Below are 72089 nucleotides of genomic sequence, written 5' to 3' on the forward strand. Positions count from 1 at the left end.
GGGAATGAAAGGCTGTGAAGACACTCTGGGGAGAGTTTCATGCAACTGTGGTAAGCCAGCATCACCCTAAAAGTCTGTGAGCAGCAAACTTTGAGTCTTACCTAATAATTATTTTTTGCCTTTTTCCTTTTATTGAATAATTTTTTCTCACATACTGTATTCAGATTATAGTTCCCTTCCCTTTACTCTTCCCAGTTCCTCCCGGCCTCTCTTCCATCCTCATCCATCCCCTTTCTGTCTCTCACTAGAAAACAAACAGGCTTCCATGGAATTATAACAAAACATAATATGATAAAACAAAACCAACACATCAGCGTTAGACAAAATAAACCAATAGAAGGAAAAGAACCGAGAAGGTACAAGAAACACAGGCCCACCTGTTTGCACTTAGGAAACCCCATAGAAACACTAAACTGGGAGCCATAATAAGCAAGGGACCTGTGGGGTAAAAAGAGAGAAGGAAAAATAGGTAAGTAAAACAAAATAAGAATAAAAAATAAAAATGATAATTTTTGTTTTGTTTTGTGTTAAAGAAATAGTCCTGATATGATTTTATGAGATAAGGAACTTCCAAAGATGTTACTGAATTCATTTCCTATTGACCATCTATGCTGGGCATCTAAATTTTCATTTGTAGGTGGTGATCAGCTGAAGATAGCTCAGGACTAGAGATGAGGGCATGTGTCCACTCCTTCCAGCTCTAGGATCCCGTGTGATGCAGACCCATGCAGACCCTGCGCACGCTCCCTCAGTCTCTGTGAGTTCATGTGTGCATCAATCATTATTTAGAGAGCCTTTTTTTGTGCTTGCTTCGGCAGCACATATGCTAAGACTGGAAGAATACAGAGAAGATTAGCATGGCCTCTCCACATGGATGGACACAAGTCTGCAAACAGTACATAGTTTTCACAGAAGAGGCTGAGAGAGTGCAAGGCCACAGGGGATGGAGGACACCAAGAAAACAAGGTCCTCTGATAACTATTAAGAAAAGAATGAGTGCGTAAGAAAAGGGGGAAATGTACTGGATTTCTAGGCTGCTTTTTACTTTACTAAAACTTCATTTCACACCTTTGATTCCAGTACTTGGGAGGCAGAGGCAAGCAGATCTCAGTGAGTTCGAGACCAACCTGGTCTTCAAAGTGAGTTCCAGGACAGCTAGCACCATTACACAGAGAAACTCTGTCTCAAACAACAACAACAACAAAAAAAACCCTTCATTTTATTTAATAACTATTCTAAGCTGATATTTGACAAGTCCATTAAGGAGACAAAAATAATTAGCTGATTGTCATCTTTGACATAGGAACCTATAATATGTGGTAGGGAATAATATTTGGAATATATGTGTTATAATCGTTATTTTAGTCTGTGCTACTATTCCCTTTTTTTCTCAAAGAAAAAGTTAGTTTTAACACCTGCAAACCCCCACTCCCGCACCAAAAGGTAAGCATGGTGGTTGATGCTTATAACCCAGACACTCACTCCCTGAGAAGCTGAGGCAAGAGGACCATGGGTTCAAGGCCACATAGTGGCACCCTGTATGAAATGATCAAACAGAAAAAACAAGAATAAAAAATACGGCATTGGAAATAAACAGAAACCAGAGAAGTGAACAAAACATAGAAATCCAGAAGGTGAGACATGCTGTGGGTTAAGGGGAATTAGAGAATGAAGCCGAGAAAGGGCCAAGGTGGCTTGAAGAAGATTGCTTTCCTGTAGAGAGGCCACAGGGTGGAGGGAAGGAAGATGGCTCCAGTTCCCAGGACAAGAGGATGTCAAGTTCTGTGTGGGAGCAGCGGTCCTTCCTAGGGAGCCAGGGAGGGAGGGAGACCACCGTGGTAATGGGGTGTAAGACTGACCAAGGTGAGATCACCGTGGTAACAGAGTGTAAGACTTACCGTGGTGAGACCACCGCAGTAATAAAGTATAAGACTCACCGTGGTAACGGAGCGTAAGAATCACTGCAGTGAGACCACCATGGTAACAGAATGCAAGAATCACCACGGTAAGCCCACCATGGTAACAGTGTAAGACTCACCGCGGTGAGACCATTGTGGTAACAGTGTAAGAATCACTGCGGTGAGTAGATTGTTATGATCTAGAACTGACTGCTAAATGTCTCCTGAAGTCTGAAGAAAATGTAGACACATGCCACACATGGTAAAGTCCCTCTGTGCCAGTGGGAAGGCATGGGCACAGCACAGAAAACCTGTCGCCAGAGAGCATGCGCCTGCGGAGAGACTTCACAAGCGTTCCTGTGAAAGGTATTGTTTGAGGGCTGGAGAGATGGCTGTGGTTAAAACCTCAGCTGCTCTTCCAGAGAACCCAGGTTTGGCTCCCAGCATCCACATGGTGGCTAACAAAGATCTGTAAATACAGTTCCAGGAAATCACATGACTCCTCTGACCCCCGTGGGCACCAGGCTTGCATGTGGTACACAGACACATATCCAGGTAAGACACTCATGCACATTTTTAAAAAATTAAGGCTTTGAATTTCATCTAAGTAAAGTGGTAATAATTCAGAGTGACACAATTTGTTTCATATCAAATCCTGTGATATAAAAGCCATAGAAAAACAGCAGACTTGTATAGACAGTAGGGATGAAGGTAACTTGTCATCTCAACAGTGGCGTGTGGGCAACCAGCGGTGATCAGAAGAGGAAGCTCTCACAGCCATAGCCAGGGCTATGGAGAGAGATCCTGTCTCAAAAACCAAGAGAGAAAAAAGAGAAAGGAAGAAAGAAAAGCGCCTAAGCCATACACTGGATATAGATGAGGGGGGAGTCAGAGAAAGAATAAGTGGAGACAAAAATTTTAGGAGATCCTTCTACACCTCTGTATTAATTTCAGACAAGGCAAATTCTGAATAAGAAAGGTTAGGTGTGAAGCCAGCATTGGACAAGGACGAGGGGGTCAGTTCGTGAAGTCATGAAGAATACGTAACAACGCATGCGTAGTTGCTTGGCGATAGGGTGTTCGCTTAGGCGAAGGAACTGTGGCAGAGTTACACAAAGCCAGTGGGTCCACTATCACAGCCGGAGACTTTCGGTGCTGGGCACGGCTGTATCTAAGGCGAGGGAGGAGTGAGAGTGGCCGGGAGGGGCAGGTGCAGCAACTGTGCAATTTAGTCCCCAACAATGTGATGATGTAGTGGTTTGGTGGTGGGAATGGTGGGCCACCAGGTGGGGGTGTTTCCGTGGTGGCATGGTGCAGAGGTGGAGGCATGCCGTGGCTCCTGTCTCCAGAAGAGGGCTCATTAACCGTGGTCCTGGTCCCACGATACCACAGCAGAGTTCTCACACTGTTCCCGGGAAGCAGGGCACGCCTACCAACTCCTCCTCTGGAGACAGTGGGTCTGTCAGATTCCAGTCAGCTTTAGAGACCACAGAGGACCACAGAGGCCTGTCAGTGTCCAAGGTGGGTCCAGTCCTCTGATGGTCACAGACACCGTCCTTTATTTGGTTTGTCAGAAGGTGACAATTTATTCTTTGCTTTAGCTGTCCTTGTGGGAGGAGGTGGGCACTAAAGACGTCATCTTATTGGCATGACTCCACCAAGAGCTCTTAAATGTCAAGAGTAAGAAAATGAAGAACTCACTTAAAAGGTCGGCAGACTTTAGCAGTTCGCCCAAGAGGATATTCAGATGGAAAGCAAGAGATGCTGTGTGATTTGCCACCAGGGAAATGCAAATCCAATCAACAACACGATCCTATGGCGCTTCTATGAGAATGGCCAAGTACAAACCCATTACTCGACACTGGAGATAAGAGCAGCCCCTTTCATCCATTGTGGGCGGACTAAAAGTTTGGCAGCTTCCAACAAACACACCCACACTTTACAACAATCATGCTTTTGTGTTTACTCAGAGGACTTGGAAATTTATGTCCACCCATCGATGTGGATGGATAGCAGTTTTATTCATGATCCAGAACTTGGAAGCAACCAAAGATAGACTGTGGCCTGTCCAGACAATGGGATTTTATTCAGCAAGTCATTCTCCGACCTACACACAAATAAATAAACCAATGTAAATAACAAAAAAAGCTATCGTGGCTTCTGATGTACATTTAACTTAATAAAATAAGAATTTTCGTGTCTAACAACAAGCTCTTATTTTCTTCAGAAACACAGAAAATTACTCTGAGTGAGCAAGGTTTCAACTTCGCATTTCACCGTCTCCAAATGTGGGCAGTTCCTCCAGCCTCTTAATTATCAAGAGATTCGTCGGGTCTTTAATGTTACTCTTCTAATTGCCTACATCCTAGAAATAGCATTTTAGATCTACTGTTTGTCCTTAAGCTACGGCTGGTGAGCAAATAACCTGAGTTCGGCTTGTTCTAGCACATGCTGCAATGAATGAACAGGGTTGGTGCTGACACCTACTGGTAGGAGAGGGGATGAGTTGCCACTCGCAATCTTTTCGGACAGCGTTGGAAGCTGGACAATCAACCAAGTTGCTGGTGGGACCCCGGGAGAACCTTACCTGTCATCCTGAAAAGGGATGACATCCTTAAACATTTGAGATGGACCTGGAAGTTTCTGGAAATGGAGGATAAATGAATGTCAAGAGAGCGTCTAATTTTTCACCGACGAGCTTTCCTGGGGGCTCTAGTGTTTTTAGCAAACCCTAACGCTTTGTCTTGCATTGTTCCTCTCCTGTGGCACCTTACAAAGCACTGCAGGGCTTCAGAACTGTTTCTCAGGGATGGCGGCGGAGGTGGGTGGGAGGGGGGTGGAGGACGGAAGTACGAAAAGCTTCCTTTCCCTTGCTTTTCTTGCCCCAGCGCGTCGGCCTAGATTCTAAACTGGCTACCTTTCAGCCATCGTCAGTTTTCCTCTAGAGATATTTTCCAGCACAAGTCGGGTCATAGCTGTTGCATTATGTCACGCTGTCTATTTTAAAAGCCGTGTATCATGTGAGGTGCCACACTTCATCACCTCACAGTTACTCAGGTGTCCCGTGAATAGCTGCAACCTAGAGTGGTTGGAAGCGACCCAGAATGCAGTCACAATCAAATGGAAACACGCACAGCTTAGTTAAGGGCTCGGTGGGACACAATTGTTAGTCAGGAATTCCTATAAAACTCGAAAAAAGACGTCAGTATCTGACACTATTCATCAACTCAAAAGGGGTTTGGGCAGGTCTGGAAGGCTAGACTAGAACTCAGGAGCTTTGATATACAAAATCACATACCCCCACCTCGGCCAGCCCTTCCCCAACACCCCAGGTAATGTCCCTACCTGCTTTCCCAGTTGTCTTCCTGGGTTCCTGCTCCTCACCCACCGGACCCTCTCCACCTGATGGGTTATGCATCCGAAAACAACATTCCTGTTTCTAAGAACTGGGAGGGGCTGGCTACACTTTTCCCCAAATAAAGAACTTCCTAAGCTGCCTCATGGCTCTCATCTTAGAACTTGGGAGACTGAGGTAAGTAGCTGGCCGTGGGTTCCAGGCCAACCTTGGCGACACAGTGAGCGCTTGGCTAGCCAAGGCCGCAAATGGAAGCCGGGATACAGGAAAAGAGAAGTGAAGGTAAAAAGAAACTCAAAATTGGGCACATATTTAAGTGTAAAAGGCAAAGCATAAAAAAATTGGTATACTCTTTCCCTTTATTTTGTTTGCAGAGCAACTCAAATGAATCAGTTCATCACATTGTAAGTTTCTGAATTTTTCTAAGTATCTTGAGTACTTACAGTGGGAGTCACTTGTGAACAGAGGATATAGGGACTGAACAAGCTCGAGGGTTTAAGCCCTTCAGGGTAGGAGCATGGGAACCCTTGTGTGCATACAGGCGTCATCAAAGCACTTCCGTACTACTGCTCCTCTAGGTCGGCATTTCCGGAACCCACCCTTCACGGTAACACCTTTCACAGGGACCATTTTACGGTCATTGAAACAAACACCTTTACTGAGTGTGGCTGGCAGACGAGTGTTGCAGGTTGCTGAGTTCTTTCTGCTGTGGTTACACTGTTGTAGCGAAGGCTTAAACACGGGGACCCAGATATCGAGTGCCCAGGATGGAAGCCCTGCTTCTCCAACGTTAGGACCTGAGTCTTCCTGTTGTTTATTCCGGCCTCAGTGGCTGTTCCCTTAGCTGATAAGCTGCACTGGAGGGTACTGCTAACAATGCTTAGCTGCTGTTCTGTTGCTGTGAAGAGAACATGGCCAACACAACTCTCATTAAAGAAACCATTTCATTGGGGCTTGTTTACAGTCTAGAGACTTAGTCCGCTATCATCATGGTGGGAAGCTTGGAGCTGGAGCAGTAACAGTTACACCCTGATTGGGGGAACCTGAGCCCGGCATGGCTTTTGAAATCTCAAAGCCAACCCCCAGTGACAGACACACTTCCTCCAACAAGTACACACCTATTCCAACAAAGTCACGCCTCCTAAATCCTTCTAGTCCTACCAAATAGCTCCGTCACCTAGTGACTAAGTATTCAAATACATGAGCCTGTGGGGGTCGTTCTTATCCAAACCACCACAAATACCTAACCTATCCTTGGCATTTCTCATGGTCTCAGCTACCACAAGCTGCAGACTTAAATACAATAAGTAACTTAGCAAATTCTGTCTGATCATCAAAGAAATACTTCAGTTATTGACACATTTAGCTGGTGTCAATTAGGAAGCGCCAGTTTTAGAAGATGCCTGATTGACTGATACGACCTCATTAATAATGGGATATTTTAGGGTTATTAACATTCCAGAAATCCCTTTCTGGAATTATCATTACTTTCTCTTCCCTCCCTCCCACTCCAACCCCATTTCCCTTCCCCTCTTTCTTCACATCTCCTCCTGCCTCCTCCCCTTCCCTTTTGTTGTTTAGTTTGTTTCATTAGCTTGTGCTGGGGGTGGAATCCGCAGTCTTAGGCACTTAGACAAGCCTCTTCCACTGAGTTACAGTACCACATGCCCTGAATTCTCCGTGTGTGGTCTATGTCATCTGTGAACTGCTGCTTCTTCTTTCCGGTTCCTGTACCCTTAACTGCTCTGCCCATCCCAGTACATTCCTAGAACCCCAGTACAAGACCAAGAAGAAAAGGGAACTGTGAAGTCTTCGCCTTTGCTTGTGTACGGCATGGGGAAACTTCTAGTTTCTCACTGTTAACCTTGATGTTTGCTTTAGTGTTTTTTTTAACAACATTTCATTCTTTGAGGATTTCTTACAATGTATTTTTTTTTTAATATATTGACTCCTCTCCTTAAATTACTCTCATAACTACCTTTCCACTGTATCTGTGGTTGATACTGTTGATCAAGATGAGGGAGTTCCTGATATTATTGAGAGTGTTTAATATTTTTGTTTAAAAAATTATTTGTATGTTATATCAATCATGTGAATGAGTGTTTTGCCTGCCTGTTATGTCTGTCTATCACCTGTGTGCCTGGTATCCATAGAAGCCGGAAGAGAGGGTAGGATCCAGTAGAACTAGAGTTACCAATGGTTATGAGCCACCATGTGGGTGCTAAAATCAAACTCCTAACTGCTGAGCCATTTCTTGAACCTCCAGTTTACCGACAATTTTATTGCAGATGTGAATTTGTCAAACACATTTCTTGCGTTTATGACCATGTGATCCTTTTTCTCTTTAGTCTAGTATTAGCCTGCTGCTGGTGAGGACAGTGACCCACCTTGGGCAGCTGAGACAGCCTCTCTGAGACTCTGCTGAGGTGCAGAACTTGTCGCACATCGCCTCATTTGCTTTGCTAATGTTTAAGGATTTTTACACCGCTGCTTCTGAGAACCATAAGCCTATAGTTTTTGCTCTTGTGGCATCCTTATGTAGGTTGGGTATAATCTCCCCACTCCACTTTCAATTATATTCTGAAATGAACATAACTGTTCACACTTTCCTTTGAGCGTGTTAGCTAGCATGGCATGCGGTTTCCTATTCATTTCCTTTCATCTGTGCATGATTTTAGTATGGCAACTGAATTTCTTGTAGACAACATATAGTGTGACAGGTTGCCCTGTTTTATTTGAGAATCCTGTGCATGCATACAACATGTTTTTGCTCAAGTCCACTCTTTTTCACTCCACTCTGATTTCTCCCCTACCCCCTCCACCACCATTTCCTTACAAATGCATATGCTTCTTTTCCCCCTCCACTTGCCAGTATTTTAATGGGTATGATCAGAACACTGACAGCCCAAATCATGTTGGCAAATCTGAGTCCGCATTTACCATCTTCATTACTGTTTTTGGCTGGTTACCCATATTTTGTTCCTACTTTTAACTTTCACTTCATTGATTGTGGATTTAAAATGCTTTTATTGTTAGTGGTTTTGCTTTTTGTTTTTCCCTCCTTTGGAAACATAGCCTCAAAGTGACCTAGAACTTGCCACATAGATCATGCTAGGCAGAAGCCACCACAATACTCCTGCCTCTTTCTCCTGAGAGCTGGAATTAGCAGTGTGCATTATCACACCCTGTATTGGTTTAACTGAACATTTTACATACATATATTTTCTCTCATTTCTTAGCATATCATTTTATGCATGCCATCCATACACCCTTTAAATGTGTGCTCTGGAGTGCACAATATACATTTCCAAGTAAGCAAGTCCATTTTCAAATGAGACTGTACCACATGATATTTGATGACCTCGTAATAACTAAGGGATACTAATTCTTACCTCTGTCCTTCAATCATTTCTAGTTCATTTCACTTAAGCATAAGCATTCTGTGGCCGTAAGCATATATATTTGACATACACACAATCAAATACATATTTGTTACAATTTCAAATTGTTATCTATTAAAACAATTAGAAATAGTAAAATCAATTTTGAAAGGGTGGAATAGAAAATGAGTTTTGGGCTTGCGCTCACTTCACCCTTGTTCAAGCTCTTCCTTTCTGCATCTATACATTTCTAACATATTTCTTTTTCTTCTATCCCAACACCTCCCCTAATATGGGAGATCCCAGGCTAGCCTCCAACTTGTTGACATTACTGGGAATGACCTTGAGTTTCTGACCCCTCTATCTTCACTTCCCAAGTGTTGCTCATGCAGTCATACAGCACCTATATACACAGGTGATGTGGGGACTGAACCTAGGGCTTCTTGCAGACAAGGCAACACTTTACCAGCTGAACTATGCCCATGGCTTCCAAATAACCTCATAAAATATTTCTTGAGTCAGGTGCACACGTTTTTGATTTTTTGTTTGCTCATGAGGCCTTCATTTCTTGCTGCTTTCTTAAGAGATAATTTTGGATGATACAGAATTCTCAGCTAGGGCTGCTTCTCACTCACAGTGCTCTAAGTAGTTCCCTCCACTTCTTGGGTACATGGAGGGAGGCGCTGATAGGCTCCTGCCTTTGTTACGTTCTTCTAGGTGAGGTATGGATGCTTTCCTCCTTCTCATTCTCTGAATACTGTTTGTCTCTGCAGCTTGGTTAGGTTTAAGTGGGGGTTGGGTTCTCCAAGTTTACAAGATTTATATCCTCCTAGAGCTTGACACTATATTTCTCAGTAAACAAGTTCATTTTCAAGTGACACTGTACCAAGTCATGGCATTTGATGTAAAGTCTGGTAATATTTGGTGCATCGTCTTGTAACTCTGATGCATAATCTGATGAATCTCTGTCATCGTTGCTTCCAATATTACTTTTGGTCCCTTGTCTCTTTTTCTTTGGTACTGCAATTAGGTGTGTATTACATCATTCAGAGTCTTCCCACATTCCTTAGATATTCTGTTAGGTTGTTTAGTCTTTGTGTTTTATGTCTTTTAGTATTGAAATTTCTAGAGATGTCCTCAAATTCAGAGACTGCTCAGCTCTGCCTAGTCAGCTAGTAAGTCCATCAGCAATACCATCCCTTTCTGTCACCGTGACCTCTTTTTCTTTGTCTTTTTCATTTGGGAATTTGTGCTTGGCTCTTCCCTGAGTTTTCCATTTCCCTGTCTGCATTGCCCAGCTATGTCTGTATGCTATCTGCTTTAGCCATTATTGTCCTTAGCACCGTAGTGTTAGTTGTTTTACATTCCTGGTCTAATAGACCCGCCCGCCCTGCTCTGTCTGGTTCTGATACTTGCAGTCTCTTCAAATCACACTTTACCGTTTGTCACGCCTTACGCTTTTTATTCTTTATAGCTGAACATGCTGTACTGGGCCATCATCACTGCCGTACATCGGCACTTTAGGTCTTAATGAGGAGTGTGGCGGTAAGAGAGGACCAGCAGTTCTGTGAATAAGCCTGCCTTTTAGAGAGGCTGGGCCTCTGGACTGAGATCTTGACAAATGGTTCTCAGTCTCCAGCCTCCCAGTGAGGCAGGATGGCTATAAATCTGGGTTAGATGTTTCTTTTCCAAAGCAGAAGGCTGGAGGAGGCTGGGGCTGTGCATCTCTTTCTCCTACTTAGATGCCAGAGCATCATGGCCTGAGGGTTCTCCTCACACAGGTCCGTTGACACCTGCTTTGGTAGTATCCTCTGAGGGGGCCCTTGCTAAAACAGAACCTTTGGATGCATCCAGAATGGTTCCTTTTCCTGTGCCCTGGCTTGAAAGCATAAGATTTCCTCTTGATGTTTACTATGAAAGTAGGTTGTGCTCCTGCGAGTACAACTCACAAGCCCTTTGCCCCTCCTGAGTCCCCAGACAGCCTCAAGCCTGTGCCACCGAGTCTCCAGCAATGCATCCATCCTACTTGCGGTTTCTCTACCATGGCAATGGTTTCCACGGCAATAGTTTCCATGGAGATCTCTGCTTCAACAAGCTGAGATTCTGTCGGATCCCAGGACAGGAGTGTGTCCTGTGGGCTCACTTCTCTTATGGATGTCAGAAGACTTGAGTTTTTGCTTTGTCCCGTTTTCCCCATGGGTAAGCTCCTCACATGCAGCCCTGGAGAACAGAGTGGTCCTTTACGTCTTCACTTGTCAATGAAGCTCTCTTACATGACACACACGCTGGCTTATCTGAAATGCTGAGTAGTGTGTGTGTGTGTGTGTGTCAAAAATGTTCAATTGAGTTGACTCAGTTTTTGAGAGTTTGTCCAGGCTAGTAGTATTTGACTCTTAAATAGCTTGTACTCGTCAATGAGAAACAAAGATGAACTGGGAAGAGAGTTACTGTTGGGATCCCGTGGGTAAGGATTCCTCATGTCCTGGGTGGCACAGGACACTGTTAGTGCGCTGAAGTGCCCTCCACATTCCTGGCACGCCTATATTCTTTCAGCCACTAGTGGGCACGTGTTAGTCCTTAGCTTTGAGGTGCATCTTTCTTGGACAGGCTCACCTGACCGCAAAACCAAATACTCCTTTGGCTGTCTCATTATCCGCAGAAAACAAGACAACTGTAACATCTTTTTTGGTCATTATTTTCCCCCAAGTTTCTCAAAATCTAGACTATCACTCCTAGCAACAGATTTCCTCAGACAGTATTCCCACCTCTCCATTTCAAAGGCATTTTCAAAACATGTACATCCTTTAATCAATATTTTTATGTCTGGTAATTTGACAGAAAGCAACTACTAATCCTAAAGTGACAATTATGTAGATGATGATGTTTATGAGGATGCTATTTATTTATTTAAATTTTAATTATTTTTTCACTTTATATAACAACCACAGTTTCCCCTCACTTCCCTCCTTCTACTCTCTCCCGGCCAAGCTATGTATAATTCTGAGTTATTGAAAACAGCTTGCTCAATGTAGATGTTGCTTAAATATTGTATGATACCTCTGTACCCATGACTCCTCTCTCTATTCCACCACTAAAGATGATATTGTAAAAGAATATTCATTGATATGGTAAGTATGGAAGATAAGCAAAAAGTATAAGACTTTGTGATAGGTGCCTTTATTATTAGTATTATATATTATGCAATATAAATTCAATATTAGGAAATCATATGGATATGTGTATAGAAAAAGTCCAAAAAGCTACTTCACATAATGCTCCCGGTGGGAGATGGCTCAGTGGATCAAGTGTGAGGTCTGTAGTTCCAGTCTCTAGCAATCACAGAAAAGCTGGGCTGGCACTGTGGCTTTCTGTAATCTCAACGTGCAGGAGACAAAGGCAGGGTCTTTGAGTCAAGCTGTCTAGCTTAAATGGAAAGATCATGCATTAATAAATAAAGCAGAGCACAAACAAAGAAGACACCCGCCATCAACTGCAGGTTTACACACACGTGTGCAACTGCACACATACCTGCCCACACATATACAAACACAAATAGACACATCAATGCTAATTAACTCTTGGATAGTGCAATTATAAGTCTTAATTTTCTCCTGTTTTTAAATTTACTTTTACTATAAATCAGTAGTAATTAAACATTTTTAAAGACCATAGATTCTAATTGCTGATGGATTTGATATACATATTGCACATATATTTCTATTGAAAATTCACTTAAAAGCATCCATAAAGCTTAAGTGTCAGACGGAACACCAAGAGAAGAGCTGAAAGTCACTTACGAAATTGGAATGAACCCAAGATAGAAGATGGAAAAACCCAAGCTTTTATAGATGTTTCCCAGAATTTTCAGAGTCCAGGATCATCTTAATTCCCAAACCAGCAGTTCCTGGTAGCATGGGATTCCTGAAACCCGAAGAGGAAGTGATTCAGACTGATAGGGGATAAATCATCCAATGAATAACCAAATAACACCTCAGGTCAGGATGTGTCCTCGTTAGCTCATGAGCTCGCTAGGCGCAAAGCCAAATTTGGATGTGCATGAAGGGCAGCCGTGAGAAAGGAGCAGCAAAGTGTAAATGGGTGTGGTGGGGGGGGGGGTGAGTGGGTGATGGACCGAGAAGTACCAACAGAAATTAGCCTTCCTTTATTTCCAAGTCTCTGACCCAGGAGCAGGGTCAGTGTTGTGGTTCCCTTCCATTTCCCCTCCAGTGCCTTCGCCCTTCTTAAGTAAACTCCGCGTCTTAGAATGGCTTCTTTAATGAGGTTTTGTCAGGACAGTCACGGGATCAGAAAAGTTGGCACAGTGGGGAATGCGGGTTGCTGCTGCTGTGACTTCCTGGCACCTGGTGCGATGCTCAGAGGCAGTGTGCTTTCCATAGCGTGTTGAGCATAGCAAAGCCCCTAGTTACTGGGCTCTCCCTTACTAGGAGTCAACTGCATACCAGAATTTTGTTTTATTTCCTATTGTTACATTTATTCTTATGCATATTATTTGGTTTTTTCCCTTCGGCTTAATAAACAAGAGTCTTCTGAACATAAGATAGAACAGCTATAATGCAGGGGTAATTGTAGAGACTCAAAGGACATTTGACAGTCATCCCAGACATAACCCAGAGTGGCTATGATTGCTTGTTGTAATTTCCCAACAAATTAGAACAATCGACTGTGAAAAACAAAATGCACCTTTTTTTGTAGGTCCCAGTTGGTTTTGTTATCCTTAATTATCATTCTAGACGCCTCATAGTTTGTGAACTTGACAAAAATGATGCATGGGTCTTCCCTGTAATGCAAAATAAATAAATGATAGCCATACCCTTGAATGGTTTTCAGCCTTTTTCCTCCAGACAGGTTTTTGTCTTTGATTTAGAACAAGTCATTGAAAACAAATTCTAAACAAATCATCATAGAATATACTGGAATACTGGAATAATGTTTATAATGTTCAATAAATGATCAATTAAGTGGTATTAATACTATAAGGGGAGTCATTAATTTAATCATTTTACTGTGATTAAATTACACGTCCTAAACCTATATAGACTTTTGAAAAAGCATTTCAAGTGAAAGAGGAATGAGTTGTAAATAAGCTAAGAAGTCTCTGGGGTACCACAGTAACCCAGACAGCAGTTCTGGGTTTATTAGGGAGGCTAACTTTCATGGTTTCTTTCACCTCTTCAAGACCTTATACACATGTGGTTTGTAAATGGAGACTTGTAAGCAGAGACTGCTCATTCATTTCCCAGCCACCCAGACCCAAATAATCACACAGAAACTATATTAATTACAACACTGCTTGGTCTATTAGCTCAGGCTTCTTATTAACTAACTCTTATATCTTAAATTAACCCATTTCTATTAATCTATATATCACCATGAAACTGTGGCTTACTGGGTAAAGTTCCGTTCTGGCACCTTTCTCCTTCAGCAGCTACATGGCGTCTCTTTGACTCCACCTATTCTCTCTCTCTCTCTCTCTCTCTATATATATATATATTATATATATATATATATATATATATAATATATATATATTCAGCCTGGCTATATTCTGCCCTATCATAGGCCAAAGCATAATTTCTATTAACATATGATAATAAAACATATTCACAGCATATAGAGGTGAATCCCACATCATTGCCCCTTTTCTGTCTAAATAAAAAGGAAGGTTTTAACTTTAACATAATAAAATTACAAATACAAAACAGTTATCAAGAAAGAATTATAGTTAGAATATTTAGTCCATTTACATTTGGCAAATTAAGGAAAATATCATCTATCCTATCTTTCTGAGTCTAAAGTTTTATAACTGATTTATCTTTTATCATAACTAAAAAAACTATAACTATAGCTATCTGTCTTCAACTCTTCAAAGACTCCAGAAGGATATAATACTACCTAAGTAAACAGAAAGTGCATTGTGAGCAACTTCCAAAACTCTAGAACTGACAGAGACATCTCACTTCCTGGACAGTCACCCAAAGTTCTTCTGTAATGTTGGAGCATCCATCTTCAGCCTACAGGCCCTTAGTATCTGGCAGTCTCTTCTATGAAGCAGGAAATTTGCAGATCTGTTCTGCCTTGTCATGGCAAAGTTCATCTGTTGCTTTCTTCTGTGTCCTGCAAAATGTCTGGCAATTTCTTCTGTGGAACAGAAACACTGAAGGACCATCCTGTCTTTTGGAAAGTTCAACAGTCACTTTTCTGTGGGTCCTACATGACTGGTTCATAGAGCATACCATAAAGCAGTCCAGGCAAGAGTAGTTTCTTACCCAAATAGCTAGCCTTGTCACACTGAAGGCAAATTCCATAGTGAGTCTCTTTAATGACCATCAACCTCTCTGAAGTATTTGGTGCTGCCAGGAGCAGATATGTTTCACTGTCAAGAAAAGTCTAAGTTCTTAAAACATTTTAAATGCCATACTCTGTAGGTCTTTGAAAGTGTTGAAGAATGCATATCTATCTGAAATATTTATCTGTACATCTAGAAAACCTAGTTAACATGACTGAAAGTTTGATTATTATAGAAGACTATCTGTAACTCTGTATTTATTAATTATACATTACGTTTTTAAATGAGCTGCACAAACACAATACCTTAAACAAGAGCAGAAATACATGCACACAGTGCAATAAAATTGACCTTAAATCTGTATCAATAGACCAAGATCCATACCAAGTATTCATCCCTATATCATATCCCCCTTTAAATGAAAACAAAACATTTATAAACAATCATTTTGAGAATTTGGGCATAGTTTTCTCTAAACTACTCCCTGCTGTTTGTTGGGCAAAGTATTTTTAGGGTTCATGGAGATCTTTTGGGGAGTTTTGTTCCATCAAACCACATTAGCCTGGAAGGAATCCAGAAGTTCCTATCTTCTGTGGAAACAAAAGCAGAACCTCTTTTCCAAAGTAACATATTCTTAGACCCAAATTTTGAAGTCAAGATATCTTTATGTTGGTTTGACTTAGTAGCCCTCAGAATCAAATGTCTCTCTGCAGTGAAAAAATTCAAAGAAAACACATTAATGTACATAATCCAGTCTATGTTTATTCCATCTTTACATGGCTTATTTTTCTTTACTCCTTTAAACTATGATTATCTGTATTTTTTATATTACTTTTACTGTCTCTTTAAAGATTTTGCTTTCAAAACTATTAATTTCTTTTTATAACTGTCTATACTCTTTTTCTTCTCTCTCCCAAGCCTACGTACATTTATCCAACACTGTGACCCATTCAGAGGTCTTTTTCATCTGAATCTGTCTTTCTACATATCTCTAATCATTGTCTAACCAGGAGAACTTTTTTTTTAAATGTTAAGTTGGTGTGGCTAGGACCAAATCCGTGGCCCTGCCTGTTTGCTCTGCCCTGTCCAACATTGTGGTGCTGTATTCACCATCTCTGCGTGTCATGCTCACTCCAGCTCCAGGGACACAGCAGGTCTATGTTGCCATTAAGAGCAACTTGTAGCACTCTGCTCACAAACCCTAAGTGCTCCATAGCATGACCTCCCAAAAAATCCAGAGTTCTTTGTGCTGGCTTGAACCAGAAAGCCATCTCATAAAGAACCCAGGTCTCTGCTTGTAACCAGCAAACAGAGCCTATCTGGAGAGAAAAAAAAATGCAACTACCAAAAAGTTGTGCTTAAAACTCTGTTCTTTTGTGTCTACAATTCCTTTACAAGTTCTCTCAGGTTTTATGTGACTATAGCTACCCCCCATTGGTGTGCCATTTTATAGATGGAGACTTGTAAGCAGAGACTGCTCATTCATTTCCCAACTGCCCAGACCAAAATAATCACACAGAAACTATATTAATTACAACACCGCTTGGCCTATTAGTTCAAGCTTCTTATTAGCTAGCTCTTACCTCTTAAATTAACACACTTCTATTAATCTGTATATCACTACGAGGCTGTGGCCTACTGGGTAAGGTTCTGTTCTGTCATTTTTCTCCTTTGGCAGCTACATGACATTTCTTTGACTCTGCCTACTCTCTTTATATGTCTCTTCCATCCTGGCTATATTCTACCCTGCCATAGGCTGAAGCAACTTCTTTATTAACATATGGTAATAAAACATGTTCACAGCATATAGAGGGGCATCCCACATCAGTGGTTTTTAAAACACTGCATCCATTCAGTTACTCTGAATAGAGAGGAATATGTGTGAGGCAGTGGTGGTGGCACATGCCTTTAATTCCAGCACTTGGGAGGCAGAGGCAGGCGGATCTCTGAGTTCAAGGCCTGCCTGGTCTACAGAGTGAGCTAGACAGGACAGGTAGAACTGCATAGAGAGACCATGTCTACACATACATGCATATGCACACATGCACGTGCGTGTGCGCACACATACACACACACAAGTATACACATGTTTTCTCAAATCCTCTCTATGTAGCATTGGCTGGCAAGCTGAGAGACCTCAGGGAACTCTTGAAATTGCCATCCAAGTGATGTAACAATGGTAGGCAATGTGGTTTGTGTCTCCCATCCTCGTTTCTGAGAGCTGTGGAAATGCCTATTTCTCAGGATATCTGTTCTCATTAAAGACAGGCGTTTCATGAAATGTGATCAATGTTACAAGGTACAAGGGATACACCATATCATTTACTTGTCTTGAGATCCTATTATGAATGTGGGCTTTGTGTGGTGGCTAATAAAAATGTACTAAAATAGGATCCTTCCATTTAAAAGGAAGTAGGCTCAGAAAAGTTGTGAATCTCAAATGTTTAGCTTCAATGGATTCCATTCTTTAAAAAAAAAAAAGTATCAGTATATCCCACAGTATATCCCAAAAAGTGTATGGGAGGCAGGGGTGAGAAGGAGAGGGGGAGAGGGAGCAGGGGTGAGAAGGAGAGGAGGAGAAAATAGCATCAGCACTGATACAGTGTTTGGAGGTCATGCCATAGGCCATTTTTCCAATAAATGAGAAATAAAATTGCCTCTGGCATCTAAATTTTAAATCAATACATTACCAAGATATGCAATCATTCCCCTCAGAGAAAGGGTCTGCTGCTAGTTGTTTATATATGAGGGTTTCTACGTGTGTGCCCAAAGAAGCCAGAAGAGGTTGTTAGCCCCAACCCCTGGGGCTGGAGTTACAGGCAGTTGTGAGTCGCTCCATATGAATGCTAGGAGTCAGACTTGGGTCCTTTGGAAGAGCAGCAAGCAGCCTTAACTATTGTACCATTCTCCAGCCCCAAGGGCTGGCTTTCACCTGAAGCCAGAAATTCTTTCAATCCTACAGGCTGCTCCCTCCTTTCATTTACTCCTTTCTTTAGGGTCAGGCTTGTATTGTAGCCTAACATGTCTCCCAGCCTCTCCTGGTGTCCTCTTTTAATACAATCCCAGGGAGCTTAATTTCATGTTGACATGTACTTCCTGAACTAACACACAGACCAAATCATAACTTGTATGATTAGTTATTAGATTAGTAGAGCTAAGGAGAAGTATTATCTTAGGAAAGAGGTGAGGGATTGGTGCACTCAAGGGACTCTGCAAAGACAGGGAAGCAGAGTCGAACATGAACATCAGAGAAAGGAAGTCAGTATTCTATCCCTATACTGGTATAAAATGGTTAGAGACTATCAAGTATCCATCTAATTCAGCCTGATAATCAGTTACCTTTTCGACTTCTTAGGTGGCCAATCTCTATGAGTCAGACAAACTCTTACATGAGGTAGCACATGAAGGACATCTTGGAGATGTGTGGAACTGTATTGTAGAGGCTCAGAAGTCTGACTGTTAAATACACCATCTCCTATCAGGCACCAAATGACTAGATGTTTGAAGCTGGAAGGCAGGCAGCTGTGGAGAAGACACCTTCACAGCAGATTTCATGTAGTCAGACAGAAATAAATGTCAGCGTCAAACTTGCTGTTTGATCATGAGTCTATTCACATATCCTGATGGCCAGTATATAAGTAAGGATTCTTTGCTTGGTGTATGTGCAGCATAGATGCTCATGCATATGCAGGCATGCAAGCCTATGCATATACATCAAGGCCAGAGGAAGATGTCCTCTATTACTTTCCACCTTTGCAGATGGAAGTTTCTGTCCTGCCTTTTATAATACACTACTTCACGGAAAGGTCTGTGGAATATGTTAGGCCTGTAGGTCAAAAATGGTTGCCCTACCATTGCACAGGAACTTTGGGTGACCCTCCAGGCAGCCGGCTGTTTCTGTCATTTCTCACATTATTTTGGAAGTCATTTGTCCACACTCCCTGCTTACTCAGTGAATATTATTTCCTTCTTGGGTCTCTGAGGGAGTTGAAGACTAGATAGCTATCATTTTCCTTGTTTACCAGAAGCAGGAAGTAAGGTACGATAGTAAATTAGGTACAAGAATTTGGATTCACAAGATAGGATAGATATGGAGTATTTTCTCTGAATTTGTCAAATGCAAATAGACTAGACATTGTTGATGTATTAATTGCTTGTTTATATTCTATATAGTTATTACATATAGTTTTTTTATATTAGTTATAGCCTTCTTTTTTAATTTTAGACAAAAAGGGGAAATATAGTGATATTTCATTTACGTTTCATAAATAAAATTTGCCTGAAGATAAGAAGGTAAAATTATGCACTAGAGGCCAGGAAGTGGTGACACATACCTTTAATCCCAGGATTTGAGAGGCAGAGGCAGATAGATCTGTTCAATGCTACTCTGGGCTATACAATGTCAATGCAGAAACAGATACAGGTGTAGTGGCGCACTTCTTTAATCCCAGCACTTGGGAGGCAGAAACAGGAAAATCTCTGTGAGTTCAAGGCCAGCCTAGTCTACAGAGTGAGATCCAGAATAGTCAAAGATACACAGAGAAACCCTGTCTCAAAACACCAAAAGTTAAAAATAAAAATAAAAGAAATAGAGTTTTAAAAAGTCACATAAAGATGGAAAATACATAGAGAATCTGGATACTATATATTACTGCATGGTTTTTTTTAATTGTCTACTTGCTGAGGAAGGAGCAACAGCTGCAGGATTAATCCAACCTATATATTTTAAAAGTAACTTGACTTCAAAATTTAAGTCAAATGATATATTACTTTGGGAGAGATATTTTGCTTTTATTTCCACAGAAAATGAGAGGGTGTTGATTCATTCTGGGTGAAGAAAAGTAAGGTTTTGTCAAGGAAGACCCCAGAAAAATTTCTGATAGGGGCGGATGGTCCAGATAATTCAACATTTCAGAGTGCCTCTGTTGCAGTTTCCTCTGAGTTCTACATCTGGAACAGCCTTAAGACTGCTGACTGAGATGATCCAGCCTCAAAAATACTCCAGTCAAGACTTGACCATAATCCTAAATTTCTTTGGGTCCCCATAAGATTATCAGTATCCCCAATCAGTAGGAAGTACACTAGAAAACTAGACCCACATTTCTAAAAATGGATGATGGAAGTTGGTCTTTGTTTAGAACATTGGTTATAAGTTGTTATGGATAATGGTCAGGAAAAAGATAAACAAAGGAGATTAGATTTGGGATTCTTGTTTTGAAAAGAAAGAAGGGGAAATGCTGTGGGATAATGCTGTTGTACACTTTAAATATTTGTCACTCATATTGGTTTAATAAAATGCTGATTGGCCTGTTGCCAGGCAGGAAGTATAGGTGAGGTGACCAGACTATGAGAATTCTGGGAAGAGGAAAGGCAGAGACACAGCTATCATTCAGATGCAGATGAAGCAAGATGAGAATGCTTTACTGAGAAAAGGTACCAAGCGATGTGGCTAAACACAGATGAGAATTATGGAGTTAACTTAAGTTGTAAGGACTAGTTAATAATAAGCCTGAGCTAAGAGATCAAACAGTTTATAATTAATATAAACCTCTATGTGTTTCTCTGGGACTGAACGACTGCAGGACCAGGCAGGACAGAAATTCCTGTCTGCACACCTTATTCCTCTAATACAGGGTCTCTCCCTGAATGTAGAGCTAGGCTGTCAGCCAGTAAACCCTAGCAGTTCTGCTGCCTCTACCCCCAATAGCACTGGGGTTGCAGGCACAAAGCTACATTCAGCTTTTTAGATCAGAGATCTGGGACTTTTAACTCAGGTCCTCATGATTTTGCAGCAGGCATAAGTCATCTCATAGAGACATCTCCCATCTCTTGTCAATCCTTTCTCTCTATTAGCATTCCCTTGGGTGCCCACAAACCTACACGATGTACCCAGTAAGTCTGCTCTTCAAGGACAAAATTGTGTGAATAAGAAAAGTAACTATACTAGCACATACTTTCTCTAGTATCTAATTTTGTGTTGAGTTTCTTCAAAACCCCCAGTTATATACACACACACATACACACACCACAGCCTCTACTGTTGAGCACTTAGGCTCATCCCTCTCCTAGTGTCTGCAATTGGTTCTTTCCAAGAGCCTCTTGTCTTCCATCTGAATCAGTTAGACTACGCAGCTTTGTGTCTCTGTCTCAGTGAAGTTCTTCTCTGTGCCATGGATCACAGTCCTGTGCACTTGAGTCAAAACCATTTTGACTCAAATCCAGGCTGCACAGACAGCCACAGCAAGGTATGGTCTCCACTGCTGATGACAATCTTAATTATATCAACAGTGACCCTATTACCAAGTGAGACCATATTCTGGGTGACAAGCACTTCAACTCAAACCCATTAGATTTGACGAGTCTATAAAATTCCTCAAGGATATACAACTTCATAATGCATCATAAATAGAATTTAGAGCCTAATGAGGGACTGTATTAGTTAGCTTTCTGCTGCTGTGATAAAATGCCATGACCAATGTCAATGTATGGGATAGAGCGTTTATTTTGACATACATCTCCAGAGCGATAAGAGTCCATGGTGCCAGAGTGCAAGCATGGTGGTGGAAACAGGATGCTAAGAGATGAAATCACCAACAGCAAAAACAAACCTGAGAAAGCAAACCAGAAATAGGTGAAGATTTTGACTTTCAATGCCCACTCCCAGTTGCATACTTCTTCCAGCAAGGTCATACCTCCTAAACCTCCTCAAACGGTGTCGCCTACTGAAGATCAAACATTCAAAAATTCCCTAGACTATGGGGGACATTTTTCATTCAGACTATGACAGGGACATTATTAACTTAATGGTCATTTCAACTAACTTGAAAGAGTAGAGAGTAGATTATATAGGAGAGCTGGGAGTGAGTATATTTGTAGAAATGAAGTCAAAGAAGGAAGGAGAGCAAGGTAGGGCATAGTTGATTTGTATGCAATGAAGAATTCTGTTGTCTAGAAGCTATAATTTTTAAGATTTTTTTTATTTTATGTGTATGACTATTTTGCACCCATGTATGTGTGTGTACCTCATGCATTCAGTGCCTAAAGAAGACAAAAGAGGACATCATATCCCCTGGAGCTAGGATTACAGGCAGTTGTGTGGCTCATATTGGTCTAGGGAGCAGAATCCAGGCCAACTGCAAGAGCAGCAAGTGCTCTTAACTGCTGAACATCTCTCCAGTCCCACATGTACAAGTTCTTAACAGTTGACTTCCTAAGTCATCCTTGAATCCTGAACAGCTGTCCTAATTGGACACATTGTCTCCTCCAGCACTCTATCTGCCTCATCTCCTTCTCTCTCCTTGCTCCTGCCCTATCTGGTGAGGGATGCTGGGAAGTGAGAGAGCACCTGGAATACCCTTTCTCTCTGTACATTCTGATGGCCAACAGCCTCTGAGTCACTACATTCAAAGGTCCTTGCGGCACTCGGCACTCGTGAGCTCTGGTTTAACCTATTAAGGCCTGTTTTACACGGCTACTTTGTATCATTAGCGTTTGACATTCTGTTACCCATTTCAATGTGTGCCATTGGAAAACATGGTTCCGAAATTACTTCAGTATTTACATTCTTCAGGGAGAAATCATAGCAATTGAATGATGCTGATGCTGTTTAAGAATTAATGTAGGGAGGTGAAAATGACAAGAGAACTATGAAGAGGCCCAGTGATTTGGAAAACAATTTCTAGCAATCCCTTGTGCTTGATGACTGGGGCGGAGGGTGGGGGGCTGGGATGAAGCAGACAAGCAAAGCAGCTGTTGGGTGCTATGGGCTGCTCTGCACTCATGGAATTTTCCACTAGGTAGGATGTATTCAGGTCACATACACAGTGAGATTTCCTGCAGCGTTGGTACAGATAAAAAGGCTGTATGGCTTGGTAATAATTGTGCTCCATTTAGGCAAAGCACAGACTGATGCATTTTCCAGTGATTGTCTCAGAAACCTGAGAGACGCTTCTGTGTGCAGGTTTTAAATGTGGAGTCATTAGTGCCCAGAGAACAATAGGCGGCATTCGGAAATGCATCTTAATAAGAAACAAGTCCTGACGGCTCATTTTTGTGCATTTTAAAGCTGTTGCATGGTGGCTATTTCTTGATTAGATTTAGAAATAGATAAAACCTTCTCTCTCCTTTTTTTTTTTATTTTTCATTTTCTGGGAGTGGCTCTTTCAGAGCCTCGTGACATACATTAAATATGTCCGTCACTTCTGCCACTGATTTTTGGGCTAGTGCAGCCCTTCCTACCACAGAAGAAAAAGCAGAGGATGATTCCGGCAATCTAAGTCCAGCATCTGGCCTGGAGCCCAGATGAGTGATTGTGAACTGTCCATGGACTATCTGTGGTCCTTCAGCTCCTGAGCGTTCATACTGTCTAGCCATTTGTAGTTTATCTATTGGGCTTTTAAGCCCTTTAGGAGATGATCTTCTTGCTCTGGAATGCTGCGCTTGTGGAAGCATTGCACTTTGAGACACTGCGCATCAGCAAAACTGCCTCTGAGCTATGCCGACATATTGGGATGCGCACAGAAAGGGCTGGCTGGTGCAGCAAGGGGCCAGCCTTTGTAAGAGAAGCACATTCCCAAATGCTGAAGCTGTTAAGAAATTGCAGTATCTCTTGTGATAACAAGATAGAGAGGATCGTTTGAATCCAGAGGAATCCCGATAAGCCACACTACTTCCTGGAAAATGTCTCTGCAAAAAAAGTAAAAAGAAAAAGAAAAAGAAAAACAAAACAAAACAAAACCCTGTTTGCGAATTTTAGAAAACATGAAACAAAATTGAAACAAATCTAAGAGCATTTTTCTTGGTCTTGCTTTGTTCAGTTTTTGCTGTTTGCATGTGTTTCTCTTTGTAACAGAACACGTGGGCTGTGTCATTACCTAGAAGAGGCCCTGAGAACAGCAGGGGAGGTTGGGCTGTGATACATGAGGTAGAGCACATTCCCACCACGTGTAAGACCCTGTGTTCAAGCACAGAGAAGAGAAGGAAAGGAAAGGGATGCTAAATAGGGAAACTAACTGGCTCGGTGAATGAAATCTTTTCTCCACGTGAGTCTATCGAGTAAAGGATTCATTTTGGCTTACAGTACTGGTGGCTTGAAAATCCAAGATCAGGACGTCCAGGCAGAAAACTATTAAAAGGCAGAGCTAGATGGGGTCCCTACCAAGGCAAAACCTACCAGGGCTGTGGATACGGGAGGTGGGATGTCCAGTCAGTCCTCATACGGTCAAGATGGATCCTTTGGGATCTAGGTAGAGGTCTTTGTGCCCCGTACCTTGAGTAATACAGTCTATAGACTAATACAATGTGGGCATGGACACTGCCAAGGCTGGGTGTCCAGGTGCACCTGGGGTCTCTCCATGACAGAAGCCTGGCTTCCTGCCTGTGCTAATCTTAGTGACCTGTGGGCTGGTGACACCCTTCAGGGTGTTTTATTCTTTACACAGGCTGAGAATCTTTTTCATGCTAACACTTCGGCTTCCCTTCAACTGTACATTTTCCCATCAGGTGGTTAATTGCTTTGCTGTTGAATCTTAGCACAGGTGTAGAGAGTAACCAGCTAGTCTCTAGATCAGTGGTTCTCAACTTCCTAACACTGCGACCCTTTAATACAATTCCTCATGTTTGGTGACCCCCCAACCATAAAGTTATTTTTGTTGTTACTTCATAACTGTAATTTTGCTACTGTTATGAGCTGTAACGTATGTAAATACCTGTTTTTCCAGATGGTCTTAGGCGACCCCTGGGAAAGGTCGTTTGACCCATAGGTTGAGAACCACAGATCTAGAGTGCTTGATACTTGGTTATGTCTTTCGCAAGACGTTCTAGATTGTCACTGTTAAGGTTAGCCATCCATAGAGCCCTGGGCACGAATTCAAAGCCTTCACTATATCACAGCAGTGGCCTTTCATCCAATTCCCTGTAAGATATTCTTGCTACCCAAGATCTCATCAGAATTCCCTTTACTGTCCCAGGTTTTAGCTGCATCTTTTCAAAGTCATCGAAGTCATCTTCAAGAAGTTCCAGGCTTTCCTGGTCTCTCTGTTTTCCAGGATCTCACTGGAACTGCCCTTGCTGCTGTAGTTCCAGGATCGGCTTTTAGTAGCCTGTTCTTCACTCTCCCAACATCTTCCCACCACCCAGCTTTCCTCCCATCTCAGCTAATGCTTCAGCAATGCGCCAGTCATTGGTCCCAGTAGTGGGTCTTGGTCCACTTTCTACTGTAATAAGACAACACCCAACACTGGGCTAATTAATTAAAAGAGGTCACTTTGGATTCATGGTTCTGGAGGCTGAAAAGGCCATGATCAGACACTGTAGGGTAAGAGTCTCGCCACTTTATAACAAGTCACTGGTGATGCAGCCAGTCCTGGGGGAGTGAGAAGGCATGAGAGAAAGGCGCAAAGCCATTTGTGAGAGTTCCACCTGTCACCCAGGTAATCCTACTAGGTCCCACCTCCCGACACTACCAAGCTGAGGACTAAACCCCAGCTGAAGTCTTGGTGGGTACAGACCATATTCAAGCCACAGCTCCCCTTCCCAGCCACTTTCAACAACGTGGGTGACAGAAAGGCAATTACTGTCTTCGCTTTCATGAGTGGAAATGGAAGCCCAGAGATTCAAAGCTCACATACTTAGCCTGCAGCAGAACACACAGCCCCAACCCAAGTGTTTCCAAATTCATTCTGTTTTTTAGTACCATATCTCATTTACTCTGATTAAACAGTTAAAGTTGAACTATTTAAAATAGAAATCCTAAAATTGGGCTTAAATACTTGGTTCCCCTAAGCAAACCAGAGAAAACCGTGCCAATAATCAAGCAGTTAGTGTGTGGATAATCTCACTGTAGTGTTTAAATCACAATGGCCTGTTCAGCTCGGACCTTGCCTTTGACCTGGTGGCCAAAGATGGATTTATAGTTTTCATTTCTCCTTAGACCCCAGAGATGAGAGCTGTGGAGAAGTGGGAGGGAGCTAGCCTGCAAGGTCAGGCGAAGCAGCTGCTTGACTGGGTACCATCTGGTATGAAGTAGGTGTGTCTTTCTCAAGCTGTGGGTCACAACCCCTTTAGGGTGGAATGACCCTTTTACAGGGGTCACCTAAGACCATCAGAAAGCACAGATATTTGCATTATGAATCATAACAGTAGCAAAATTGCAGTTATAGAGTAGAAACAGAGATAATTTTATGTTGGGAGTCACCACAACATGAGGAATTAGGATTACAGCATTAGGAAGATTGGGAACCACTGGCTTAGACAGTTTTCCTGGCAGTCAAAAGACAATCTAGCAAAAGTTTCTAGGCTCAGGCCTAAGTGTTCCATGTTCTAGTGTGGCCATGATGTTATAAAAATTATTAATGATTAAATTATTTTAAAATTCATCTAAAATAATTGTGACCAGAATGTTTTAGACTTTTTTTTTCAGAAAGTTTTAGACTTCATTTGAAATATTTATATAAGTGTGATAAAATATTTTGGAAGGATTCAAATATAAACATGAAATTTTTAAATTTTTGTCTGTTCAGTATTTTAGTACTACTGTTCTTACTTGAGTTACTGGGGCAGGTCTTATTATATAGTGCTGCTTGGCCTGGTAGTCACTATGTAGCCCAGGCTGGCCTCAAACTTGGGACAACCCTCCTGCTAGTAAGTCCCCTGGGGTTATGTGTGTACCATTGCACCTGGATTATTTGTGTTTTATACAGACCTTATACACAGATCCTGAAGGCAACTATACAGGTTTTAATTTTATGAATGAAGCAAAGTTTCACAGCATAAAAAATCCCACCCCAAACTCAATGCCAGAACTCCAATTTTGGGGTGTTTATGGCATTTTTGGATTGGGCTTTTTGGCCTAGAATGCTTACTATGCAGTTTCAAGTCCCTTGGCAGGTAGCACCCTTTCTCTGGCGACCCCAAAACATCATGGTAGTCCTTTCATCACCTCGTGGTGTAAAACCTAAAAGACTAATGCCTGGGGATGCAGGCTTGTCCTCCCTTCCTTCCTCAGTGTTGGGTGACTTTCCTGGGACCCCATGAACAGCTAGCTGTGAAACCCAGGTGAGACACAGTGGGCAGACCAAAGAAGGTGCCACTCTACTCTAGTCCGGTGGGGGATGTTTACTGGGTCACCTTCAGGAGCCTGAGCAACATTCCCACAGCTGTACTATCAAGTGTCCCACCCCGGCACAGGTGAGGACTCACTGCCATCCCTTCTTCACTGGAAACCCCACCCCTGCATGGGTGAGGACTCACTCCCATCCCTTCTTCATTGGAAGCCCCACCCCTGCACGGGTGAGGGACTCACTCCCATCCCTGAATCACTGGAAGCCCCACCCCTGCATGGGTGAGGACTCACAGAAATTCCATCCCTGCATTACTGTAAGCCCCACCCCTGCACAGGTGAGGACTCACTGCCATCCCTGCATCACTGGAAGCTCCACCCCTGCACAAGTGAAGACTCACTGCCATCCCTGCATCACTGGAAACCACACTCCTGCACAGGTGAGGACTCACAGAAATCCCATCCCTGCATCACTGGAAGCCCCACCCCAGCACTGGGAAAGCTGCAGCCCAACTTGCGAGCAGTTCCCAAGATCCTTGCCAGCACTGCCTACTGCATTATACAGCCCCAGGCAGAGCCTCCTGGGTCTTGTAACCTTTTGAGTTCTGAGTGTGTTGCTATCTTTAGCTAGAAACCTTCTTCCTCTTTTTGGTTTGGAATGTTTCCATTTATAAAAAGCAGCTAGACAATGTGATGCCAACTCTGCCTGTTCTTTAAGCTTCAGAGACTCCAACTTCACTTGTATCTGTAAAGTCTTAGAGTGCATGAGCTGTACTGTGCCTCAAACGTGTGTCAAGCCTCCTCCTCTGGAAGAGAACTGAAGGCCCAGCAGAAGGACACCAGTGGTCTAAAATCCCATAGCTTCACCAGAGGACAGGGACATGGCAGACCACCTGTTGGCTTCCAGAGCAGCCAAAGTTCCTTATGTTTTTCTATGATGCTTTTTCCTTTCTTTATATATTTTTTAAAGAAGCATCATCTTTTTTCATTGTACATACCAATCCAAGTTCCACTCCCTCCCCTCCTCCCATTCCTCCACATACCTTCCCACCCCATCCCCATCCAATTCTCAAAGAGGGTAAGACTCATTGCTTTGTGGAAGATCCAAGACTCTCCCCACTATATCTAACCTGAGCAAGGTATCCATCCAAAGAGAATAGGTTCCCAAAAACCTAGCACATGCAGTAGGGATAAACCCTGGTTTCACTGCCAGTGGCCCCTTAGTCTGCCCAGCCATACAACTGTTAGCCATATTCAGAGGGACTGTTTTGGTCCTATGAGTGTTCCCTCCTAGTCCTTCTGGAGTTGGTGAGCTCCCATTAGCTCAGGTAGACTGTTTCCATGGATGAATCCATCATGGTATTGACCTCCTTTGCACACACTCTAATTCCTCCCACTCTTCAACTGGACTTTAGAAGCTCAGTCCAGTGCTCCGATGTGGGTCTCTGCCTCTGTTTTCGTCAGTTGCTGGATGAAGGTTCTATGGTGATATTTAAGATATTCATCATTCTGACTACAGGGCAAGTCAAGATCTACCCCCCTCTTCTCTATTGCTTAGGGTCTTAGCTAAGGTCATCCTTGTGGATTCTTGGGAATTCCTCAAGAGAGGATTCTTGCTAGCCCCATAATGGCTCCCTCAATCAAGATATCTCTTTCCTTGCTCTCATCTCTGTCCTTTCTCCATTTCTGCTATTTCATTCCCTCAAGTTCTCCTCACCGCTCCCCCTCTCCCCTCCTCTTTCCCTTTCACCCTCCCTTTTCTCCCCACCCCCATGCTCCCAATTTTGTCAGGTGATCTTGTCTGTTTCCACTTTCCTGGTGGATCTATATGCTTTTCTAAGGGTTCACCTTATTACTTAGATTCTCTAGGATCATGAACTATAGGCTCCATATCCTTTATTTATGGCTAGTATCCACTAATGAGCGAGTACATACCATATTCATCTTTTTGGGTCTGGGTTACCTCACTCAGAATTGTGTTTTCTAATTCCATCCATTTGTATGCAAAATTCAAGATGTAATCTTTTTTCTGCTGATTAGTACTCTAATGTGTAAATGTGCCACATTTTCTTTATCCATTCTTTGGCTGAGGGGCATCTAGGTTGTTTCCAGGTTCTGTCTATTACAAATAATACTGCTATGAACATGGTTGAACAAATGCCTTTGTAGTATGATTGAGCATATTTTGGGTATACGCCCAAGAGTGATATTGCTGGATCCTGAGGTAGGTTGATTCCCAATTTCCTGAGAAACTGCTATACTGATTTCCAAAGTGGTTGACAAGTTTGTATTCCCACCAGCAATGGATGAGTGTTTTTCTTACTACACATCCTCTCCAGCATAAGTTATCATTGCTTTTGTTTTTATCATTGTTTTTGATCTTAGCCATTCTGATAGGTGTAAGATGGCATCTCAGAGTTGTTTTGATTTGCATTTCCCTGAAAGCTAGGGATGTCGAACATTTCCTTAAGTAGCTTTTGGCCATTTGAGATTCCTCTGTTGTAAATTCTCTGTTTAGTTCTGTACCCCATTTTTTAATTGGGTTATTTAGAATTTTGATGTTTAATTTCTTGAGTTATTTATACATTTTGAAGATCAGTCCTTTGTCTGATGTGGGGTTGGTGAAGATCTTTTCCCATTCAGTAGGTTGCCTTTTTGTCTTACTGACTGTGTCCTTTTCTTTACAGAAGTTTCTCAGTTTCAGAGGGTCCCATTTATTTATTGTTGTTCTCAGTGTCTGTGCTACCATTTAGGAAATGGTCTTCTGTGCCCATGCACTGAAGACTACTTTCCACTTTCTCTTCTATCAGGTTCAGTGTGGTTGGATTTATATTGAGGTCTTTAATCCATTTGGACTTGAGTTTTGTGCATGGGGATAGACATGGATCTATTTTAATTCTTCTACGTGTTGACATCCAGTTATGCCAGCACCATTTGTTGAAGATACTTTCTTTTTCCCATTGTATAGTTTTAACTTCTTTGTCAAAAATCAGGTGTTCATAGGTTTGTGGATTAATATCCAGGTCGTCAATTCAATTTCATTGGTCAACCTCTCTGTTTTTATACCAGTACCAAGCTGTTTTCATTCCTGTAGCTCTGTAATAGAACTTGATATCAGGGATGGTGATGCCTCTGGAAGTTCATTTATTGTATAGGATTGTTTAGGCTATCCTGGGTTTTTTTTACATATGAAGTTGATTATTGTTCTTTCAAGGTTGTTCTTTCAAGGTCTGTGAAGAGTTGTGTTGGGATTTTGATGGGGATTGCATTGAATCTATACATTGCTTTTGGTAGGATTTCCATTTTTGCTATGTCGATTCTACCTATCCAAGAGCATGGGAGATCGTCCCATTTTCTGGTATCTTCTTCAATTCCTTTCTTCAAAAACTTAAAGTTCTTGTCAAATAGGTCTTTCACTTCTTTGGTTAGTGTTACCCTACGATATTTTATGTTATTTGTAGCTATTGTGAAAGGTGATGTTTTTCTGGTTTCCTTCTCAGCTTCTTTATCATTTGTATATAGAAGGGCTACTGATTTTTTGAGTTGATCTTGTATCCTGCCACATCACTGAAGGTATTTATCAGTTGTAGGAGTTCCCTGGTAGAGTTTTGGGTATCATTTATGTATACTATCATATCATCTGCAAATCATGAGAGTTTGACTTCTTCCTTTCCAATCTGTATCCCTTTGATCTCCTTTTGTTGTTTTATTGCTATTGCTAAAACTTCAAGAATTATGTTGAAGAGATATGGAGATAATAGACAGCCTTGTCTTGTTTCTGATTTTAGTGGAATCGCTTTGATTTTCTCTCCATTTAATTTGATGTTGGCTGATGGCTTGCTGTATATTGTTTTTATTATGTCTAGATATGTTCCTTGTATCCCTGATTTCTCCAAACCTTTATCATGAAGGGGTGTTGGACTTTGTCAAATGCTTTTTGCGCATCTAGTGAAATGGTCATTTTTTCTTTCAGTTTATTTATATGATGGATCATATTGATAGATTTTTATATGTTGAACCAGTCCTACATCTCTGGGATGAAGTTGACTTGATCATGGTGGATGTTTTTTTGATGTGTTCTTGGATTCAGTTTGCCAATATTTTATTGAGTATTTCTGCATCCATGTTCATGAGTGATATTGGTCTACAATTCTCTTTCTTAGTTGAGTCTTTGTGTGATTTTGGTATCAGGGTAACAGTAGCCTCATAAAAAGAGTTTGGCAATGTTCCTTCTGTTTCTATTATGTGGAACTTTGAGGAAAATAGGTATTAGCTCTTTTTGGAAATTCTGGTAGAATTCTTCACTAAAACCATCCGGCCCTGGGCTTTTTTTTTTTGGGGGGGAGGTTTTTGATGATAGCTTCTATTTCCTTATAGGTCTATTTAAATTGCTCACCTGGTCTTGATTTAATTTTGGTATATGGTAACTACCTAGAAAATTGTCCGTTTCTTTTACGTTTTTTAATTTTGTGGAGTACAGGTTTTGTAGTATGACCTAACGATTCTCTAAATTTCATCAGTGTCTGTTGTTATGTCCCCCTTTTCATTTCTGATTTTGTTAATTTGAATGTTCTCTCTCTGCCTTTTGATTAATTTGGATAAGGGTTTGTCTATATTGTTGATTTTCTCAAAGAACCAGCTCTTTGTTTTATTGATTCTTTGTGTTTTTCTCTTTGTTTCTATTTTGTTGATTTCAGCCCTCAAATTGATTATTTCTTGTCTTCTACTCCTTCTGGGTGAGTCTGCTTCTTTTTGCTCTAGAGTTTTCAGGTGTTCTGTTAAGTCATTAGTGTGATGTTTCTCCACTTTATTTATGCATTTAGTGCTATGAATTTTCCTCTTAGCACTACTTTCATAGTGTCTCTTAAGTTTGGATACATTGTGCCTTCATTTTTGTTGAATTCTAAAAAGTCTCTAATTTCTTCCTTTATTTCTTCCTTGACCCAGAGGTGTTTCAGTAGTTCACTGTTCAATTTCCATGAGTTTGTAAGCTTTCCGAGAGTAGTATTGTTGTTAAATTCTATCTTTAATCCATGGTGATCCAATAAGACACAGTGGGTTACTTCAATTTTTTTTTGTATCTGTGGGGTTTTGCTTTGTTATCGAGTATGTGATCAATTTTAGAGAAGGTTCCATGAGGTGCTGAGAAGAAGGTATATTCTTTTGTGTTTGGAAGGAATGTTCTATAGAGGTCTGTGAAGTTCATTTGATTCATGACATCTGTTAGTTCTCTTATTTCTCTGTTAGGTTTCTGCCTGCTTGACCTGTCCATTGGCGAGAGTGGAGTGTCGAAGTCTCCTACTATTAGTGTGTGGGGTCTGATGCGCGATTTAAGTTTTAGTAATGTTTCTTTTACATATGTGGGTGCTCTTGTATTAGGGGCATAGATATTCAGGATTGAGACTACATCTTAAAGGATTGTTCCTGTTGTGAGTAAAAAGTGTCCTTCTCCATCTCTTCTGATTGATTTTAGTTTTAAATCTATTTGTTAGATATTAGGATAGCTACACCTGCTTGTTTCTTAGGTCCATTTTATTGGAAAGCCTTTTCCCAACACTTTACTCTGAGGTAGTGCCTATCTTTGAGGTTGAGGTGTGTTTCTTCTATACCTGGATCGTGTTTTCATATCCATTCTCTTAGCTTGTGTCTTTTTATAGGTGAATTGAGTCCATTGATATTAAGAGATATTAATGACCAGTGTTTGTTGGTTCCAGTTATTTTTGGTAGTAGTGTTTGTGTGTTTTCCTTCTTTGAGTTGTGCTAATGGGGAGTTATCTGTTGCCTGTGTTTTTGTGGATGCAATTAGCTTCCTTGGGTTAGGGTTTTCCTTCTAGTACTTTCTGTAGAGCTGGGTTCATGGATACATATTGTTTAAATCTGTTTTTGTTATGGAATATCTTGTTTTCTCTATCAATGATGATTAAAAGCTCTGCTGGGTATAGTAGTCTGGGCTTACGTTCATGGTCTCACAGTGTCTGCAGCACATCTGTCCAGGACCTTCTGGCTTTCATGGTTTCCATTGAGAAGTCAGGTGTAATTCTGATAGGTCTGCCTTTATATGTTACTTGACTTTTTTCCTTTGTAGCTCTTAATATTCTTTTTGCCATGCCATTGCAGCTTGGATACCAAAACTGGCAGGGGGTGCCGGGATTATTGAGACATGGAGGCTTCTTTACAAGTGGAAGAAGAACAACCTTTATTTTGCCTCAGCTAAAGCCTTTTATACCTCTACTGCTTCTGTGGAAAACCACTGGCCAGAAAAAACACAAGCCTCCTTGTCAATTACAGACCACAAGGAAGTTCTGCTAGTCAAGGGGAATGAGGGCAGCTAGATCACAACAACTCCTCCCGTTTTATTTTATAAAATAAACGGTGCTTATCTTGTTACTTTGGGTGGGATACCTTGGCTGTCGTGGGGAATAGCCCTCTAATATTCCCTGTCTTAGGTGGCATCCTGTCCCCAAAGTATTGCCTGTCCGTGGCTGCCCAGACACATAGCCCTACACCAAGTATCCCCAGGACTGACAGCACCAGCAAGCCAGACCAGTGCTGCAACCATCTAGCATGCACTAACTGGGTGGTAAAATTAACAAAAGCAGTATTCCAAACCCCTCTAATATGATGGTTGAGTTCCATAACAGTAGCAGAAGCATGCAATACAGTGCCAGGAGTAACGCACATAACATGATAAAAGCTAGAACATGCTAGCCATTGAAAAGTCCAAAAGATAGTCCACTTGCTCCTGAACCAGAGCCACTTGTTCAAGGTCAATATGCCCAATTGAATATATCCATTAAGATCATCTTGAATGTCCTAAGCATTGCTGACTCTTTCGGCCAGCTGGTTGACTGTCTCAGCCGTCTGCAGTCTGGGAGAAAGCAACTCCAGCAGCAGTAGCTGTGGTGGCAAAGCTCTGCTCCAGCTGCCTTCTGGCCCCAGCTGTACTCACTCTGGGTCCAGACTGCTGCATGGAGTGGAGCAGAACTCAGGAAAGCAGGCTCGCTGCTCCTGCTCTGGAACCATCGAAGGGGCCCCACTTTAACAATCTTTTAGGGAATTTGGGCATCATCAACCTGTCTGGCTACTTCCTGCTGAGCGGGGCTGCTGCATTCTTGGGGGTATTTTACATCAACATTTCAGGGGGTCTCGATGAATCAAACCTCATAAATTTGCAATGAATCCACAGGTTCTCATTCTCTGTGGAGACAAAAGCAGAACCTCTTTTCCAAAGCATCAAATCCTTAGGCCCATATTTTAAAATCAAAGTACCTTTCTTAGCAGTTCCCAGAATCAAAGGTCTTTCTCCAGTCCAGAACACAAAAGACAACACAATCAATACAATAACATACACCTGCACATATTCTATCTTTTTGAGGCCCTCAATTCACCCTTCTGCCTCCTCTTTATTACTTCCCTACTGGCCAGTCTTCCAAAGGGCATCCTTCAGAACATCTCTGGGGATGAAGAAACACATACTTCTTTTAATCTGACTTGGCTTGTTCACAGTCTGGAACATTTAAACCCCCTCCCATAGTAAACCAGGGGCTAACTTGAGCTATTATTTGTACAAAATCTTTGGTTCTCTTCCTTGTTACTTCCGTGCCTTGTTGCTTTAAAAGTTTCAATTACTTTTTGAGGACTCCAATTCACCCTCCCGCCTCTTTATAGTTGCTAATCTTTTGGAAAATGTCCCTCAGAGTATCTCTGGGGATGAAAAATAAAATAAACACATTACCTTCCCCAATACACTCCTCGATTTAGCCGGTGGATGGAGTGACCCCGTTTATAAATCCCCACTTTCCAGATCTCAATGGGACCTCCACTTGCCACAGCCAGCACAGCCTGGATGCCGAGACTGGCAGGGGGTGTGCCAGGATTGAGACGTGGAGGCTTCTTTTCAGGTGGAAGAACCGCAACCTTTATTTTTTCCTCAGCTAAAGCCTTTTATTCCTCTACTGTTTCCTCTACTGTTGACCTCTGTGGAAAACCACCGGTCAGAAAGAACATAAACATCCTTGTCAATTACAGACCACAAGGAAGTTCCACTGTCAGTCAGGGGGAGGGAGGGCAGCTAGATCACAACACTTTCTTTATTATGTATGTTTTGTATTTTGATTATTATATGGTGAGGGGACTTTTTCTTTTTTGATCCAGTCTATTTGGTGTTCTGTAAGCTTCTTGTACCTTCATAGGGATGTCCTTCTTTAGGTTGGGAAAGTTTTTTTCTATAATTTTTTTGAATATATTTTCTGTGCCTTTGAGCTGTATTTGTTCTTCTTCTACCCCTATTATTCTTAGGTTTGGTATTTTCATGGTGTCCCAAATTTCCTGGATGTTTTGGGTTAAGAATATGTTGGATTTAATGTTTTCTTTGACCAATGAGTCTATTTCCTCTATAGTATCTTCAGCAACTGAGATTCTTTCTTCTTTTTCTTATATTCTGTTGGTTATACTTGTCTCTGTAGTTCCTGTTCATTTACCCAGATTTTCTATATCCAGAATTTCCTTGGTTTGTGTTTTCTTTATTATCTCCATTTTGGTCTTCAAGTCTTGAACTGTTTCCTTTACCTATTTTATTGCTTTTTCTTGTTTTTTTGGGGGGGAGGGGTTCTTTGAGGGATTTATGAATTTCATCCAATTTTTGTTTGTCTTTTCCTCCATTTCTTTAAGGAAGTTTTTCATTTTCTCTTTAAAGGTCTCCATCATTTTCATAAAGTTATATTTAAAGTCATTTTCTTCTGCTTCTTCTGGGTTAGGATGATCAAGTCTTCCTGTTGTGTGACCAGTGGGTTCTGGTGTTACCATGCTGCTTTTTAGGTTGTTGGATGAATTCTGGCATTGGTGCCTGCCCATCTCTTCTTTCAAATGAGGGTAGCAGTGTCTTTGCATCTTGGTCCAATCCTTGCAGTGGCTGTCTGAGTGTTTGGGAGTTTTTCTTGGTCTGCTCTGTACTGTCAATGTCTGTGTCTCAGGAAGCCTCTGAGGTCTCTATAAAGCCTGCTTTCCTGGTCTTCTCTCCTGGTTCGCTCTCTTGGTCCTCTCTCTTGGTCCCCTCAGTGTTGTAGCAAGCTCTTAGGTGGGGTGGGGTTAGTACCTTGAAGGGTCTGGTGGATGGGGTTGGACTTGCAGGGGGAGGAGAGGAGCCTACCCACAGGAAACTCTCCTGCTGGCTGGCTAGAAAAGGCGAGGGAGTTGGGGGAGAGTCCAGGGGTTTTGTCCCACTGTGGAGGTCCTAGAGAGTGGGGTGTCCCTCTCCCCCCCTCCCACGTGTGGCTGTTCACTCACCTCTTAAGTTCCCTCAGAATTGGAGCATCTATGATGTTTCTTTAGTTTGAATCTTCTAATAAAGATTTTTTTGTAAGTATATTGGTTGCAACAGTATTGTAGGATATTAATGAAATGTCATACAGTTTACATTTTTAAATTGTATAACACAGTAGGCTAACATCAGGAGAAGAATACTATCGAAAAGAGCCCGTCAGGTTAAAAACAAACTGACCAACTGTTAGAGATGTCCATGTTGACAGGAAGTAATGACTGACAAGAGACAGTTGGGAGCTTGCACTTGGAAAAGTGGCAAGACAAATAATTATAAGACAGCGGATGTTCTAGAAAGTTCTCTTCAAAGTAAATGTTAAAAGTAAAAGTTTTAAAAGAGAAGACAGAGGCGGGTACAAGGTAGGCTGTGTTTTCCTTGGCGGCTGAGAACGCGAAGGCAGGACTCCAACGCTGCTGACTGCGCCTTTGAAACAGCAGGGACTGCGGGAACACACCCAGTCGCGTGTTCCCGAAAAAATGCTAGCTCACTCTCCTCTCCGTAATCTTAGACTGGAGGGTAGATGGTGTGAAGATGAGGCCTCAGTATGTCCAACACATGCCGTGCTTAAAGACCTCAGCGGGTCCTCCCGGCTGTGGGCGGGGTGAACTGGAGTCACGCTTCTTCAAGCAGTGAAAAGCATATACGCTGCCCTAAGAAAACCTGAAACTGTTTGTGGGAGAGTGGCTGCATATTTAAGGGAAAGAAGCGCCTACTTCGGGTTTAATTTATATTGACTAGACTCTCTCTTGGACAGCAGCTCCTTCCGGTTCAATGGAGGTGGTATAGTTACTGAAGATATTGAGCCCAAAGCCTGGGCTCCAGCCCCTCAACAGACTGGATCTGTCCCCTGTAAAACAGTTAAAGAGGCAATGGGCTGGATAGATGGCTCAAATGGTTCAGGGCACGCTGAGCAAACAAGAGGACCTGAATTCAGTTCCAGAACCCATGTAAAGAAAAGAGGCAGTTTGCTGGGCAGCCAGGACAGCCAGTTGATGAGCTCCAGGTTCTGTGAGAGACCTCAGGGACAGAGAAAACAAAGTGATATTGTAGAGGGTCGAATGTGATGATTAATTCTAGCACTTAGGAGACGGAGTCAGATGAACCTGTGAGTTACACAGTCTGAACAGCAAGTTCTGGGTTAACGGGACTCCATCGTGAGAGCCTGTCTCAAAAACAAACAAACAACAAGTAGTGTACAGATCTATTGGGGAAAATGCCCAATGTTGACCTCCGGGTGGCACGTGTGTGTGTGTGTGTGTGTGTGTGTGTGTGTGTGTGTGTGTATACATGTGCACACTTTAACAAGCACACACATGCACACAAATAGGCAGCAGTGAATAGAAAGTGAAGACTTTCATTCAGTGTGGCCACACTAAGAGGAAGAACAAAGAGGTCCTCCTTCAGGAAGCTGATGTGAGGCCTAAGTTGAGCGGAGGGCGGAGGGTGGGAGGCCTGCAGGACTCAGCTGGTCTGGCCAAGGGCTGGCCCTGCCCATCACTGCCTTGGCTTCCGTCGCTCCTGAAAATCAGTCTGACCAGTAAACAGAACTTTGTGAACTCTGTTCCTAGGAGTCAAATCCCTCCTCTGACTACCATGAGGGTGTGAGCCTTTTCCTTCCCCTTGCAGGAAATTCCTCAGAAATTAAATTATTTGGGGTCTATTTGTTTAAGAGTCTGATAGCACAAGTGTGTTCTTTAAAACTTCTCTTCTCCTGCCTCATGTGGGTTATAGTATGATCAGAATGTCCAAACAATGTGGGGTTTGTATTTACAAAACCACATTAATATCCACTTCAGATCTTAGGCTAAGAAGAAAGAGAATCCCAATTTAAAATATTCGACTAAGCTTTATCTTAGCACCCAGCGTCAGTCCCATCAAGGAAGAAGTTCGAAGAGCCTAGGGAAGGGAACAAACAAGTCCGTGTAACTGACTGTGAATGGCAGCAGATGTTTCCGTATCTGCCTGAAACTGCCATTGTCACAGCGGGGACTGTAGAGAAACCATTTGAAGTCTTCCATGTCCTCACAGGGATTGCCTCCACAGTGGGAAGCAGCTGTGCACCAAGCACACACACGCCATCTCCCACACAGTCTGATGCTGCTTGTATTGTGCCAGTCATGCCACACTCCTTGTTCACAGCCTGTGGAGATGTTAGTGTGGTCACCAAAAGCTGGAAATAAGGGAAGGAAGGTTGCTCTCTAGGAGATTAAACTATGACAGAAACCTAACACAATATCTAAAGCCACAGTAGAATAGTCAAAGTTATCAGAATAAAAATGGGGTCACGTGGGCCAAACCAAAACCAAAATGGAGCAACACAGTCATGAAGGAGGACAACTCATGCACACATCACCTCCAATAAAAGACCTATCAGAGAATATTGCCACACTGTGGGCTTATACAAGAACTGCCGCAGGCCTTCACAGTGAACTGTGTGCTTACAGATACACCCGCTTTGCAAGGCTACCCGCCAGGGGCTGCCTTTCAACCTTCGACTGCTGTCACTCTGGTCACTAATCCTTGCCCTAAGAATAATTGTTACAAAACAGCCCGTGTTAGTTATTTTGAACGGTCAATTTGACAAAAGCTAGAACACATGGGAGCAGAGTTTTAATGAGGAATTATTTAGATCAGACTGGCCTGTAGGCATGTGTGTGGTACTATCGTGGTTGTCAGCTGAGATGGAGGACCCACACTAAGTGTAGGTGGCTCCTCCTGGTAGGGAATCAGATAAAAGCCATGGAAGAAGAAATCTTTGCTTTTTTGATTATTGGTCTTCACTCTAACTTGTGAGTTTATCAACCCTGCTTCTGCTCCTGTGGCTGCTGCGGCCGCTGCGGCTGCTCCTGCGGCTGCTGCTGTGGCTGCTCCTGCGGCTGCTGCTGCTGCTGCTGCTGCTGCTGCTGATGATGATGATGGTGATGATGATGATGATGATGGTGATGATGATGATGATGATGGTGATGATGGTGATGATGGTGATGATGATGGTGATGATGGTGATGATGGTGATGATGATGGTGATGATGATGATTCCTTCTGTGATGCTGGAACCATATTCTTCAAGCTTCTACTGTGGTCTGAAGCTCTCTAGAATTCTCTAGACTTGGGTACCTGATTGAGTGCTGAAGTACTCAGCCCTGTGGATGGAGCAACCACCAGGCTGTCAGCCTTCCTGATGTAGGACAGTCATTGTTGAACTACTCCACCCACATCATGTAAGCCAACCCAATGAATTCTCCCAATATATCTTCATTCTATCAATTCTGTTCCTCTAGAAAACCCTGACTAATAGAAAACTTCTGTAATCATCCTCATTTTGTCTTTAAAATCTTTATGCTCTTTGGCCTCCCAGGGTATAATGTGAGATCTTGATAGTTATGTTTTATTTCGAACATAAAAGAGTGTCATTCAGTGCTTCTTCTGTCACAGTCTTCTTTATTTTGTTAGCATAAGGTAGCATTTCTAAGTCCAAAGAATACTGGCTAATGAATGGCTAGGAATTGGTTAGATCATAAGAACAAAGCCCTCTTTAAAGAGAGATGACTACATCCACTCCAGATTCAGTGAGAGAACCTGTTTCCAGGGAATAAAGCAGATGGCAGGTATCCTCTCAGACTCCTCCCACCGCACACAATTACATGCACTAACATATGGAATGCACACACACACAGCGTACACATACACACACAGCATACACACACACACAGAGAGAGAGAGGCCAGGCATTGTGGCACGTGACTATAATCTCGTCACTTAGTTGAGACTAGAGGATGAGTAGTTCCAAGCCAGCCTGAGCTGAACAGTAAGAATCTGTCTCAGAAAGGAGGGAAGAAAGGGAGACTGGGCGAGAGAAAAGGAGGGGCCAGAGAAGATCATTATGGAGAAGAATGAGAGGCCTAGCTCGCGTTTCACCAAGTGGATAGGGGCAACACAAGAAGGCACCACTGTGAGCCAGAAAACCAGTCCCATCACCCACTCTATCTGCTGGGTGTATCCTCTTCTGTGGGGCCAGCCTCCAATATTTCACCCCATTCCTTGTGCACTAAGGGGCTCAGTCCTATGGGTGGATGACAGGCCCCAACTACCTCAACTGCAGCAGATTTTATATTTCCAAAGAATGCCTGGAGAAAGGTAGGAGGAAAGGGAAGCAGTCAGTCATAGACCAAAGGGAGTCTTTTTCTCAGGCAGTATTTAGGAGTAAATCATCATAACCTTTTTCTGGGCGGTTTCATGGATGGATCATAAGTAGACCCTGCAGGCTTTTGCTGCTTCATCTCAAAGAACCCACTAACCTCACGGTTTTCCCAGAACCTCGGGGCTAATGCAGTTCTATAGCTGTCACACCAAATTCATCTCCAGAGCTAAGAAAGTAGAGTCCACAAGGCCCTTTTGCTCAAGAAAAAACAAATGGCTTTTGACAGGGACCTTTGTAAGTTGTCTTTATTTCATTCGAAATTGTTGTCCTACTTTTCAACTTTTCTCATGTGACCAGGGAATATTTTAAAGAATTAAATGTTCAAATTGGTGTCAAGCTTTCGACTGTGAAGTCAATGGCATAAGCTTCGTATGATTTGGGTAGCTTATATCAGTGCAGCTTAGTGAAGTTAGAATTTAAAAGAGGGGCATGTTTGTCTAAGATAAATGCATATTTTTAAAATGAAGAGGCCTGGGTGTGTAGGTCATCCACTAGGCGTATAGGTCACCTGCAGCAGAATTCCCTTACAGAACACTCTCTGACTTCCAAACCTCAGAGCTGCTCCTGACTCACCAATCATTGACTGTGTCCTTTTAGCTGCTGACAGTCAGGTTGACCTTGACTACTGAACTGATTAATTTTGCGGGGGAGGGGGTAAGATGGGGAATATTTTTTTTTAAAAAAAAAAAACTTAACTCTCCCAAGTCCAAATAAAATTACTTTGTAACACTTTAAGGCCTACTATCTCTAGACAAAGGTTATCTATGCAAATTCATCAACTAATCAGACAAAGGAAAAACTTCTGTTCAGCCAGAGGAATGCAAGCAGTACTTGTGACCATCTGCCCTGGCCAGCTTGGTGAGGTCTTCTGACATTTTGCAGAAAGCAGTGTTCACAGAACAACGGGAGGCACACAGCAGTGCAGTAGAGGTCTGCCCACCAAGGAAGGTCATGTTTCGTGCTTCCATAGAGGGTTGGAACTGCAGAGAGAGTGGGACTAATGTTCACTGATGTCTGCCCCAGCAGCTCTCCATGAACGCGCCATGGCGGGCACGGATCAATGAGGAGACGAAGGAAGGAACAGTGTGTAAAAAATTCAGTGCTGGCTTTTCCTGCTAGAGAACAAATGTCGGGAATAAAACTCCCCACAGCAGAGACTTTTCCACAATTTTGTCAAAAAATGACTTAGTGATCGATGACTCAATTTCTTAGGAGGGACGGAGCAATGGTCCCTCCCTAGCCCAGCATAGGCTAGCCTTTCCCCATGTCTGTGTCCCGCCCATTCCTGTACTAGTGTGGAGCAACCAGGTCAGTGCTCGTGACTTGGTGAACTGATTGGTCTTATAAAAATAGCCACCCGGAGCATGTCTGCAGCAGCTACATTTCAAGGAAGATCAGCAATGGCCTGAGTCAGCCGCTCGTGAAATCTGAGCAGGCCGACAGGTGACGGCAAGGGAAGAGTTGACGGGAACTGAAATGTCCCTGTGCAACGCTGAGGAAGTGAGATGGAAACAAACGACCAAGCAGGAAAAAAAATGTGCCACTGGGGCTAGAACCAAAATAGTCACTGCTGCCTTTCTATTTTCAAAAGCATTTATGCTTAACATTTATCGGAACATAGATAGGTAAACTAGTTTAATGGCTTCAAATATTAGAATTAACATGGTGATCCAAACAATGTAAGTTGTCCTTAAAAAAAAAAAATTCTTAGTGTTCAGATAGTTTGATTTTTAAAATAAATAAATAAATAAACCCACAGGCTTTGGAAGACTATATATTTGTATCAACATATAAATTCAATTCTAAAGCTAGAAGAAAAGGTTTCTTTCCCATTGGGGTCTCTGCCTAGTCAGGAGAGATTAACCAGGTGTGAGAAACAGCTACCTTTCATGTATTTGGTACTCACTGAGTAGAGTTTGGTGTTTGTTGGAAAGGGTGTGTGCGCATCCCAGGCTAGCCTTTAACTCGCGCTTATCCTCCTGCCTCGGCCTCCTGAGTGCCTGGGGTTCTGTCTCTAGGAAAGAAGGAGTCAGCTTTGTTGAGTGCTGCTGGCAGTTTTCACATTCCGGTGTGTCCTTGCGTGCAGCTGCAGCTGCCTGGTGGCCGCACAGTGACACTTCCCCTTATTGGTCCCCAGCCACAAAGTATGGCGAGAGAACAGAAGTGAAACTCTGCTTGGGAAGTAGCTCTTTTGTGACCAGTAGAGGCTGAAAGACTAGTCTCATGTTGATGCCAACGGATATTTGGACTTTCCAATTTACTTTACTTAGTAATTGGTTCAGAAGTTATGCTGTTTAGAAGCACCCTTTTTCACCTGTAGCATAAGTAGGTGTGGCAACGATACCCGTAGAGCAGGTCTGAGAGAAGCCCATTATCCCTGCTGAGCAGGAAGGAGCATGTAGCACGAATAATAAAAACCCAGAGACAGATATTGGGATTCAATCAGAAGATCAGAAAAGCAAAGGAGCCAGCCACTAGAGAGACCTTTGACCTCTACCAAATCTTCAGACCAAAAGGGCAAGATACTGTCTCCATGAATCCTCAGACTCCACACTCCACTCAGTTCCTGTCTCTTCCCCTTTATATTCCTCTCTCTGCCTGGCCATATCGCTCCTGTCTCCACCTCCCTAGTGCTGGGATTAAAGGCGTGGGATCCCAAGTGCTGGTATCAGCTTTGTGTGAGCTGTTTCTCTTTTAGACAGATTCAATCTTGTGTAGCCCAGGGTAGCCTTGAACTCATAGAGATCTGTCTGCCTCTGAATCCTGAGATTAAATGTGTATGCCACCACTCCTTGGCCTGTATGGCTCACTAGTATGGCTGCTTTGCCCTCTTATCTTCAGGCAAGCTTTATTTATTAAAACACAAATAATATACCACCATAGAAGCAGGTAAGAAAGGAATTGGCCTCAGCTTCTTTTTAAACATGTATTTTTATTATTTCTTTAATAACATGTTGAGTCTGTGTGTGGGTACTTGGATCCCCTGGAAATGTAGTTACAGACTGTCTCAGTTAGGGTTTCCATTGTTGTGAAAAGATACCATGTGCAATGGTCTGCTCTGTTCCTTTAAGAGATAAGCCACACCCACTCACTCCATCTGCTAAGGCAAGCTCATCTTCAGCTTCCAGTCTGACTCCCTCCTTTTCCATCTCCCTCTCAAAGAGGCACCTTCTGTCTCTCCCCACTTCTCCCCTTTCCCCTTCTGTTTCTCTCTCTCTCTCTCTCTCTCTCTCTCTCTGTCTGTCTGTCTCTCTCTCTCTCCCCTTCTCCTCCTCCTCCTCTTCTCTCCTTTCCCCTCTATAACCCCCACTAAATAAATATCCAACTTCACTCTGCATGGCGTGCCCATCTGTCTGTCTCTCCTCATGGGACTGACTGCCCCTCGTGACTCACTGCAGCCACTTGGGGAAGTATGCCATCCCTGCCTGGGACTGGCTGCTTTTGGGACCCACTGCCTGCTTCCTGCCCCTCTCAGGAACTTTCAGAGTGGTCTCATGGCCTTCTGGCCACTGCAGCCACTTAGGAACCTGCAGCATTATACTTAGTCCATTACACCATGAACACAGAAACTCTTGTAAAGGAAATATTTAATTGTGGTAGCTTGCTTGCAGTTCAGAGGTTAGTCCATTTTCATCACGGTGGGAAGCAAGGAAGACATGGTGCTAAAGGAGGAGCTGGGGTCTTACATCTTCACTCTCAAACAACAGGGAGTGTTCTGTCTCACTGAGCATGGCTTGAGCATATACAAGACCTCAGAGTCCTCCTCCATCATGACACACTTCCTCCAACAAGACCACACCTACTACAACAAGGCCACACCTCCTAACAGAGGCACTCCCTTTGGGGGCCATTTTCTTTCCAACCACCATACAGACCCTTGGGAGCCACCTGACATGGGTACTGGAAACCACTTGTTAGCATACACACACACACACACACACACACACACACACACCTCAACTTTTTAACCCTGCTGCTGCTGCAAGGCAGCTCTTCTCCCAGTGCTAAGAGAATGCAAGAGAATGCCACATGGCTCAAAGAACAGAGTCACAAGACTTGCCAACTGTGAGACCTCCCAGAGGAGGGGACTGAAGCACCAGATCCAGGGTGCATCCCACCAGCAGCAAGGGTGAGCTGGAGCTTCAACTGACATCATCTCTAGACCCAAACTTTCTCTGGGTCACTAAACATGTGCCAAGCAGATGGCAGAAGTGTCTCAACAAACAGAAACAAGGTGAGCCATATCTTGGAATAAATGCGAAGTCATTCACCGACAGCTTTGGAACATCTTAACTGAGGAGACTTTCAATGATTTCAAAAAGAACATTCTAAGACTTCAGGTCCCTGTTTACAGGGAAAAGGAACCTTTGATAGAATTACATGGAAAAAATAAGGTTTATGCAGAATAACATTAAATTTTCACCGGTAATGAATATATGTGAAGATACACCACCACCCACAGCGCATGCATGTGTGCACACACACACATACCCAAACATAGGACAGCTTTCTCCAAGCTACTTTAGAGATCAGAAAGACAGAAAAATATGAGTTAATGTTTGGAGAAGGCAGGGAATCTAGGAGGATAGAGATGTTTAGAGCCTTTGAAATGGTAATTCCAGGACGACTGAGAATGGTGGCCCAAGCTCTGTTCACTGAGGACACAACAAATGAGAGCCCGAGTGTTGTTCTGATTACCTTAAGCTGTTGCTGGGATAGTCTTCAACATAATTTGAAAAATGTTTTTCTTCAAAGGACAAAGCAAATTAAGGTCAGCTTTTCACCTAGAGGAGGCGTGTGTCATATACCCGCATGCCGGCTCACCAGTCCAATGGGGATAATTTGCCAATGAGGATAATTTGGGAATAACCAGCTTCATCTAAGAACCTCTGTGGTCATGTTCAAAGGTTCACAAATCATACTGAGCACATGGCTGCTTGCTTGACTCCTCTCTGAGAGATGGAGAATGGACTGGAAAGAGGAAAGAGAAGAGCCGGGAAGCCAGTGAGTTGGCCATCACCTCAGTCAGCAGCCTTGGTGTGAAGACTTGGGTGTAGACTGAGGGCCTGCTTGTTGGGGTTTCTGTCCTGCCCAGTTCCCACAGCTGTTAGGTCCCAAAGAATCACACAGAGGTCTCCAGAAGTTATAAACTAATTGATCCATTAGCTCAGGCTTTGTATTAGCTCTTATATATTAACCCATTATTCCTATCTATGTTAGCCACAGGACTCAGTACCTTTTTCAGTGGGGCAGGTCACATCCTGCTTCTTCAGTGTCTAGACAGGACTGTGGAGGAATGGGCTTCCTCCTTCCCAGAACTCTCCTGTTCTCATTGCCCACCTCTACTTCCCATTTGGTTGTCCCACCTACACTTCCTGCCTGGCTACTGGCCAATCAGCGTTTATTTAAAATATAATTGACAGAATACAGAATTGTCCCACACCACTTGGGGGTGCGGAGGGAAGAAGAATGCATGGAGCACACCCTTCCACAGGTGGAGACAATGTCACCACTGGAGAGCAAGCACAACAGACCTGCTGGCTTCCTCCAGCTGCTGCTCTTGGCCATCACTTGCTCTCTATACAGAGGGCAGGAAACAAACCTGAAACACCCAAGTGAGTGAAACCCGACTTTGTCGTCACAGCACGGGGAGGGGGTGGGGCAGTAGCGGCACTCCTCACGATGTATTTCCAAGTGAAATAGTCACCGTGCATGATCAGTTTTGCATACTCTGATTCTTACTTTAGAAAGACTTTTATCTCCAAGAAACAGGATGATGAGAAGGAGTGAGGAGGAGGGAGGGAGGAAAGAAGGAAGAGGGAGGGAGGGAAGGAGAGAGAGAGGGGAAGAGGGGAAAGAGGAGAGGGAGGAGAAAACAATCATACTATCCTGCTTGCATCCTGAGGATTGGTATCTTTGCCCATTGCCCTTGTCTAGTTTAAGGCCTTAGGAAGAAAGGTTTCTAAGAAAGCCAAGTCTGGAATGAGCCAAATCTCACCTCTTAGAAACAGAACTTTCTTCTGTACCCGTGTCAGCTCCTTTTGAAACCAGGAATAAATGTGAAGCGACTGTTCCTTTCCCTGTAGACTGACCCCCACATATAAAATTCATGACTGTCTGCTGGAGTTTGCCCTCAAAAATTGCATTTGTTTGACCTGTTGATACTATACACTAATTTTCATGAAGAAGGTAGCAAAAAAGAATTCAGCAGGAATGTAAGCAGTTAGACTATGTGGGGACTGGAGAGGGGACTTGGAGGTTGAGAGCACTTGCTGCTCTCACAGAGAACCCAGGTTCACTGCCCAGCACTGACGTCATGCCAGTGGTTCATAATCACCTGCAGCTCCAGCTCCAGAGGGCGAATGACCCTTTTGACCTCAAGGACCCCTGCATGCATATACACTCAAGCACACACACATACTTAAAAATATAATATAAGTTACTTCAATTCGGCGGTTATGACTCTGTTCCTGCCGTGTGCTCATTAACAGAACTCCCTTACTGTCATCAAATTTACAAATATTCTGCTCTGGGCATTTGACTGGTTCAACATTCCTCGGCTGGATGTATCTTGGGAGAGATTGGATGTGCTGCCCCCACTCTCATAAACAGCAGGAGGACCACCATGCTGTCCTGTTATCACTTACGTGTGACTTCTTCAGAACTCTCCGGAGACCACCAGCCCAGAGGCAGGACGTGCTGTCAGGCCATGGTATCTGGTAGAGGAGCAGTCACACGTGTGGAGTGTGAAAAACAAACAAAAAAAAAAAACAAAAAACAAACAAAGAAAAAAAGGAGAGTTAAGGCTGCATGTGGATATGTTAAAATTGCGTCTCAAGGGGCTGGAGAGATAGCTCAGGGGTTCAGCCTTTGCTGTTGTTCCAAAGAATTCAAGTTCAAATCTCAGCTCGCACTGGTAGCTCCCATGCATCTGGGACTCCAGTTCCAAGGGACCTGACGGCCTCTGCTGGCCTCCTCGGACACTGCATACATGTGGCGCACAGATATGCATGCAGATAAAATACCCATACACATAAAAATAAATAAAGTAAAATATCTCGAGCATCAGCTCAGAATTTGTCACTATACCTTCATTCCAACTCATGAGCCGGTCACACTTAAGATTGACAATGACCTTGAATGTATTCTGCTTTGTTTTTTTTTTTTCTTTTTCCATATGCCAGTATAAAGAAGCCTTGGCCACGGAACAAAGGTGAAGTGGAAGTGAGGGTAATTGGAAATATGCTGGAATGTGCACCTGCCCAAGTCATGTGAGGTCAGAGGCTGCAAACGGTTGCTGCGAGGGTACTGAGAACCAGCCAGCATGACTCCCTGGTGCCATCCAGGTCCATATGCATTCCAAGTTCTAGAAATAGAGTTTCAACAAGTTCTGCCAGATAACTTATCTTGGCAGCTTTTCCTTTTATTAGCCTTCACAGCTGCCCAAGAGAAACTTCCCCGTTGCCTTGAGAGGGTCAGCGGCTGGGACAATCAACAAATCAATCCGACAGTCAGCAATTGGCTTTCAGGAACTGTCTCCTAGGGGAAGGCTTCTGTGGGGATTTTGTTCCATCAAATCTGCCAAGGGCACACTGAAGGGGTTTGTACTGAGACTTATTATTGTCCCCAGCTTCCATTCCTCCATGGAACCCACCTGAGATACAGTTGACAAGGAGGTGTGCATAGGGTATTCTATGACCTCTTGCCCTTGTTGTTCCTGAGGCCGATATGACTTAGTGCCACCTGGAGTGAACCCCCTCATTTTCACATTGTCACTGTGAAGCCTTGTGGGCAACGACAACATCCAACATCCATGTCATTGTTGTCCCAAGTGTGTCCGTGGTGGTTACCCATCTCTTGGCATGAAGTTACAGCTAAGTCCCACTGTGAGAGCCTTTCACTCCCAGCAGTTCTGTGATAATGGCCTTTGAAAGGCAACCTAGGAGGGGGCACAGTTCAGAGCTGCCCCAGGAAGGCTGTCCTAAAAAAAGTCATATTTAAGACAGGATTCCCTACCTGACACCTGGCTTGCTCTGAGAAGGGAATGAAACCTTGGAGCAACTTTAAAAATTAGCTCAAGCTTTCAGAAAACGTCAGGAGAAGCAGTACTGAAAGGCCTGCTCTCGTTTTAGTTATTATCAACCATAAATATGGATCTATTCCCAGCAAAAAAAAATACCACCTAGCCTTTATTCAAATTTCACTGTCTTATTTTAGACTGTGCAATAATTGAGGCCAGAATTTTTCTTTTAGTGACAAAGATTGTCCTTTGTGATTAATGCCACTCAGCAGTAGTGAAAACTCACATGAGGTCATTTCTTCTCTTTCGAAAGTGCTTGAGTTTCTCACGCAGCTGTGATGGGAGAAACTGATGTGTGGAATATTTCTGTTGAAGTGACAGCTGTCATTCACCACATACGAAAGTGACAGACACTTCTAGCTGAAGGTCGATGGAGGAGACCAGCACCTGAAGGTCGTGCCTGTACAGGAAGAGTGAGTGACCTGTACTTAGTAGGTGCACCACTGTGCAACTCCCAGCAAGCACTGTGAGCAATATGCACGCTAATGTACAATGTGCTCTGGAGGCACAGCGAAAAATCCTGATACCTGAAGAGTCTAGAAGCTTCTCATCAGAGCCAATGCTGTTTCATATGCAATACTGCCTGAGACAAGCCCTGAAGACTCCCCCCCACCCCCCGCAACCCATGCAGAACAAATCTGGAGGCATTTAAAGAATCTCATTCTGTTTTATCAAAGTTTACACCTGAAGACAGTATGGGAGAGTGACCCTCCCACTGCACATTGTGATCCTCCCACTGAACACTGTGACCCTCTCACTGCACACTGTGACCCTCCCACTGAACACTGTGACCCTCTCACTGCACACTGTGACCCTCCCACTGAACACTGTGACTGTCCGACTGCACACTGTGACTCTCCCTGCACACTGTGACCCTCCACTGCACACTGTACCTCTCCCACTGCACACTGTGACCCTCTACTGCACACTGTGACCCTCCACTGCACACTGTACCTCTCTCACTGCACACTGTACCTCTCCCACTACACACTGTGACTCTCCCACTGCACACTCTGACTCTCCGACTGCACACTGTGACCCTCCCACTGAACACTGTGACTGTCCGACTGCACACTGTGACTCTCCCTGCACACTGTGACCCTCCACTGCACACTGTACCTCTCCCACTGCACACTGTGACCCTCTACTGCACACTGTGACCCTCCACTGCACACTGTACCTCTCCCACTGCACACTGTACCTCTCCCACTACACACTGTGACTCTCCCACTGCACACTCTGACTCTCCGACTGCACACTGTGACTCTCCCACTGCACACTGTGACCCACCACTGCACACTGTGACCCTCCCACCGTACACTGTGATCCTCCACTGCACTCTGTGACTCTCCCACTGCACACTGTTACTCTCCCACTGCACACTGTGACTCTCCCTGCACACTGTGACGCTCCACTGCACACTGTGACTCTCCCACTGCACACTGTGACCCTCCACTACACACTGTGCCTCTCCCTGCACACTGTGACTCTCCCTGCACACTATTACTCTCTCTGTACACTGTAACTATCCCACTGCACACTGTGACCCTCCCAGTGCACACTGTGACCCTCCCACTGCACACTGTGACTCTCCCTGCACGCTGTGACTCTCCCTGCACACTGTGACTCTCCCACTGCACACTGTGACTCTCCCACTGCACACTGTGACTCTCCCACTGCACACTGTGACCCTCCACTGCACACTTTGACTCTCCCACTACAAACTGTGACTCTCCCTGCACACTGTGACCCTCCACTGCACACTTTGACTCTCCCACTGCACACTGTTACTCTCCCTGCACACTGTGACTCTCCCACTGCACACTCTGACTCTCCCACTGCACACTGTGACCCACCACTGCACACTGTGACCCTCCCACCGTACACTGTACACACTGTGACTCTCCCTGCACACTGTGGCCCTCCACTGCACACTTTGACTCTCCCACTGCACACTGTTACTCTCCCTGTACACTGTGACTCTCCCACTGCACACTCTGACTCTCCCACTGCACACTGTGACCCACCACTGCACACTGTGACCCTCCCACCGTACACTGTGACCCTCCACTGCACTCTGTGACTCTCCCACTGCACACTGTTACTCTCCCACTGCACACTGTGACTCTCCCTGCACACTGTGACGCTCCACTGCACACTGTGACGCTCCCTGCACACTGTGACTCTCCCTGCACACTGTTACTCTCTCTGTACACTGTGACCCTCCCAGTGCACACTGTGACCCTCCCAGTGCACACTGTGACCCTCCCACTGCACACTGTGACTCTCCCTGCACGCTGTGACTCTCCCACTGTACACTGTGACTCTCCCACTGTACACTGTGACTCTCCCACTGTACACTGTGACCCTCCACTGCACACTTTGACTCTCCCACTACACACTGTGACTCTCCCACTGTACACTGTGACTCTCCCTGCACACTGTGACTCTCCCACTGCACACTGTGACCCTCCCACTGCACACTGTGCCTCTCCCTGCACACTATGACCCTCCACTGCACACTGTGACTCTCCCACTGTACACTGTGACTCTCCACTGCACACTGTGCCTCTCCCTGCACACTGTAACTCTCCCTGCACACTGTGACTCTCCCAGTGCACACTATGACTCTCCCACTGCACACAGTGACTCTCCCTGCACACTGTGACTCTCCCTGCACACTGTGACTCTCCTACTGCACACTGTGACTCTCCCACTGCACACTGTGACTCTCCCACTGCACACTGTGACCCTCTACTGCACACTGTGACTATCTGTGCACACTGTTACTCTCCCACTGCACACTGTGACTCTCCTGCTGCACACTGCGAGTCTCCCAGTGCACACTGTGACTCTCCCACTGCACACTGTGACCCTCTACTGCACACTGTGACTCTCCGTGTACACTGTGACCCTCCCACTGCACACTGTGTCTCTCTGTGCACACTGTGACCCTCCCACTGCACACTGTGACTCTTCTGCTACACATTGTGAGTCTCCCAGTACACACTGTGACTCTCCCACTGCACACTGTGACTCTTCCTGCACACTGTGACTCTCTCTGCACACTGTGACTCTCCCTGCACACTGTGACTCTCCCACTGCACACTGTGATTCTCCCACTGAACACTGTGACCCTCCCACTGCACACTGTGACTCTCTGTGCACACTGTGACCCTGCTACTGCACACTGTGACTCTCCTGCTGCACACTGTGACTCTCCCAGTGCACACTGTGACCCTCCCACTGCACACTGTGACTCTTCGTGCACACTGTGACCCTCCCACTACACACTGTGACCCTCCCACTACACACTGTGACTCTCCCGCTGTACACTGTGACTCTTCGTGCACATTGTGACCCTCCCACTACACACTGTGACTCTCCCGCTGCACACTGTGACTCTCCCAGTGCACACTGTGACCCTCCCACTGTACACTGTGACTCTCCCACTGTACACTGTGGCCCTGCACTGCACACTGTGACTCTCCCTGCACACTGTGACTCTCCGTGTACACTGTGACCCTCCCACTGCACATTGTGACTCTCCCTACACACTGTTACTCTCCCTGCACACTGTGACTCTCCCACTGCACACTGTAACTCTGGATTTGTCCTCTCCTAGGCCTTCTCCACCTCTGAAATGTTTACTTTGCGATGCGGTGGTTAGTATACCCTGGCTTCATGAACTGTGTCCTTCTTTACCTCTTGTGTTCTCAGGCCATGCAATGGCCTGCTTCACATAGGAGGGTGAACCTGGAATTTCAAAGCACAGAAGTGTGGAACCTGGGCAAATCCCTGTGTCAGCTGACCTTGATCTTGGAGCATCAACCTAACAGTTGTTTGGAAAGCCTCTGGCAGCATGAGGATGACCCTTGCATATTTTCCGGTGGCAAAGCCAGGATGCTAAATCAGCACTCTCTACTTTGTGAGGACACCAGGCCCTTCAAGTACCCAGCGAGGCAACAGTTTGTGTGCAGTGAGAGCTGGCAGGTGCTTGGGGCAGAGCCTGGCCACCGAGGGAGGGAGTCCATCAAGCAGCCAGGGCTACCCCCTGCCAAGGGCTGCTGGCAGACTATAATATTGAAGTTTTTCACTGTGGCAAGTTTGCAATCTACTTAGTTTCCTTTATTTAGCATAAAATGTATAAGACTGAGGGGACTTTCAGTCATTGCACAACCTGGAAAACATTTTGTTCTCTATTTTTATCTGGGATATACTTTTTGTTCAAAGTTATCTCTGTTTGCAGGTGACTCTTCTGATCTTCACTCCACAGCAAAAGGAGCCTACTGTGCAGTGTGAAGAAGGTTGTGGCCAGAGGGCCTTCCGAGTGATCCTGCATCTGACGAAGGATGGCGATACAGTCGGAAACCCACATTGCAGCACGGGACTGAGCCCCCCGAGGTCCAAATGAGGAGCAGAAGGAGGAAGAACATGAAAAACGAAGTCAGTACTGCGAGGGATGCCATCACCCACTGATACAAGGGAACGGATCTGATGAGAGTTTACCAAGGCCAGTTGGACTGGGACTGAAAGAGGACGTGATCTAACCAGATTCTCCGAATTTGGCCGGATTCTCTGACTGTGGCTGACCCGAAGTCTTTCTGAAAAGTCATTGACTATGACACTGGGACCTGTTTCCTCTACATATAATGGATTTTGGGGATCCAGTCTGTTTGGACACTCACCTTCCTGGACCTGGAGGGAGGGGGAAGGAACTGGAACTTCCCACAGGGCAGGAAACCCTGACCGCCCTGGGGGACGAAGAGGGAGGAGGAGGGGGAGTAGGGGGAGTGGGAGGGTGTTGGGAGGGGGGGTGGAAATGGAAACTTTTATAATTTAATAAAATTTACTAAAAAAAAAAAAAAAACATTCTATGAATTTCATAAAAAAAAAAAAAAAAAAAGAAGGTTGTGGTGGATCGTGAAGACCCTTATCTAATCCAGTGCTTCTCAACCTTCCCAGTGCTGCGATCATTCTGTTTCCTACAGTTCCCCATGGTGTGCTGACCCCAACCATAGTTATTTCATTGCTACTTCATAACTGTAATTTTGCCACTGTTATGAATCATAATTTAAATATCTGATATGCAGGATATCTAATAGGATCTGAGGAGTCAGGACCCAAGGATTGAGAACCACTGATCTAATCCTTGAGCTCTACGGCGTAGTAGTTGTGTGTCTTTGGGCAAGCAATTTTACCTCTCTGAAACTTAGTTCCCTCATCTACAGAAACGCTGATGGATGCAGAGAATAGGTGAGATGCACTGGCTATTGTTCAATCAGGAAGTGGTTTCAGCACTTCTATTTAGCTGAGATTTTGAGATACAGGTGTTCTTAGCCCTAACTGTTACTTTCTTAAGAGATGTAATGTAACCGAAGATTTTCTCCATCCTGTCTGGCCTGCTGGATCAACTTCTCTCCCTCCCAGCAATCCCCACAACCACTTATGAAATAATCATTCAGAGGCTAATATTGATGTAATTGCTTGGTTGATGGCTTAGGGCTTATTAATGGCTAGCTCTTACTTATAAAATATCTCATTTCTAATAATCTGATTATTGACACTTGTTCTGTGTCTTACTGATCTGCTGGTATGCTGTATGCTGTCTCTCTTAACACTGCCTTTCTTTTTCTGTATATCTGTTTAGATTTCCTGCCTAGCTATATTCTATCTTGCCATAGGCCAAAACAGCTTTATTTATCAACCAATAAAGGGAATGTATATTCACAGCATACAGAAGGGCATCCCACATCATCTAGACTAGATGGTTACAGCTACAGTCCTCTCGTATCTTAACTAAGAGCATATCACATATGAGATTCAGATTCTTCAGGATGGGACCGCTATTGAAGCAATCTTTGTAATTTACCATTTGTAATGATTCAGCCACACAACATGGCTGACACTTCTGGGTTCCAGGGCCACGCTTGTGCAGACAAGCCCCAGGCAGAAGTGCCTAATGGCCCTGGGAATCTTAAAGGACCCCGCGAGACCCACATGTAGCATGGTTGCATCATCTACGTATGATGTCGCTGTGTGAGCCCTTGAGCGCATGCGTGAGCTCCATCATCTGCATATGACACAGTCACATCATCCCCCTGTCCGCATGCATTAGGCAGCCTTTAAAAGCTGGATATGTCATCTTCAGCTCTCTCTCTGCACACCAACCTCACCAGGCCTGTACACACACACACACACACACAAACACACACACACACACACACACACACACACACACCATTAGTAAACTCCTAAGCGGGTTTGTTGAGTGTTCCATTCCCTTCTCATTCATGGCACGTAATTTCACCATTCACCTATGAAATGGACATCTAGTATGTATTTCTTACTTGACGTTGTCCTTGTTGGCTGTAATTCTATTTTTGTTTATGTTATTACCCTTTCTTTCTCCTGGACAAGGCTTGATAATTGCTCTTATTATATATAGTTTTGTATTAGACTTATAACGTTCTTATTTAAATAAAAGGGGGACGTGTAGTGGGTATTTGCTCAGCCCATGACCTTGAGTTATCTGGCCCGATAGAGGCAGAGCTTCCTGTCTGCCAATGTTGTGACCTCTTTAAAGGAAAAAGGTGGGCAGCCACAGCTTTCTCATGTGGTGGCTGGAGATTGGACTGCTGGTTCCATTCACCCCGGGCAGAACAGAGGAGCACAGCAGTTTGTTGTGTGTCTGTGAGTGTATCCTAAGAAACCCTTGATACCCTTTACACAGGCTCTCGTGGATTCACCTGCAATGTTTTCCAGTAGATACAGAAAAGTTTACCTCTTTTAAGACCGTCTTGCAATCAATTCTTTTCCTAGAAGACTTGGGGGGGAACTGTGCTGTGTGGTGTGCTCTAACTCAATAGCCTGCTCTCAGGTGATGTTTTTAGCCACTGTTCTGTGGACATAGGGACAGCACTCCACCGCTGTCAGTAAACACATACTCACTGGAGAGGCTGAAACACAAGCTGTAAGACTCACCTGTAGACACTGTGAGCTGCAACCAGAAAAGACAAATCTCAGGTTTAAAACTTGTCCCCAAAATTAGTCTTACAAAATAATAATAATTTGAATTTTATCATCAACCCCAACCAATGCGTCTAAAGCACTGGGGACAGAGGAACAAGGTAGGGGGTCCCAGGAATGAACCCACACATTCAAATGGTAAAGAGAACTCTCTATAAGATGTAACACCTCAATTCTTCCACTCCAGCAGAATAGGAATAGTAAGGAGGGTGAGTGGGGCATCTGGAGTAGCTAAGAAAGTTATTCCGAATTCAACTGTGTAGATTCTTGCTTAGACAATGTTGCAAATAAAGAGTATTATAAAGTTAAATAAATACAAGCAGTAACATGATAGTTGTAGTATCGATACATGTGCACTTTTGACACTAGTAATGTGGCTTTGTTTCCTTTGTTGTTTGATTGAGACATAGTTTCGCTTTGTAGCCAGCCTGACCTTGAACTCCTCCTTTTCCCGCCTCAGTGGCACCAGTGCTGGGTTTACAGTTGTGAGCACTACACCTGGCGGGGTCTTTGCTTCAAAGTGGGGTCCTTGTCAGACAGAAGCGCACTCTGAAAACTTTGCAGATGAAAACATATTTATAGTGATCCTAGGAAAGGGGGGAGAGTGGCAAAGATCTGGGGAGAAAATTGACGTGGAGTTGATTGACATTATTGAACGTAGGTATAGGCATATGGGGGCTATTTTGCCCTATTTTATGTATGGCTTTAACTTTTCAAACTAAAAGCCTAACAGGAGTGTAACCGTCTGAGTAAAAGATGATAACTTCCCGAAAGCAAGACGCTTTGGTTACAGACAAGCTCACTGTGCTCAGCCCTGCCTGTGTTTCCATAGGTGACAAGGTGAGTGGTTCTCAGAGCTGAGAGGCAGGTGGAACAGCAAGTGCCTGGTCGGGTCCATCTCAGGATGTGATTGGGCTAGTCAGATGGCATGGATTTCAGAGCAGTGTTGGTGAAGAAGACAATATATATGGACGTCTGTTTTAAGCAGGACAAATGGCGAGGAGGGAACCGGATTAAAACAGACCCAACCCCTGAAAAGCTAGAAATAATGGGAGCTGTAAAATACTCTAGGAAGAGGAGTCAGCAGAGGCTACAGAGGGACAGATGTAGAGACCCACAGAAGTGGGTTCACTCCACCTTGGCTGAAAGTCATAGAGGTTAAGCCTATCTTGCTCATTCAGGGTTACTGACAAGAGATTTGACTTAAGATGGGGTTACAAACAAGACTTCTTGACCTAGGGTGTAGTTACTTGGTGTTTTGGGTATTGAGATGGCTCATAGAGGTGGGTCCATTCCACCCTGACCAAAGGTCAGAGTATTCAAGCCTATTCCTGCTCCTTCAAGGATATGTCAGGAGGTTTGACCCAGGAGTGGCTGCCTACAAAATACTTGGCCTAAGGTGTAGTCGCTGCAAGTCCTGCTTAAAACAACAGAATGTTTAACTCAGGGTATAGTTGCTTGATGCTTCAGGTAAAACAAGTCATTGATCTGTTTGTTCTTTGTATCACGGTAAAGCAGTCTTTTGCCTTCTCCCCTCTTTGGATTGGGGTATATAATCATATTGAAAATAAACGTGGGCAAATTCAGTATCCACTGGGTTGCCCTTATGGTTCTATCCTATGTCTCTGTATTTCTTTTATATCTCTGTTACTCCTACCTAATTTTCCTAATCCACATGCCCCTACCCTGAATATGTAAACCCCATTGAGGTTGGACCCTGACAGAAGGAATGCCACGCACATATTCAGTCAAGGTGGAGTGGACTTCTGTGAGTCCGCATAGTCAGAAGCTGTCTAGCAGGAAAGGGGTCAGGAATGAGTGACATCCAGCGGGGGTTGGGGGGAGTGAGGTAGCTGGGGTTCTAAGGTAGTGACAGGAGCTTAAAAGTAGCACTGTGGGCTAACAAAAGGTTAGATGTTTGTATCGTGTCCATTTGACTGTCCGTCTGTCTGTCCCAGAAGCTAACTGGGAGCAGCTTGTGTAGGAGTGAATCTATCATAAAGTTGTCTCACAGAAGTGCACTGATGTGAGGTGGAGCCAAAGGCAGGAAAGACCCGCATTATTCTGTCTTTCTCAATGAGTCTTCATGCAAGTACTTCATTTTTTTCAATGGACTGGCATGGAAAATGCTCTCTCCATCCACATTTTCCCCCGGAAAGAAGCTATAGCGTCACCTGTCAAGCTAAGAATGTTCCGTAGTGTGACAAATCCCCCAAAGCAGCAATCCAATTGTGTCTCCAAACAACTGCAACCAGTGAGCAGGATCAAAACATAGGAGCAAGCAACTCCTGGGTTCACGTGGGAGGAGAAACTGAGGTGTGCAGCCTGGAAACAAACTCCTGTAGATTCCCATCGAAGATCTAAACGCAAAGATAAGGCGCGATCACACAGATAGAAAACAAGGGGCGTTTTAGGAGCTCCTCAAATAGTACTCTTTGAAAGTAAAACAAAACTTAAAGCTTAGTTGATTACCTTAAATCATTTAAAATTAACTGGATGGACTTTAAAAAGGGGGTGGCCGCAAAGGATGGGTAGTTAAGTGCTAGCTTAACAAATGCTAGGTCCTGGGTTCAGCCCTCCTTCAATACCTCAAAAATTATGAAAGTTCTAAACTAATGCACAAATATGTACTCTGACAGTTTAAGGAAGGTCATTCTAAGCCTGACACATCACCATAGATACAGTTAAGACCAGCAATGAATACCTAGAACCATGGGTGGTCTCAGACCAGCAGTACATCATGTTCTATTTCCTGAACATGCAAACTGAGAATGAAGTTTAATTAGGCTTGGTGAGACGAAGGGCAGTTGTGCTGACGAGTCCGATGTCAATTTGACGCAAGCTAGAGTCACTTTGGAAGAGAGAAGGTCAACTGAGAAACTGCCCCTACCTGATTGACCTATGAGCAAACTTGTAGTGCCTTTTTCTTGCCTGATGATTGACAAGGGAGAAGCAAGATCACTGTGGGCAATGTCACCCCTGGGCTGGTGGTCTTGGGTAAGCAAACTAAGCAAGCCATGAGAAGCAAGCCAGTAGGCAGCATCCCTCTATGGCCTCTGCATCCGTTCCTGCCTCCAGGTTCTTGCACTGAGTTCCTGCCCTGGCTTTTCCAGATGGTGACTATGAGCTGTAGGACAAAATAAACCGTTTCCTCCCCACTTTGCTTTTGGTCATGGTGTTTATCAGACCAATAGGAATCCTAACTAAGGCAATAATAAATAATAAAACAAAGCCGTATTAATGATATCGTTAAGAGGAGCCTGGCAGAGATCTTCATTCAGACACAGTTTATAGCCAACTGAAAGTCTTTATTCCAGCTGGCTGGGACTACGCTCAGGTATTCAGGACCCAAGTATAGTACTGAGAGTCCAGAGAACAGGGTTTTTGAAAGCAGAAACCAGGTTCTGGCATCTTACTTGGCAGCTGGAGAGGGAGGCTACACCAGCAGGCAATTTACCAGAAGCTAAGTTAAGTTAGCTAGTGCATACTGACATTGCATTCCTAGAATAGAGTTGGGTATTTTTCCACAAGATTCTCAATCAAGGAGGTCAAATTCCAGTTAAACCTGAATGGTCTCATCCAGAATACAAGATGGAGGAATCTCTGCACTGTATTGCCCTGTTGAAATTGATTAGAGTTATAGGAATGTGGTCTTGCTCTCAAACCCTCTTCATGAACCAGTCACCATCCTGATGACAGGAAGTGGAGTAACTCCTGTGTGCTCAGGTGAAGGGGCTCTATAGTACACTCAGGAAGTTCACAGCAGAAAATTAGGAGTCCTAGGTTAGGAGTATGTGCTTTGTGGCAGGCCATGATGCAAATGGTTCCCTGCCGTGCCCACTTCGATGAAAGTTTCAAGGTTACTCAGGAGTGATGACCGCTTTGTGAGGGCTACTTGAAGAGCCTGCACTGGCCATCTTCACTCTGTCCCCTGTCCCGTGTGCAGGCTGAGCAAGGACATCCTGAGACCCCTGTGCCCAGCGTGCTTCCTAAGTCCCTCAATGTCATGCCCACTTCAAGTTATCTCTATAAGTAAGAGTACTCAGCACACTATGAGGGTGCCTGCGGAGAGGAGACACAACGGCTCTGAGATGGTGGTATGGGCACCTGCATGTGCCCGACGGTGTACCACAGTGTGATGGTGTATGACAGTTCTAATGATAGTGTACCTCATTGCTGATAGTGTGTATCACAGTGTTGACAGTGTATCACCGTGCTGATGGTGTACTGCAGTGTGATGGTGTACCACAGTACTGATGATAGTGTACCATAGTGTTGATGATAGTGTACCACACTGTTGATAGCGTATCACAGTATTGACAGTGTACCGCAGTGCTGATTGTATACCGCAGTGCTGATGGCGTACCACAGTGTGATGGTGTATCACAGTGTGATGGTGCACTACAGTGCTGATGGTGTACAACTGTGTATCACAGTGCTGATGGTGTACAACTGTGATGATGGTGTACAAGTGTGCTGATGGTATACAACTGTGTTGATGGTGTATCGCAGTGCTGATGGTGTACAACTGTGCTGATGGTGTACCCCAGTGCTGATGGTGTAACACAGTGCTGATGGTATAGCACAGGGCTGATGCCGTCAGGTGTATAGGTGCTGATAGTATACCTCAGTGCTAATGGTGTCACGGGCACAAATGCCTAGCAGAACATCCGAGAGCATGGTGGCTGGGTCAGCTTCCATGGGGCCCTGCTGGTCTGCTTCAGCCCCTAAGCCTTAAATTCCACCTGTCTTCAGATATGCAGTACATGTTCTCTCCTCTCTGCTAGGTGAGCATGGCAGACCCAACACTGCCTTAACCTTGCACTTCCGCCCCCTCCTGCCTCTCCTGTGTTCCTTCTCCCACTTCCTCCTCTCCACCTGCCCCAGTCTCACAACAGAAGAAATGAGTATAGCCACCGAGGAATCTCCCTGAAAGAAGGAAGCCCAGGGCGGTATTTGGCATCTCTCCACCCAAGCCCTAGGGTTTGGGAGAGGACAGAGTGACCCTGTGACGTCGATGCCCTATTGCTGTCTTACCACAGCCACCACTCCTGCCCCTCCTGATTCACCGCTGCTGCCACATGAGTGGGAAGGGGGCACGGTTCTCGGATCCTACCTCTTAGGTCAGAGATGGCTGGTTTTCAAATGACTGGTTGGAATAGAATCCTTGAGAAATAAAAATCAAAGAAAAAAGGAGGAAAGAAAAATCCTAGTGAGTGTTTTGTGCAGGGTTGGGGAGACACTCACTTATGCAGCAAGCGGACAGGAAAGCAACATCTTCGGAATTCCGGAGAGAGTCTCGAGATGAGATGTTACATTAGAACCCTCCTCTGTAGCGTTTTGAAGAAAACGAGTTGCAGGAACAATGGAGAGAAAAACAAAACAAGCATCAAGAACCAAAACAATGGGGCAGTTGTACCAACTACTTTGCTGCTGTAGAGATGAAAACACCATAGACAAAGAACTTAGACAAGAGACTCATTCTTGGCTTACGGTTCCAGAGTCCATGACAGTGGAGCAGAGGCAGCAGGCAGCGGGCAAGGCAAGCATGAAGCAGAGATCATACTGGGAATGGTGGGCAGCTTTAAACTCTCAAAGCCCACCTACAGGAACATTCCTCAACAAGGCTACACCTCCTAAACCTTCCAGATAGCACCATCAGCGGGGAACCAGGTGTTCAGATGTCTGAGATGGCAGGGAACATCTGCTCAGACCACTACAGTTAAGCTAAGAAGCACGAAAAAACAGGGAGTGATTCAGAGGAAAGTAGGGGAAGTCCACAATGCCAAAGCCACAACCACATGGTAGGCCACGTAGTCCTGCTGACAACAGATTGGCCGTTGTGGCCACATGGAAAGCCCACAGTTCTCAAAAGCCTTAAATCTAGAGTAAGAATATGTTTGGACAGCACCTGCTTCTGTGTGGCATGCCAACACTGGAGAAGAAATGTACCAAATCTCCCCCAACACCCCAGCAAGGCAGTATCACGAGAGGGTCCCTGTGTGACTGGGTTACTACTCCGGTGACCTAGAGACAGAACAATCACAGGTTGTCAGGCCTGGTGACATCTTGGCACAATGTCTGAACAGGAGATAAACATGCAAAGCAGCCTTGGAGAGAAAGATGGTTGGACATAGGCCTACTGTCTTAGTTACTGTTCCATCACTGTGAAGAGACACCATGACCAAGGCAATTAGCAGAAGAGAAGGTGTTTAACTGGGGGTTTGCTTACAGTTTCAGAGGGTTTAGCCATGACCAGCATGGTGGGGAGCAGAGTGGGAGGCAGGCAGGCACGCTATATTGTGATTTTCAGAGGATGGGGAGGGAGGAGAGAAGGGAGGGATGTGGACCGGTGTGGGCTTTTGAGAGCTGAAAGCCCAGTGATGCCAGGCCACACAATCTTTTATAAACTGTCCATCAATTTAGGAACCAAACATTAACATACATTAGCCTACAGGAACCATTTGGTTCAAACTACACCTGCTGGGAAGCCAAGCAGCAGGGAGTTTGGGTATGGAGGATGTGGTGGTTGCCCTGGAAGGCAGATTGCTTGGTGTCCTGAGCTGTCTCCAGCCATGTGTAAATCTCTGTCTGGTGATACTGAGAGCTTGGACCCAGGTCCCAGGAGTGTATTGCTTGATTTCCCTAGCCTGCCCCTCCTGTCGGGTGCCTTACTGGTGGGCCAGGCCTGAAATGGGTAAGACTCGCAGGCCGAGTGCCCAGTTCCCTCGGCTCTGTCCTCCCTAGCACAGAGCTCAGTACTCTTTGTTCTCCTTCCCTCTGGGACCTTAGGGGGCAGTCTCAACGCAGACATTTGCTCCCCTTGGATGCTCAAACTGAGGTGTCTCTGGAGTGGGAATCTGCCCAGCCCATGGGCTGTAGCTCTCCTTAGGGTCAGCAGCAGCTTCTGACAGGAAGAAGGGAAGCTTCTCAGGTGAATGCAGCACAGATGCTGACCACCTACCCTTGACTGGCCAGGTCTCAGCTAAACCCAACATGTTCAAATGCTCATAGACCACAGTTGAGTGACTTCATTCCAGAAAGGCAAGAGTGGCTCCAAGTGTGGGGCTGGAACAATGAGCATAAGTGTAATCAAGGACAAGACATCACACAACTATCCCCATGCCTTCATGAGAAAAAGCCTGGGCTGACTAGAAACAGAATTATCATAAAAGTCATGTATGACAAACCAATAGCCATCTATGGTGGTTCAAAAGAAAAATGGCTCCCATAGGGAGGTGTGGCTTTGTCAGAGGAAGTGTGTCACTGCGGAGGCGGGCTTTGAGGTCCCATATGTTCTAGTCATTTCCTGCTGCCTGTGGGTCAAGATGTAGGACTCTCAACTCCTTTTATGGCACCGTGTCTGCCTGAAAGCCACCATGTTACACCAAAATGATAATGGACTAAGCCTCAGAAACTGTAAGTCACCCCAATTGAATGTTTATCCTTTATTAGAGCTGTCGTGGTTCTGGTGTCTCTTCACAGTACTAGAAACCCCAGCCAAGGCACCACCATTTTAGGAAATGAGGAAAGACAGAAAGCAATTCCTCAAAGCCCTGTAACAAGAATGGCATCTGCACTTATTTAATATAGTGCTTGAATTCTTACAGAAATAAGAGGAATAAATTAAAGGGATATAAATAGGAAAGGAAGAAGTCAGGAAGCAAAATTATTCCCATAGCAGATGATACGATCGAGACAACAGAAAACAACAAATGCTACCAAGGCTGTGGATGGAAAAGTGATGCTTCCATGCTGTCGCTGGGGAGGCGGATCTGCTCGGTTCCCACAGACCTAAAGACAGAGCTGCCGTACGATCCAGCTGTACATCTCCTGTCTCTGCTGTACTCTTTTCTTCTCTCTCTCTCTCTCTCTCTCTCTCTCTCTCTCTCTCTCTCTCTCTCTTCAACTTAACACAAGCTAGAGTAATCTGGGAAGAGGGAATCTCAGCTGAGGAATTGCCTCCCTCAGACTGGCCTATTGGACAGTTTGAGGGGAAATTTTCGGTGCAGGAGGGCTCAGCCCACTGTGGGCAGCAGCAGCCCTGGACAAGTGGTCCGGCGTGTATAAGACAGCAGGTTAAGCAAGCCGATAAAGCAGCCCTCCTTCACCGTCTCTGCCTTCGTGCCTCCCTACAGGTCCTGCCCTAGGAGCCTGCCTTGGCTTCCCTCAGTATGGACTGTAAGCTGTAAGGTGAGATAAAGCCTTTCCTCCCAAGTTGTTTTGATCATGGCAAACACCAATCAAACAGCAATAGAAGCAAACCAGGCTAATCCAGACAAATCCAAGTCAGCATGTCAGAGAGAGATCTGCAGACTGTGTTTCCTGCAGTCCTGTGAGCATCAACTAACGGATGAGTGAAGAAAATGCATTGAGTATACACTGGAGCTATACTGAGCTATAAAGAAAAACAAAAAGCTTGTTGTTTATAGGAAAATGTACAGAACCACAGACTGTCCAGGAATGGAACCAGGCAAGGAGAGCTCTGAGTGCTTGTGAGAACCCTTCAAGAAAACGAGGCAAGAGTCTTGTGACCTCGGTTTCTTCAGAGCACGGACGTTCTCGGAATGTGTGTTTGTACCCCTCCCAGGTGTATCCGGTAGGAGTGAGTTGACTTCAGGTTACTGGTTATTGCTTGCTGTTGTTATTCAATGAAATGTTTAAGCTCTCCTGTACAGGCCACTTGTCCTTGTGATTGTCTACAGCTTGAACTCAGAGAACTTTACTCACGGGACCGTTCTTAACCTTCAGAGTTAAATTGTCTGGGGCTCTGAATTAAGTTGTCTATTACATGAAACTTCAGTCTGCCTCATTTGTCAACACTATTCTCCCAAGCCATTTTGCCTCTAGAGTGGCAACAGAAACCACCGTTTAAATTAAATAAGCTGGACTCAGACAAACATTGCATGTTTTCAATCATGAACAAAATCTGTATTTTAAAATAAACACATGGAAGTAGAGGGAAGAAGGGGATTGGACCAGAAAGGTAAGTAAGGCAATAAGAGAGTGAATATTATCAAAATATATCATCTACATTTATGAAAATGCCGCTGAACCCACTATCTTGCAAGATTAACATATACTAATTTAAACTTACTTCAATTATAACAATGTTTAATAGTTGGATATAAAATGAGATTTAAAAAAAAATGAAGGAAAAATCTGTTTCAGACATACAGAAGCTGAAATAACTTTTCAAGAGATTTGCTATATACAAAATATTAACATAAGTCCTTTAGGCAAGAGAAAATTGGCAACTGTCTAGATGTACTAAAGAAATGGAGTCCTAGAAGTAGTAAGTATGCCTGTAATACTGTTTCTCTTAACAAGCAAGCCTCTTTCAAATGCAAGTGGCTGTTTAGTAAAATAGCAGTGTACTTAGGGATTACAAAACACAGGGAAGCAATGCTCTGAAGAGAGGAAAAGGGAGATGGAAACGCATGTTTATGTTGGTTCTCTACTCCCCATCACCTAAAAGTGGACGGCTAAAGTGAAGTGGTACGCTATAACCCCTAAAGCAGCCATCACAAACACAAGTGTAAGTATAGCCAATGAGTAGCAAAGGGAGATCATGAGGAATTCTTAATAAAGAATCATCATCATTCATCATCATTGATGCCCCTGCAGTGCTTAAGATTGCATGGGCAGCTCCAGCTGTTCCTATCCTGGGCAGTCCTAGATGCTTGTGTTATTGTCATACCCAAGGTTCCACAGTCCTCCTTTATGCTGTCTATCCAGCAATTTTGGGGCTTCCTCTTCGCCTTACCCCGTGCTCTCCTCCAAGTAGTGCTATCTTCAGGTATCCGCCATCATTCATTCTTATAACATGGCCAACGTATCTCAAGCATCATTGCCATATTCTATAGCTTACTTCCTTCTGCAGATGGAGACATTTCTTAATGTCATCATTGGTAGCAGCATGACGCAGTTTGTATTTCTGTATAATGTAAAGCTGGGCTTTACTGTCCAATCCAACTGGACAGTCTCTACCATTTCAATACCAACCCCCCCAAAAGAAAAAAGGTCAAAAATAAGCAGATGGTGCAAATAATTAAAGGAAGCAAGATGATAGATTTAGACATACTCATATCTGCAACCATATTAAATATAAATGGTATATAAACCTCAAATAAAGGTAGAGACTGTCCAATTGGATTGAACAATCTGTTTACTGCCTGCTGAGAATACACATTATACATAGGCAAAGAGGTTAACAGAAAGGATACAGAAATACAAATTGCGTCATGCTGCTAAAGACAAAAGAAAACTGATGTATTCCTTCTGGATATGGAAGAGGACTAGAGGCTGCTTCTATGAGAAGTGGTAAAGAAGTTAAGTTGGAATAAAAAAAAAAGTAGACCTTATTTAGAAATCCACCCAAAAAGATACGAGAAAAGAATACAGACTCAGATGTGTGGCAAGAAGCAGGCCAAGCACCGAGCGACCTCAGGTTTGCAGTCCCTTGGCAGGAAGGGGGACACGGATATTTAAAATATATAAGCACAGGAGAGTCAGGCAGTCTTCTCTGCAGGAAGGCCCACATCCCTCAGGAGCCATAAATCTATCTGATGACTTTAGTGATAAGGTGGTTTCTCTAGCAGATAGATCCAACTCAATATCTCACGCTGTGCAAATATGAGCATCCTGATCAGATACAACAGGCAAGTGTCATCGTGGTTTGAAAATCTATTCTTGAAATTGAACGACCCCAAGGATCTGAGATTGGGGAACACCCACAGACTAGGAAATACCCACAGGCTGAGGAGCCTTAATTTTGGCCTGCCATAGCCCCCAGGTGAGGGAAGCCCAGATTTGGTATGTGTGAGGATATGTGATGGCTGGACACTGGTGGGCCAAAGAGTGCAGATGGAGAAGGCTGGCCCAGTTTGAGAAGAGCACAGGGAGAGAGAGCCTTGATGTGGGATTCCCCCTCTGTATGCCGTGAATATCATTGGTTAATAAAGAAGCTGCTTTGGACCTATAGCAGAGCTATAGGGGAACAGAGCTAAACGGGGAAAACTAAACGGAATGCTGGGAGAAAGGAGGCAGAGTCAGAGAGAAGCCATGTAGCCCGGCCAGATGGAACTTTAGCCAGTAAGCCGCAGCCACGTGGCGATACACAGATTAATAGAAATGGGTTAAATTAAGATTTAAGAGTTAGCCAATAAGAGGTTAGAGCTAATGGGTCAAGCAGTGATTTAAATAATATAGTTTCTGTGTGATTATTTCGGGGCTAAGCAGCCAGGAACAAAACAAGTGACCTTCTACAACATAGCCTGGTCCTTGAGGGTAATTCATCAGCTAAGAATTACCCAGGAGTTTGTTAAGTAGTTCATCTGGCCTCCCCCTATGCCTATTATTCTCCAAATTTCAGGAAATGAAAAACTGTCTCAAAATGTCATTTTTAAATTGTTTTACACACTTAACAGAGATTCTTATTGTTTTGTATTTTTAAATCTGGTATGTATCTTATTAGTGTGCTTATTTGTGTGTGTTCATGGCGGTACACATGTGTGTGCAGGTCATGCGTGTATACATCCTGGTATGCGTGTATACATAGCTGGAGGCCAGCTATGTATAAACAACCTCAGGAACTCTCTGTCTTATTTTATGAGACAGTCTCACATTGCCCTGGGACTCTCTAAGCAGGCTAGGCTGCCTGGTCAGCAAGGCCCAGGTTTCACCTATGTCTGGTTTCCCAGTTCTGAGATTACAAGCACTTGCTACCACACGTGGCTTCTTTTCTACATTTATTCTAGAAATTGAAGTTGGGTGCTTGTTTTGCAAACCTTTCCCTGACTGAGCACTCTCCTTAACCCTGCACTGTATTTTTTAAATCTTATATTCTTTACTCTCCCCTTCATATTTCCCCTGATTTTTTACTGTTTTTCCATCTGCGGGTAGTTTTTCCTCCTCAGTTTCTTCTCTTCTCTGCACCCCAGGCATCATCACCCCCCCCACATGGCGTGGTATTTTACTTTTACCATATTGCCCTTCTTAAGTCCTCAGTGTTTTCATGTTTTATTCCTCACCTTACATTCATTGAATTTTGTGTTTAAACCTTTTCACTGTTGAGAAGTTGCTTTCTTTATCATTAAAAATTCTTTTTTCTCATCCTTTCCTCTTTCTCTCCTTGACTTTCTTCATTTCCCTTCTTGCTTCTCTCTTTTCTACGGTCTCTCTCCTCTTTTTTTTCCCATCTTATTGTGTCTTTATCTTATTGAACACACCTCATATAATATTTAAAATAATATCATTTACTATTTCACAAGGCTCCTTAACTCCCTGCTCAAGAGACAGGAGAGGTGTGTTTGGGGAGAGAGGGGGGAGAGAGAGAGAGAGAGAGAGAGAGAGAGAGAGAGAGAGAGAGAGAGCACTCCAGGGGGAAATATGTCCAAATGTCTTCAAGCTGTGCAATCTTGCCTCCTAGGGTGACAAGCAGGTCTAGGATCTAACATAAGCAGGAGGCAAATAAACAGGAAATAAAGAGAACTGAACAGGTTGTTCTTGCAGACGGTGGAGAACCGACTGTCTTACGAGCAGACCATGTCCCCTGGCTTGGTGCATAACTGCCCATAAATCTCAACCTGGGTGGCTGCTGAGGTCAGACGCAAAGGGGAAAGGAAGAAGGGGTGATCTCCTGCACCTGCTGAGGTTTGTTTCCTTGCTTTTCTTCATATCTCAGAAGACTGTGGGGGAATGTTTTGGAATTCAGCAAAGAGCGCACTCAGCCATGTAAGTCAGACTGAGGAATTGTCTCTTAGCTTTCCAGAAAGGTCTTTAGAGTAGGAACACACTGGCCATGAGATTATTTACAAAAATTGCCTTGGTTCACTGAGATGGTCTCATAGCTTGCTACTGGCCACACACCTGCACAAGCTTCCCATCTGCAGCAGAAATTGTTCTAGAGTGTTTGAGGTTGTGAGGTGGCCTGTGCTCTGTGGAACAGAAAGAAGCATGGGCTGCCCCTGGACAAACTTCCTTCCCAGTGAGACTCAGTTTGAGGTCTCACTGCCGGTTCTTTCCTTATGTAATGAATTCTTGGTTTCATTGACTGACCAATATTCGACAGGCATTTTGTTTGCTATCTGTGGGAAACGCAGGCCCACCTCCGCCTGGCTGTCAAGGCTTCTCTGCTTTTGATCTCATCACCCCTATCTTCAGTGTGAGTTCATCTAACCACACCATCCAAGCTTCAGCTACTGTCTGTCTGCCTGACTTTGGTCTCAGTACCCACATACTAATTCCACAAACCTGGAATATTTTTCTTCCCCTGAACATCTCTCCAAGCAAAACAAAGAGCTACTGAAAAAAAATGGTTAAATTTGAAAGGTTGTGTTTAAACGCATATTGGTAGGCGTTGCCCTCTGAAACTGTCAGCTGAAGTGAATTCGCAAAGCAGCTTCTGATCTTATTGAAGAAGAAACACGTTCTTGCTCTAAGCCATAGGTTCTAGGACACCCCCCCCCTGAGCCATAGGTTCTAGGACACCCATCCCACCATGAGCCATGGGTTCTAGGACACCCACCCCACCATGAGCCATGGGTTCTAGGACACCCACCCCACCATGAGCCATAGGTTCTAGGACACCCACCCCACCATGAGCCATGGGTTCTAGGACACCCACCCCACCATGAGCCATAGGTTCTAGGATACCCACCCCACCATGAGCCATAGGTTCTAGGACACCCATCCCACCATGAGCCATAGGTTCTAGGACACCCACTCCACCATGAGCCATAGGTTTGAGGACACCCATCCCACCATGAGCCATGGGTTCTAGGACACCCACCCCACCATGAGTGAGAAATGCCCTGAGCATGATATTCTCCCAAATGCTTCTCCAGTGGAGCTCACAGAGTGAAGTCGACTCTCTCCACCATTCAAATACAGCGTCACAGTAAGTATTTGGGAGTAACAAGCTAATTTATGCTTAAATTTTGGGAAGAGACTAAAAAGATCTGTCCTTTAGAAGGGAAAAGATGGACACATAGCCATGAAATGAGTGGAACTGGTCATCACAGAGGTCAACCTTGAAGAGATTTAACAACAACCAGAACTCCAATTCAGTCTGTGGTGTGATCCTTGGAGCAAGGACTCTAATAAGAAGGGGTAGGGCATTAGTCAGTTTTACTTACACATCCGAATGCAGACCTCGTGGACCAAACTGTTTGGTCGGTGTGAACCACGGGAAGAGGAGGTCCAGAAGGGGATGAGGGAGTGATATTTAATCTACATCCTGTGAGGAAATTGAACACAGGTCATTGTTTACTGTGTGTGCTCTGTAGGGAGGAATAATTCAGTCTTATCTCCAGACCCCTTGATCCGCAGTCTCCTCTCTCACTTTAGAATTCCTAAAGTGACAGCTACCCCAGAGTTCCCAGGAGTTATCGCAGACAGAAATGCATTCTGGTCATTAGACAGAAAAATCCCTGGCTTAATAACAGCAGCATTCTTGGCTGGTGATGTCAGTAATAAAGCAGGCATCCAGTAGGTTGTGATGAGGGCGGATGTACTCAATATGTCTGGCATGAGACTGACCCCTAAGAAGGATTTGGTACTCTCCCAGTCCTTTCCCCTCTCCTTGCTTCCACGCAGTAATAACAAATAAGAAATGCAGATGGACATTTATCAGTGGATGGGGCACCTGCTCAGCTCTCCACATCTCCTGATTTGTCTTTGGGAAAATCGTGTAGTCTCCAGGGAGTCGGATTCTTAAACCAAAGTGACGGTTTAGACTGGATACTCGCTTGCTTCCTTTCTCTCTAATAGTCAGAGCGGCTGTACTTGCAGTCAGCTCTGTGCCATCATCTTGATTCCATTCAGCTAGATTCCAAATGTTCTGCTGAATGAATCATTCATAATAACAAGGGACATCAAGCAGGTGAAAAGTTCAAGCTCACCAAGGCGGCAATCCTAACAGATACCCTTCTGCTTTCTTTATTGCTTTTGTTTTACAGGTCTGAATGTTTTGCCTGGTTGTGTGCCTGCATACTACCTGGCTGCCTTGCACCTGTGGGGGTCAGAAGAGAGTGTCAGGTTCCTTGGAACTTAAGTCTAGGATGATTGTAAGCCACCATGTTCATGTTGGGCACCAAACCAGGGGTCCTCTGCAAGGGCAGGAAGTACTCTTAACTGCAGAGTCATCTCTCCAGCCCCTCCTTCTACTTTCTGATTAAAATGTTCATGAGAATATGCAAAAAGTTGAACATTGGCCCAGATGCAGTAAGCTAAAGAGGATAGGTCAAAGTTCAGACGGCCTTTCCACTGACCAATCACTAATGGAGAGGGACTGAGAAATGGATTCTGGGACAGCATAAACACAGGTCCTTTGAACAAGATGGATATTACTATGGACAACTCCAAACCAAGAAGAGTGACTCCCCACTGCTCTTAGCTCCAGAACTTCAGTGGCGTTGAGCACAAGAGCAGCTTCCCAGTATCTGAGTAGGGTTAGCGTCTAAGGCAGCCAACATCCTAACCTCTAGTTTTCTTCCAGGTCAGCTGTTCTAGTTCTGCATCCATTCCGAGACTTCACATCTCAGTTAACAGTCAGTCAGAAGCTGATGGGGCTGGCTAGCAGTTTAATTAGCATCATGGAGGAGTGGGCTCACAGGAAGGTCTGAGAACTCCGTGTGCGAAGCAACAGGGACCTGGTGAGAATGTGTGGCCCTCCTCTGTATATACAATTTCACAGAGCTTTGCTTCTATGGCTCTCAGCAATCTCACCTCCTCCCTGCAAATGCTGGGTCTGAGGTATCACACTTGGAGCCTTTAACCTCCTGAGGCTAGGTCAGGGAGGAAATATGACCAGTCCCTGAGTGGGCAGTGGAGAAGTCTGAGGCCATATCACTTGCCTCGCCTGTGGGTAACTCAATTCTCCACCTATGAAATTAGTTTATAACATTCCAGAGCAAGATATTTATACTGAAGACTCAAGGGAGGGTTTGGTTTTCAAATCACCACCACAGTGCAGATAGAATAAGCCTTTATTTATGAAGCAATTGCTCTAGCATCTTCACTAAGGGAAAATTCCCAGGCTGTGTCAGTATTCCAGAGCTATTTCCTGGTTGATTCTGCTCACGGACGTATTTTGATCATGGCTTTTCACAATAATGCTCCAATAGACTAGATTAACCAGCTTAACTACGTCACCTTCGATAGGCCTGTCACCTGGAAAGCAGCAGAGGTAATTTGTCAGCTGTATGATTGTGTGCGTTCTTAATTTGAAAGTAAAAACCAAGTGGAAATCCCCGTCGTGTTCCATAATGCATTAGACACAGCGCAGGCTATTGCCACAAAGACTGTGTTCCGCTGTCTCCTCAATACGTCATGTAGGAAGAATGGCTGTAATTTTCTAAGCTGTTATATTAGAGCAATCAAATGAGTGCTGCAGAGGCCCGGGTCTGGATATCTTCTTATAAAACAACTGTCTGATTAAATGGAAAGCAGTTCGGAACTCAGC

The 72089-nt window shown here is 44.1% G+C and overlaps 1 non-coding gene across 1 annotated transcript; it reads left to right on the plus strand.

Annotated features, from left to right (window-relative positions):
* The first annotated feature begins 802 nt into the window (after window positions 1–802).
* On the plus strand, window positions 803–908 carry LOC125407510 (U6 spliceosomal RNA). The gene has a single exon (XR_007234235.3). It is a non-coding gene; the product is annotated as a U6 spliceosomal RNA (small nuclear RNA).
* The last annotated feature ends 71181 nt before the right edge of the window (window positions 909–72089 follow it).

The sequence above is a fragment of the Myodes glareolus genome, chromosome 19 (assembly GCF_982192425.1).
Source record: "Myodes glareolus chromosome 19, mMyoGla1.1, whole genome shotgun sequence".
In the NCBI taxonomy this organism is placed as follows: Eukaryota; Metazoa; Chordata; class Mammalia; order Rodentia; family Cricetidae; genus Myodes; species Myodes glareolus.